At 46.5% G+C, this 71,416-nt stretch overlaps 3 protein-coding genes across 6 annotated transcripts in view; 1 reads left to right on the top strand and 2 right to left on the bottom strand.

Moving 5' to 3' along the window:
- LOC144175281 (F-box only protein 47-like) overlaps positions 1 to 8,497 on the bottom strand; it is a 49,997-nt gene extending 41,500 nt beyond the window's left edge. The window contains exon 1 of the mRNA XM_077704369.1: positions 8,488 to 8,497. Within this exon, the coding sequence (XP_077560495.1) occupies positions 8,488 to 8,497 (10 nt within the window). The remainder of the gene's footprint in view (positions 1 to 8,487) is intronic.
- Positions 8,498 to 11,661: 3,164 nt separating this feature from the next.
- On the bottom strand, positions 11,662 to 48,129 carry LOC144174643 (uncharacterized). Its single transcript, XM_077703428.1, has 11 exons — positions 47,828 to 48,129; positions 47,358 to 47,390; positions 47,060 to 47,125; positions 43,006 to 43,104; positions 41,205 to 41,489; positions 40,057 to 40,386; positions 28,119 to 28,314; positions 24,246 to 24,400; positions 20,027 to 20,150; positions 19,134 to 19,237; positions 11,662 to 15,697 (listed from the first exon to the last, which is right to left on the bottom strand). The coding sequence occupies exons 1-11, from the start codon at positions 47,879 to 47,881 to the stop codon at positions 15,593 to 15,595; spliced, it is 1,551 nt and encodes a 516-aa protein (XP_077559554.1). The 5' UTR covers positions 47,882 to 48,129; the 3' UTR covers positions 11,662 to 15,592.
- Positions 48,130 to 48,235: 106 nt separating this feature from the next.
- Nup50 (nuclear pore complex protein Nup50) lies at positions 48,236 to 70,969 on the top strand. 4 transcript variants are annotated; one of them, XM_077703429.1, is made up of 8 exons: positions 48,236 to 48,538; positions 49,408 to 49,567; positions 50,879 to 51,043; positions 52,992 to 53,226; positions 53,776 to 54,030; positions 56,684 to 56,762; positions 60,123 to 60,238; positions 70,556 to 70,969. In XM_077703429.1, the coding sequence occupies exons 2-8, from the start codon at positions 49,412 to 49,414 to the stop codon at positions 70,786 to 70,788; spliced, it is 1,239 nt and encodes a 412-aa protein (XP_077559555.1). In that variant the 5' UTR covers positions 48,236 to 48,538; positions 49,408 to 49,411; the 3' UTR covers positions 70,789 to 70,969. The 4 variants fall into 4 exon arrangements, with proteins under 4 accessions (XP_077559555.1, XP_077559558.1, XP_077559556.1 ...); XM_077703432.1 differs by having other exon boundaries at positions 48,346 to 48,531; XM_077703430.1 differs by having other exon boundaries at positions 48,346 to 48,534.
- Positions 70,970 to 71,416: the final 447 nt, after the last annotated feature.

Genomic DNA, 71,416 nt, shown 5'->3' with positions numbered 1-71,416 from the left:
TGACACGATAAGATTGGTACGCCACCTTCGGGGCAGTTCCAGAGAGACTGCCCTGGCCATCTCCTTACCTCTCGAATAAATCGACCACGGGTCAAAAGTGAAGTGGCTGAGTCACTTGCCTTTCAATGCGCTTGAGTGGGTTCTATTACGGTCTCTGAGACGACTTTTTTAACAACGGACCTGTTTAAGCGTGCTTGGTCCGATGGCGTCCGAAAGAGAATGCCAAGAAAAAAATAAAGCCGTTCCACTCAATTTGAAAGCTGTCGTAAGTGCAGAGAAGTGATTCGCCATAATGGGCTGCAGCGCCGTTATCCGCTCACTGCTGCTACCCAATGCATTTCAAATTTCCCGCCTTCGCAGTGCTCGTGCGCCCCCTGCCTGAAACTGCGCCAGCGAGGGTTCTGTTCTTTTTGTGCTTGCTTTAATTTCGTATGCTAGGGCTATTTTGTGTCATTTCGAACGCGCCATTTTTTTCTTGCGCGGCTGGAGCCTTTCTGTGGCATTTCGAACGCGCCATTTTTTTCTTGCGTGGCTGGAGCCTTTCCGCGGCATTTCGAACGCGCAATTTTTTTCTTTTTTCTTGCGCGGCCACTTTTTTCGCTTAATATCGTAAAAAGCAACCCAACGAGCGTTCCTACATAAATGAACGCGGGGGCTACCGGTTATACACACATAATTTGCTTCAAATGGACCTGCAGTTTTCTTTGCGGTAAACAACGTGGAGATGTATGACAAGCGACAGCGGTTCACGAGGTTCGAACGGTTATGGCTATTGAAACCGCGTGGTTTGCCTCAGCGTGACCCCCTAACGACGGTACATCAGGCTCTACTTGGGTTCGTTATCTCGCTGCTGCGCCGCCTGATTCCGGCAGTCGCATCGACCGTTAGCGAGCTACGAGGACAAGGCGAGCCCATAAAGTGCTCTGCACTTTAGAAATGCACGCAGTGCCCCTTGGCAAGGAGGAGACGGAGCTGGCAAACTTGTGGTAAAAGGACACTACCTTTGGCTAATTAGGAGGAGCTTGGGCGGAGCAATCCGCCTCTTTCACAACCCCACTGCGCATGCGCAATCCCCTAGCGGCCAAGTCCCTAAGCAGTCCGGTAGGGGCAGCAGACGACATTCCCTACAGCTCCCGCACAAGCGGGAAGGGGTCGTGGTTGTATTTACATAGTTTGATTTTTTGTGTGTGCTCGTTGTGCGCGGAACAATGTCCACAACTTGTGCTGCGTCCCGCTGTAACTCGGAGTGCCGAAAAGGGAACGGTGTCGGCTTCTATCGCTTCCCGTCGGCCGCACGCGATCGGCTACAGCGGCTTGCGTCGCTCGCGTCGGCTCGGGTGATGGGAACTTTAGGCTTAGCATCCTGGCGGATATTTGATCGCCGCTATCTGTGCAACTGCGAATGACAATCCGCAACACAACTTTTCACTACACTATCATCCCCTTTCTCGCATGTGGAACTCTATTTAAGCTATAACTGCCGTTTGAGCGATCGGTGACCAAGACATCTGCGTAGCCTGTTTCGATGCTTCCGCGCAGGTATCGCCATCTGTCGGCCGCTCGGCGCACCGCGCGCCGCGGCGACCGGTCAGCGTAGGCTTACATCACGGCAGATATCTGATCGCCGCTTTTAAAATAAGCCCTGACAACAATCCCTAGCACAATTTTTCACCACACTAACACCTACTTTCTCGCATGTGGAACTTCTTTTTAGCGATCAGATTGATTCAGAAGAGCAGCGACAAGCGCGGTTCCTACTGTGGTCGAGCCGCTGAGTGTGCCGAGCTGGCAGGCATGGCCGGCGTGTGCGCGGACTGTTTCCGAAGGCAGAAAACGCTTCAGGATTGCTTGCCTTGTCCATTTCTTGCGAACAAACGCGCAGAATCTACAAATTCAGCTCAGCGATCATCGTAGTTGACCATGGGGCAAAAACAGTGGGCGGAGCGACGCCGACGACGCATCTCATGCGCGCATCGGGCCGTCTCAAATTCACGCGTACGACTAGTCGTGGCGACAGTCGTAATGATCAGTCGCATGCGAATCGCGTGTACCAATCGTACATGTGTCCAGCGCTTAAAGGCATTTTGCGAACTGCCGGCCTTTGTTGAGCTGGCGATCGCACTTCATGCCAGACGATTCCAAGTACTGCTCGCTCTGCTACTCGGACGGCACACGGATCTATCCGAGATTTCCAGCCAGCCCTCATTCAGTGATAAGAAGCCGCCTGGTATTATGTGATGACCAGGGGCTGTCATCTTAAGGCGTTATAACACCAACACAGAATAAAAACTTCGACTGCTCCTCGCCGTAATGTGGGATTGCCGTGCATACAACGAGAGCGCAGCCGGAGGAAACGCCGGCAAACCCTACCGCCTCAACTTCCGCTAGGCACGCTAGGTGGCAGCACACCGCAATGAAAGAGGCGGATTGCCGGCATATCCAGCCAGGCTAACGCCGCCTGATCCCACAACAACCACCACCATCACCAAGGAGGGAGAGTGCGAAAGCAGCGCGCATCAGCAAAGAGTGGAGGGCACGCCGTAGCCTCACGGCCTAACCTCCCGGCAGGGCACAACTCTAGTCGGGCATAGCTTCCAGAAACGTCCAGAGCTAGCCTCGCAGCCGGGCACACCTCTACTCTTGGCTCACCTTTACTGTTGGATAAGTGAGTATGAGCTAGGAACTGTTCTCCGAGAAAGGTTAAGACCGGTCTCGGCCCATACGGGACATTATCATCATGAGCTCCGCTGTAAAAGTACAGAGTGGGACGCACAAATGTCCTTGATTATTCGGGTTTATCTTTCCTGACAGTACGTATTTATCCAGATCAGACGGACTGGTGAAATGTATAGGTTTCGCTGCAGGATGTGATGGCCCAGACCAGACCAGACGTCCCGGTTTAGGCGGGACACGTCCCGGTTTTGCGGCTACGGTCCCGCTGTCCCGCGGCCTGCTTGTGGGACGGTGTTTTGTCCCGCTTTCGGCCGGAAATATGGAAAAAGGTTATCAAGCCCAGTGTCACTAATGAAAAGCTGGAGCAATGAAAGAGCCAAAAGGAACCGTTCGAGGAACTTCAAGAAAATGGCGCACACGACGGGACTGAGCAAGAAATTGTTGTGTGTTTCTGGCTTGGTCCCGATGTCTGAGCTGTTTTCTTGAAGTTAGTGTACCAACAAACCATTCAGTACACCCTTCTGTGTTTGACGAATTGTGGGTAGACGTGCTTCAGTACTCATTTACTTATTCAGCAAATAACGCAGCGTTTCTCGTCGAACAAAGTACGAGAGAACTGTGAAACGAATGAACTTTCAGTTAAAACAAAATTGCATTGAGCCTTAACGTCTCTTCAAGCTATGTGCCACGTTCTTCCTTACACCCCTCCCCCCGTCCCGCTTTGGGTCCGAGGAATATGGTCACTTTAGTGATGGGACACCTGGGCATGCGTGTCTCCCTGGCAATGAACGCATTCATGCGATAGCCCGAGGCCTCACCCTCCGGGCACCAGCGGAAGACCAACCCAAACCAGACAAGACAGAAAGCATCCCACTCACATACACACATTTTACTACAGCACTAAAGACTCTCCCGTACGTAGGACACTTCATCCGCCACACGCGCAACTCACCCGTGAAAAAGCCGTTGCATGGCGCCAGCTACAGACTAACACGTTTCCTAGCCTCTCGCTCCGGCACACATTCTACCCGACCATGTGCCCAGACAGATGCCCATCCTGCGGAGGACACCCAAACCGGTATCACTCTACATGGGAATGCCCCAAACCCCCGACCCTATTGCCTATGCCCAGCCGCTCCCCCTCCGGATGGGAAGCCATGTGCACTCTTTCCAGCTCAGCCTTGGACGACGACCGGGCAAGACGGATCGCAGCAGCTAATAGGGCCTGGACTAAGGGCGCCGCCCTCTGAAAGCTAAATAATCGAACTTTAAAAAAAGTTTTCTACTACTACTACTACTACTACTACTACTACTACTACTACTACTACTACTACTACTACTACTACTACTACTACTACTACTACTACTACTACTACTACTACTACTACTACTACTACTACTACTACTACTACTACTACTACTACTACTACTACTACTACTACTACTACTACTACTACTACTACTACTACTACTACTACTACTACTACTACTACTACTACTACTACTACTACTACTACTACTACTACTACTACTACTACTACTACTACTACTACTACTACTACTACTACTACTACTACTACTACTACTACTACTACTACTACTACTACTACTACTACTACTACTACTACTACTACTACTACTACTACTACTACTACTACTACTACTACTACTACTACTACTACTACTACTACTACTACTACTACTACTACTACTACTACTACTACTACTACTACTACTACTACTACTACTACTACTACTACTACTACTACTACTACTACTACTACTACTACTACTACTACTACTACTACTACTACTACTACTACTACTACTACTACTACTACTACTACTACTACTACTACTACTACTACTACTACTACTACTACTACTACTACTACTACTACTACTACTACTACTACTACTACTACTACTACTACTACTACTACTACTACTACTACTACTACTACTACTACTACTACTACTACTACTACTACTACTACTACTACTACTACTACTACTACTACTACTACTACTACTACTACTACTACTACTACTACTACTACTACTACTACTACTACTACTACTACTACTACTACTACTACTACTACTACTACTACTACTACTACTACTACTACTACTACTACTACTACTACTACTACTACTACTACTACTACTACTACTACTACTACTACTACTACTACTACTACTACTACTACTACTACTACTACTACTACTACTACTACTACTACTACTACTACTACTACTACTACTACTACTACTACTACTACTACTACTACTACTACTACTACTACTACTACTACTACTACTACTACTACTACTACTACTACTACTACTACTACTACTACTACTACTACTACTACTACTACTACTACTACTACTACTACTACTACTACTACTACTACTACTACTACTACTACTACTACTACTACTACTACTACTACTACTACTACTACTACTACTACTACTACTACTACTACTACTACTACTACTACTACTACTACTACTACTACTACTACTACTACTACTACTACTACTACTACTACTACTACTACTACTACTACTACTACTACTACTACTACTACTACTACTACTACTACTACTACTACTACTACTACTACTACTACTACTACTACTACTACTACTACTACTACTACTACTACTACTACTACTACTACTACTACTACTACTACTACTACTACTACTACTACTACTACTACTACTACTACTACTACTACTACTACTACTACTACTACTACTACTACTACTACTACTACTACTACTACTTATCCAATGCGTCGTGATCGGCAGCGTGTACTGCGGGAACGAGGCAGTGTGTGGAGATCGCGCCTTGTTCAAGTTCGTACTCGAACAACAGGCCTTTGGGGATCTCGTAAGGGTGGCCAGTTATTTTAAAGTGAGCAATCCTCGTGACCTATTCCGAGCTCACTTTCACTGAGCATGTATGCGTACTGCCTTTGTCGAAAATGTACCAGGCCCCGTAAAATGTTCTAGGAGGTCAATAACCCGCTGCAATCGAAATATTTCGTGCCAGAAAACTGTCGAAAACTTTTTTAAATTTCCTTTATGACATACAATGTTTCTGGTGAACTGAAACTTACTCTTTTGTTATTAATTGTTCGTGGCATAGGAACTTCGGTCGCTGCATCTGAACTTTAAACAAAAGCAGTGCGTTCGCTATTACGAAGAAAGAATGGCCCAATCCGTAGCGGGCATTTAATTGTCAGAAATAAATACAGGCAACGATATCAGTCTATGGACCATGTGTCGTTTCCTTACGTTATCTCACGTGGGAAGCTTCTATGTGGACTGGGACCAGAAGACATGTCACAGAAAATGCGCGTGAATGCCAGGCAGCTTCGATGATGCTAAACCGAACAGTTGACGGAACGCAACAGCTAGGTCAGACATCGTTTGCCAGTGACGCAATTCTTAGTTATTTGTGTCAATTTCAAAAATGTCAATTTCGCGCCAATTTACAAACGTGATGTAGTGGAACTTTCGCTGTCTTTACCATTTTCCACTTCGCAGAAAAAACCCCCCACCTTGATTGCGTCACGTGCGTATCGTCTGCACTCAGCCAATCAGAGCTCTCTCGAAGTGGACTCTTTCAAACGGACATGAAATGGATAAAACTAAGCTCCGCCCCAGGAGTCGTACCCTGCTTTAGGCTTTTTAACCCTTTGCATCTCGAAAGCTGTAAAACGCTTTATTGTTTTAGCTGTAACGCAAACCTGGGGTGGTATTCTGGAGTTTGTCTTGAAAACGTCCGTTTTGCGTCCGTTTCATCGTGATGTACTTCCGGTTGCAGGCGGGCTTTTGGTTGACTTTCGCGCAACTGTTTTTGCAAACATGTTTCAGACAACGAAATCAAGTTGATAACCTACACATGATAAGATTTTGATATGATGCAGTTGAAAATTGTCACGACGAAGTGACGAATGGCGGGAAATGGCAGCTGCACCCAGTTGTTTCCTGTGGCAGAAAAGCGTAAACAGCGCTACGACTGCCCAGTTTTCTCGCACTTAGACCACGATTTTTAAGTCGGTGACAATGACTGTGTATCAAGATAATAAGCTGTTACGTATGTCGGCGTCGACGCACTTGGGGCATGCTGACGCGAGCTTTTCCAAGAGCCTCGAATGGTTCGTTACGGCGTTGGTATTTCTTCGGTACCCTCCGATCGAGTGAAAAACCGTGTGAGTGGTCGGGCTTTTTATTTGTTAACTACGTGTCTGCTTCGCGTCATGTCTACGAACATTAAGCTGGTATGCGTATTCGTAAAGTACCAATAAAAGTTTATAAATCCCATGCCGAGTGCTTGTGAAATTTCGGTCGTCTGCTTGGCACCTATAAAGCTCGCAGACAGCCTTTTTTTCACTGTGTGTTGGCGACGGCGTAGGGCTCACGGAGGGCTGCGACAGCGACATCGTTTCTTCGTTACCGACCGCGGACAGAAAGCCACCGGTAGCGCAGAGACGAAGGACACATATCAGTTGGTCCTCTACACTGCCAGCCAAGTTCGTCTCGCAGCTCGTCGCACAGCTACCGCACAGTCCTTTTCGAAAGGCAGGATGCTTCTGAAGGCATTTCGCGCTGGCCAACTGACCTCCTGTTCCGCCAGCGAGGCAACAATAAGGCGATGAAAAATCGTCTGCTTCAAATCGTCTGGTCCGAGAAGCCGCGGCTCAACGCAGTAGCTCCGCCATACTTGCGTTACGTCACATCCGGGTGTCCTCCTTTAGGTAATCAGGGCTCGCTCAAAACTGACACTTTTGAAACGGACTCAAAACGGACAAAACTTCAGAATAGCGCCCCTGGCTGTGAGGAAGCAACAACTACCTCCTAAAGCACTCCGGGATGTTTATGTTTTCGTTCCGGTCAACAATAAAATAATCTGTGCAGGTGCTCTGTAAGCAGTTTTTTTTTTTTTTGCAATTCTTTTGCTTGAAAATAAAATAACAATTGTTTGCTTGCTTCTGCAAGTTTCTGCTTGCCCACTAGTCAATTTAAAATTTTAATGATGGCAGGCCACACCGTCCGCACAGGCTAGCAGACGATATTAAACTGGAGTTTTTTTTTTTTTTTTTTTTAAAGAGTTCAAGTAACAAGCGGCTAGCAAGTTACTAATAAATATACTTCTATCTTAACGCAATGCAGCCTTGTAATTGCATGCACATGAATTCCTGACATTAGCTTTCTACCAGCCGGTACACTATTTAGGCAGACGCGGCAGGTGCGCGCTCCAAAACAACAAAGCAGTTTTAGCGTTTGTGTTAACGCTGATTTTCTAAAACATATATGCTCTAAACACGACATAAACGCCAGACAGTCGCTTCTTCGTATCATCTTTGGTTCCTCAAGCAGCGTAGTGCTGTTTAATTGCGGCCACAAGTCACCGCTCAAGGTTCAGACTAGAAATAGGAATTTGTTGACAGAACTTACTCAAGCCCACCTAAAAGGGTAAAATTCCGTAAGCGAGCTGTACCAGAAGAAGTGAACTTGTTCTGGGCATATAAAGCTTATGAGTGAATTAAATATTTGCAATGGACGCAGAAACCCGAACAAAACGAGCTCGTGCCTTTACGATTCACCTAGTCTACACAAACGTAAAAGAAGTTACGTGTATGTCCAGCTTTTTTTTTTAAGTCTGTAACCAACTACCAACCTTCACAGATATTGCTGCCAAAGAGCGGATACAGCCCAACGGGTACTCAAACGCCCGCAACTGCATGCGCCAGCTTTGTCGTGCAACTCTACCTAAATAAGCAAACTCACCAGAATCCATTTGTTCGTTAAAGCGAACTTTAAGCAAAGTTTTGTCCAGTTCGCTGTGAGATAGCTCAAGAAAAACGACTGCAAATGCGACGAGAACATCCACTGCAACTGTCAACGGTTCGTTGAAGCGCGCAGCTAGTTGCAGACGATATGTAGATTGCGGTGCAATGTGAAAACGTGAAAACCAATTATTTTGTCCAATTTGAAATTTGTAAAACAAAACCGGAATAAACTAAGAAACAAGTATATTTTTTAACTGTACGCGTAATAAATAGTGACTAAGTACATTTGTTAATTCTAGTTACCCTCCTCCTCACCCATCACTCAACATACAAGACTCGCGTATCTGGCGCCGAATTCAAACACAGGCTTACTACAACTTGACAATTGTACATAACATTTCACCAACCGCATTTTCCCCTACAACTGAGCAAAGTGCAATACACCAAACACCACCTATAACCGCGCTTGCATCACCCACATTAGGAGTAGTGGGAGCATAGGCTGACCAGCTTCCAGCTCGCGAGGATCACGAATACCTGATCTCCCGGGCGCGGGCTACTGAAAAACCTGAAGGCGACCTGGACTGAGATAGGGTGCTAGAAGTAACGTTTATATCTATATAAACGTTGGCTAGAAAGACACCCTAACTGAGGCTACCACTCACTCTTCCTCACTCCTCCTCTTGCTCTTGAAAAAGATTCGAAATAAATGATATTCCTCCTCCCCCTCCTCCGTCATTTTGTATCTCCGATATGCAGCACTCTTTTTCTGTTACGGTAACAAGAGCTGCTTGCAGACGGTAGGGCAACGAAATTTAAAGGCCAACTACACTAAACATTTCAACCCCTTGAAAACGTTATTTTCGTATAGCTTGCCTGAAGAAGTGCAACATACAAAATATGACAGCTGATATACGCGTATCCAAACGACCATCAAAACGTCGGAGATTTTGAAACTGAAATTGAGAAGAGCGCGGCCGTTGCGGCAAGGTTAAAGTGACGCTCCAGCCGGCCCATCCGGCGAGCGAGCGACCGCACGCAGCCAGCTGGCCGAAGCGAACCTGCGCGCAACGCTTCGCCTTGGCCGCAGCCATCGGGAAAGCGCGCCTGGTGTTGGCCTAGCGGTTATTCTGGCCGGCCGTAGGAAAAAGCGCAGGGCCGGCTGCAGCGTCACTTTCGCTTCATGGCTGTTTGCGCGATCCGCCGGCAGGTGCACCGTCACCTGCGGCGGAGCTATCTTAAATGCTTCTAATTAATAAACCCCGCATTTCACGGTGCTGCCAGTCATGCCCCAGTCGGTTTGGTGGTATGTTCACAGTAAATTTGGCCGAGGTAAAATTTGAGTGCAGTTGGCTTTTACGCTGCTACAGCTTGGTGTTTCTAGAAAGGCTACCGACGAAAAAAAATTTCCCTTGCTTTTGTTTGAGACATGCAGACACATTTTTAGAATAGAAAAAGCGAGTAGTTGGGAGGCAGGTGGCGAGCGCACTCGACGGCCCGACGTTAGACCTAACGTCACGTATCGAGGTTAACATTGTCCACCAATACACGCAGCTTAACGCACGAGTCTGGCCTTGCTTTACACGTCGCAAGGCTCAACTATCACACTTTGAGATCTAATGGTGCAAACCAGCACCCATTGTAAAAGTACACGCATGTCGAGACGCAACTACTGATTGACGTCAGTGGCGCCCCTACAGGGCTGGGGGTTGTAACCCTCCCCAGAGGTCCGTCGACCCAATCCCCCCTCCCCCTCTTCCACCGAACCACAACTGAATCTGACCAAGCGAAGTTTATAGTCTTGGAAGCTTCTATTGTGGGACATTGTAAGTTAAATCTCAAAAAAGAATGTTGTTTTACTAGTATTAACAAATGAAAGAGAACAGGAGCACGACTTTTTAAGACAGACTTACGTTCTGAATTTTAAGACTGTGCGGACCAAGACAGACTATGTGCTTATGTGCTGAATTTTAAGACTGTGGACCAATTCTTGCGTATCACTTGAAGTAGTTTAAGAAAAAGAATGAGGAAACTTTTCAGTGGCATAAAAAGTGTCCATAATCAGGAAATTTCTGAATGTGTAAGAATCCCTGATGGGTTTAAATTAATCCGCAGCCATGTACAGCACGCCTCGTAGCCCATGTGAAACTGCAATTACAATTTTCGTAGGGCCACATTATACCACTTTGTGCAGAACTGCAATCACGAGAATTAAATCATTCGTCGACTTCTTTCAAAAAAAAGGACGCTGAAATTTCTCATAGGTTGGGACTTCCTGGTTGAGCTTGCCTTCTGACCTCTAATCAAATCAAATAAGATCAGATCGAATTTATTTTATTTCATTTGAAAGCTGAAACAACTGTTTTTTTTTTCCAATACTAAGAACTGTACGAGCCGAAATAACACTCCATCTTCCGTTAAATAAAAAGGTTCGGTTTTCCTTTATATCACCTCAGTTCAAAACATCCTAGCGAGTAAAGCGGCAATGCCTCGTGCGCAGTTATGAAAACCAGTTAACGCGGATAATAGATGTCGTGCTGAATAGGCTTCCAGAAATATGGGTTAATTTGACTATTCAGTGCAAACTGTTCCAACATATGCCATTTCATTCACTTGCAGGTAGATCGCACTGGAGTAAACTTTTGCATTCAGACATATTTCAAGTTTTGGCTCAACCTTTGTTCCGTGAAACTGGCTTCCCTGTGCATTCTTTTAATTTATGTATTTTTGGTTATTTACACTTGCATTTATATTTAATTTTTACATTTTTTATTCATATGTTATTACATTTTATATTTGTTGTCAAACTTTCAACCCCCCCCCTCCTCCTGACAAAAATTGTGGGTGCGCTAATAGTTGATGTCACGAAGGTCTCAGCCTGTGCATACCAGACAGTGCATGGCTGCTGTTATTCCTGCAAATCGATACGCAAATCTGGTGGACGTGCTACAAACCGGACCAAAGTATTCATACGTACACATTACCACACACCCGTTCGGGGTATCGGGCTATGCTTTATATAAGCAGAAATGTAAGCTGCTGTTGCGTGATATTTCGTGGCGTCAATTTTTTTACGAGCCCTTGTTTCTCTTTCAATGATATGACAGTCCCCTGAACTAAGGACGAGTTAAATACAAGGAGAGAACATGCTGTTTTTAAATGAAACAGTGCGTCAAGCATTGATTATGTTTAATTCCATCATTTTCCTAAAAGATTAAAAAAAACGGGTCTACTGTGAATGAATGGTACACAGCTTCTGTACATGGTTAACAAGAGGGTGCAAACACACACAGACACACCCCCAGCACTTGCAGCATAAACTCCATAAACAGGTGTCAACCATTTCGCTCTCACACACACACAAAAAATCCAACTATGATATGACAAGGCAAGGAGAACGGCCTTCTGGCAACGGTCTGAGAAATAAAAGCCAGAAATGGTGAGGGTCGAAAAATGAACAGTAGTTTTACTCCAAAAGAGCAAAAGAGGAAAAAAAGGGCGTTTGGCAAACATGAGGGCACCACAACAAAGCCAGAGCCACCTCGGTATGATGTCAAGTCTTCAGGCACCTGGCAGGCAGCATAGAGGATCATATACTCGTCTGTACACTCTGAAAACAAACTCAACTTCTGTGCGACTAGTGAACTAATATATCTCTCACTATTATGTACAGGCCGAAATGCACGTGAACCGTCGAACAATCACGCGGCGTAGCAAAAAATAGTCACTCTACACGCATTCGAGGCTGTACACGCATTCTCACCAGAGTTCCTAAAATAGCACAAAAGAAGGTATATGGCAAGAGGGGAACTGAGCAGTACTGCGGCACGCACGCCAACGAAGGCAAGGTGCTCTTGAAGTGGGCAGGCCATTGAAACGAATAACTTACATCATCTCTGCAAATCTAGTCTCAAAGAGGAAGCATTATTAGCCATTGGAGCCAAAAAGACTGCATGGAGCAACTTTCTACTACAGAGTAACAATGACTATGCAAAATTTTGCTGTTACAAAGGTTCAAAAAAATGACTTTGTTACACAGACAATGTTACATAATGTGACTGCAAGTAATGCCCTTTCGAAATGTGAAAACAGCCACGGAGACAAGTATTTGCCTTATAGTTTCACACCTGGCTCTACCAAATACAAACATTTCATCGATAACTGGTTTCATTATCTTTGTGCAACCCAGAAAAACATATGCCTCAGTATGTGCCAGCATGCACACAAATACGACATGCTTTTATTACATTTCCATCAGCTTGAAAACAATAAGCCTGAATTCAATACCAATGTAGATTCAAAGCACGGAGACGTTCTGCCAGTGAATAATACCAGCTGTGTTCGAACCGCAATCATAAACCATACAGCCGTGGACTGCAACTTCTAACAATTGCTAAATAAGTTATCATGCATCTGTGTGTGCCGGATTGAGCAAAACAAAAAAATCAAAAGGGTGCACAGCGCTTGTGTCGTCTATTACTTGCTCCGTCCCGTCTTCCGCGCTGTTTTCAAACGAAAAAAAATCAAGTCTGCTGCCTTCATATCAGACGACTAGGTCACGTAAAAGGGGAAAAAAAATATTCTGCTTTGCGTCACACTCATCAGCTACTGAGCTCGCAGGATCTCAAACGCAAGCGGCTATTTGGCACTTGACGAGGCATGTGCAACCATGTTGGCCTTGGCATCGACATATTCTAGTATTAGCGCACATCCACTAAGAAAAAAAAAAAAAGAAACCTCCGCTCCGCTTCGGTCTAAAACAAGCCAACATACAGGCAAAAGCTCCAAAACGTGGATGTGGATAGAGGCAGTTGTCTAAAAAACCTCACAATCACATTTTATAAGAGCCTTCACGCAGCCAATGTGCACTTCAAATTTTGCAAACATTCACTCCTAGGACAGAGGTGGGGACACGGCGGCAAATCAGTGGGACATTACACAACATAATGCCCTACCAGTTGAGAGCAGCGCTTAAGTACCGGTCACACAGCTACCAGTCGCATTGCCACTCACTAACCCTGTCTGGTGCCTGCCCACCGACGCCTTTCTTTCGGCCGCAAGCGGTACGCGAGAGCCCACTGGCCCGACACTGTGCATCCCTGTCAATGTTGAGCATTTCAATGTTACGCCGTCCGAGTGGCAAGATATGCATATTGCAAGGTTCAGCTGCTACACACAGCAACCGCAGAGCAGGTCAAAATGTACCGTATTCACTCAGTTCTAAGCTGCCTCTCTTCAGAGATCATAGAGAGAAACTGCAGAAACCTGCGTGCATCAAAACACTGCAATCAAGTGTTACCTTGCGTAGAATGACGACAGCTACTGCACGGCGTGGTTGCTTTAACCGAAGAAAGGTGGAAGCGCTCGCTGTCAGAAAATTGTACGCTTACCGATTGGCGCGAAAATTGCGTGCGCAAATGACGGTGGAGGAACCGCAGATGTGATATTTGTGACGAAATGTAAAAATTCTCGCAAAGAGCATGCCTGACAAATACTTGTAACACTCAAGCATGACCAACAGACTTTTGCTTGATGCCTGGAGCCTCCTCTGTGCAATAACTGTGTAAGTGCATCAACATGACCTGACATACCAGACTTTTCTACAACGATGCACTGAGAAAAAAAAAAAAAACTGCGGCAAAAAACTTGCAACACATACAGCCTTCACTTTGTACACACTAAAAACAATCTAAAATCAAGAGCCATTGCAACCAAATTGCTACCTGAAGGCGCAGTACTGAACTGTAAAAGCTCATAATTTCAAGAGAGTGCCGCCGGAACTCGGATTCTTCTGCAACCCATTTACAATTTGATGCCATCATTAACTCGAGTTTGCTGAAGAGGGAAAAGGAAAAAAGAAGGTCTGCGCCAGAACTGGGTAAATACGGTACTTTTTGACGCTTAACAAGAGAGGACGCGGTTCAACTTGCACTCATGTTTGCACTAGTACAAAAGTGACCCAGCTGCCAGCATAAGCTTTCTTCGAGCCAAGGCCCAGCCTTACAACTCGAGCTGACCCTAAACTGCATGCGTTACTAGAGATAGCAATAACTTATCATATATATTAACCTGAATGCTACGACAGTTTTTCACAAGGGCTCCAACTTTTTAAGGAAGAAAAAAACAAACTGACCGTATAAAGAGCACACCAAAGAGGGGGCAAAAAGTGAGACCAGACTATTCTTGCCAGATAAGCAGTTGTAAGTAATAAACAATCTTCTTTCTCTCCAGTTATACTCCTCTTTGTAAACAATCTTCTTTCTCTCCAGTTATACTCCACTCTTTGAAAATGCTACCTGCCACAGAATACATCTCCCCCCTTGTTGTCGTTACAGCACCCAGGAGCAGCAAAAACAATCGCTGAGAATTTTAAGCCTGAAAGAAGGAGCCCTGTAAAGCCACCGGAAGAAGCATCGGTCTTATTCTAGACTATACAAAACAAAAACAGCAAAAAAAAAAAAACATAAAAGGACAAGTCGCAAATTTTCTGACCAACACTTCCTGAAGCAGCTGCCGTGCCGGCTCATTTTCCAGGTGGGGTGCCCTTTCGCGACGACACTTCATTTCTTGTAGGCCTTGCCAGCATCGTCCGTCTTGTTAAGAAATATTGTCTCACTGCACGCCAGCAACCGCAGCGGTCGCGTTTTGGGAGAGGAGGAGATGGGGAGAGAGGAGAATGACTAGAACGCCGCCAGTTCCACAAGCGCACCAAAATCCCAGCCCTTTCAGTCACAGACACCTCCACTTACGGACACATTCACACGTTCACACGCACCACACAGTCTCCCAGGAGGGAGGGAGGGAGGGAGGGGCGGGGAGTGTCTTTATCCACGGTGGTCGCCCACACCTTCCTGCCAACGAAGCCGACCTTGTGTGGCAATCCCTCGGCCCGGCGGAGAGGTTTTCAAACAGCACTCGCAAAAAAGGGTCCATTGTGGGAGGAATACTCTCTCGAACGCGGCGGGAGTTCGTCCTCGGGGGCCCGGCTGTGGTGTCGGCGGAGAGACTGTTGGAAGGTGAGGGAGCGGGGCAGATTTTTTCTTTTCTCGGTGGCAGCAAACGAGAAACGCTGGAGGCAGGCTGTCTCTCTACTGCCGGCCTCATCAAGAGGGCTCCTTGAAGAGCTTCACGACGTGCTCGAACTTTTCCAGCGAAGTCTGCACGTTCTGAAGGGCCTGCTGCAGCTCCACGCGCCGCTTCTGCTGGTTCTGCGACAAGGGAGAGTGGAAGAAGAAAGCCAGTGTGCTCAGTTGGCCGGGTGGCAATTGCACGAGCAGTGGCGGTTCACTCTTTACTTGGGCACAGACAGCCACAGTGGGCCATTACTACCTGCGGCAAGACACATTGCACTTGGCGCTGTGTATGGCCCAGCTGAGCCAAGAAAAAAAAATTTTAGACTTTCCAAACTCTCCGAGTGCACAATTCAACACCAAAGGCTGAATCACGTGAAAGCAATGTAGGAGAAATGCCCAGACTGCGGTCACAGTTGTGATAGAAACAAGCTGGAGATTTGCAACAACGATTTTTTTGTTGTTCTTTGGAAGACGTTCTTTTTCCCAAACGGGGGCTGGATGAATCACTAGGCGAGACATAATGCGCCTTGTCCTCCAATTTTGAAGGGCACAAACCTACGGACTCGCGGCGATTGGATGAGTTTTGTCCAGCTGGGGTGGAGCAATTTCCAGCACTCTTTGCAAGGTTAGGTCCACCTGTTCACTCACAACACTTCGCTCGCTCACTAGGTTACAGTCTAGCAGCAAAAGTTAAATTTGGTTTCGGATCCCCCGTAGTAAGTCTGACGACCACAGTTCTAGCGGATTGGCCAGTTCTCGCGAGGGCATCCTCGCTAGAGTCCACTGAAGTGACCAGCAACCCCAATAGGTGGCACTAATGCCATCCTGAAGCTCCATGCTTCCTACCAAAGGTGGCAATCAAGCACAAGTGAACAAATAAAGCAGCTATTGCATTCTTCAGGCATAAAAATGAGAGAAATGGCTTATTAAAGGCACCGCATTTAGGCACATAATGAACTCACTCGCAAAGTAACTGTACCCCAAACAACAGCCAGCAAGCTTTCGAATGTCTGAACTGTTGCATAACGAACGCAGCCTCTATTGTTGACAGCAAAATGCTGCCAAAAGCCATGTTTCATAAAGTGTCCCCTCCCCTCCTCTCCAAGCCTTCTCCTGGAAGACAAGCAGCTATCATTTCGTAAACGACCCCATCAAACTTAAATTGTTTTTTTTTTTTGCCTACAGCATAGCCACCGCAACCCCTATTTTAAACTTTAAAAAAATGCAGCCAGAAGCTGCCCCACCGCTGCCAAGTCTCTCATTAAAAGACAGCTGTTACCTTGTATAAACAAAATTGAACCCTGTTATGTCACAAACACGTTTGCCTACTTGCATTCACCCAAAAACGTGCACACAGTCGAACCCCGCTACAACAAACTCTGCTTCAATGAAATATTTCCAATTCCCCATCAGTTAGCCATATTAGTCAATGCAACAAAGTTCTCGCCACAACGAACTATTTGTCTGGCCTGCTTTCGCTTCAACGAAAATTTTCGTTCATTGGGCTGGGTTTGGACATTTGTTTTGCAATAAAACAAGCATAACGCCAGCTACCTGTAACTTTTTATACATTCAGGACGCTTAGTTTCACCGAAAACGTGCGCCGCGCGCCCACACCGCCACCCAAAACAGAAACACAAACTTATAGGTGGACGCCACTGTTTGCTGGTGATAACGGTGTGGCTGGCCGTCTTTACATAAGGCGCAGACCAGAGACCAGTTTGCCAAGCCACCGCTACGGCCAATCCGTATCCGATTGAAATCGCGAAAATGTGCTCTGCTGCTGGCGCAGCGCCGTCATGTATGCGTTGTGAGCAGCTGTTTTCGCAGTTTTCCTTCTACATTTCTTCAAAGTCAAAAGCAAAAATAATGCTTTCGTGTTTAGTCTTGTCAGCTCAGTGGATACGCCTTGTTGTACAGCAATAAGTTTTGCGCCTGCATTTCTTCACCCCTCCGCTCCCCCCTCCCTTGTAACACACTCTTTACGTGCACGTAAAAAACAGATAACCATGGTATGTTTGTTATCCGAATAAACACAACGTCATTTGCGTCACTCTTTTTTCTAAACATTGTATCCTGCTGCCAATGATGCAGAAATGATGCCCTTCTGTGATGTGTTGAGGGAGATTTCGCCTCAACAAATTTTTGCTTCAATGAAACTTTCCGCACGTCCTGTCAATTTCACTGTAGCGGGATTTGACTGTATTGCTTACCTACCCAAAGAGAAAAGTGACTGTGCATTTTGGTCTACACCACACTGAACAAAGACGATCTTAACTGCTCCAAAGTCATTTTGATTCCCTCAGAGTTTAATGCAAGCGATAATGCTAAGCGATTTCTTCTCAACAAACAACTTTGTCTGCACCCACCACACCAAGAAGCTGTCTGAAGACCCGAAAATCGGAAAAATAACTTATCCGTAGCTTTGCAAACCGCTACTAGGCGTCCTGATGACAATATGGCCGCTTTTTCTTTTCTTGCACCTAATTAGTAGCTCTTAATCCCAAAGGCACCCATCACAAATAATTGCTGCTGCAGGTATGAAAGGCACCATTTCTTGGCAGCTGTGACGATGTAGACAGCATCAACGCATAAAAGACCTGATCACACTAGAAACAATATAAAACCCGTCCCACTCAATGTGAAAGCTGTCAGAAGTGCACAGCCGATTTGCCGAAATGGGCTGCAGCGCCATTATCCGCTCACTGCTGCCACCCAATGCATTTCAAATTTCCCACCTTCGCAGTGCTCGCGTGCCCCCTGCCTGAAACTGTGCCAGCGGGAGTTCTTTTTGAGCTTGCTTTAATTTCGCATGCTGGAGCTGTTTTGCGGCATTTCGAACCTGCCATTTTTTCTTGCGCGGCTGGAGCCTTTCTGCATCCTTTCGAACAAGTCATTTTTTTCTTGTGCAGCCGCTTTTTTTCGCTTACTACAGTGAAGACCAACCCAACGAGTGTTCCCAACTAAATAAACGCGGGGCTGCCGGTTATACGCACAGATTTTGCCTCAAATGTACCTGCAGTTTTCTTTGCACTAAATAACGAGGAGATGTATGACAAGCGCCAGCGGTTCACGAGGTTTCAACGGTTCTGACAATTTAAACCGTGTGGTTTTCGAAGAGTCAGCGCGGCTCCCTGACCCTAGTACGGAAGGCTCTACTTGGGTCCGTTATCTCGCTGCGCCGCCTGATTCTGGCAGTCGCAGCGACCGTTAGCAAGCTACGACGACAAGGCTACGACGACAGAGCACATAAAGTGCTCTGCACTTAAAAAACACTGCATTTAGCTCCTTAGTACATCATAGCAAAGTTGCCTTAGGTGGCTTTGTTGTAACAAACTATGAAAGACTTCACTAGCTGTTAAGCCACAGGCAAGCCACATCCAAGAAAAAGCTGCATCTCCCGGCCACTTTATTATGAAGCAGAGCAAGTTTCCTCCCAAACTTATTTGTTGTTGTTTACAGAACCACCACTAACGAAGTTTTCCCTCCAACACATTTTCCTGCGTGCCACGCAAATTTTTTGCAGCAGAGCTTGACAGCCCTCGCGGGAAGCAAGCGAGAACAGACTTACGGCGATGATCTCGGACAGCTGCTGCTTCTTCTCCTCGAGCTGCATGCGCTCGGCTTTCAGCTCCAGACTCCTCTTGAGCAACTTCTGCTTCTCTTCGGCTTTGGCTGCACAGAACCAAGAGAGAGGCAGCCAACGTGAGCCCAGGACCTGAGGCTCAGATCCCTGTTCAGGTAAGGAGGAAGGATGTTGGGCAGTCTCGCCAGGCAGCACAGACTTGCATTAAAAGCCCCACGAAGCCATAGTGCCACTACACTAACAGAGATGAAGGCAACTAAGCCAAGGCAGGACGCCTTGGCATTGCCAGAAAACTTTTAACGTTGGTAGTTTGGCATGAAGAAAATGCGAGAAAGCTTTTCCTTTTTCCCTCATTTCTTCTTTTTTTTTTTTTTTTTCCAGGGAAGAACGCATAACTGTGGAATTCCTTTTAGAACCAGTGAATCGGGAAGAAGTATGCGCTTTTCGTTTCCATTTCTTTCCTAACATGAATAACTCCGAAACTGTGTTTGTTCTTCTTCAGCCACGGTGACCATTTTGTGGTTCCGAATTCTGAAAAGGCTCCACTTTTCAATAAACACTAATTTACAAATTATTACTATTTAAGCAAACTCCTCTTCTATACCTACCTAAGGAATTGCACATCGTTGTGTTTTTTAAATAAACTTTGAAGAATGGTGCGAGCCTAATGCATGATGTTTTACAGCAAGTCAAGGTCACGGAATGGAGAATGTGGAGAAACCTTTTCTGTTGATACCATGGCCTCCGTTTGCCCACATTTCTTGTGTAGCTTTGCAGCATACAGTGACCTGCACCCACCGTAGAGCCTCGCTGTTTGCCCTGCCTGCCCAGTGAGAACCGTCGCCCAGGTTTTTTCACTCAGCAGCAAAGCAGCTTACCACTTTTGAGTACGGCGTAGTCACTGACCCAGCCAAGGGCAGCGCTGCTTGTGACCTCTTTGGTGGCACATCGTGTCCAGTCCCGGAACACATCGCCATTCACCACTGCTGGTGCTTCTTCCTTCTGCATTTTCAGGAGCACACCACCAGGGAGCAAGGGAAAAGGGGGTGGGGGGGGGGGGCATTAAGTGCTTGCTTCTTCTCCTTTCTTTCCTTTCCTTTCCTTTATTTTCTTTTCATTTCATCGCACGTAATAAGGCCAACCACTGCTCGAACAAGTTACGAGGATGATGCCTAAGCACTCGTTGCGGCTGCAGGAGCATCGCTGTCCAATTGCCAAACGTGCCCTTTCATTATCATCACCGTCCCTTTTACTCTGAACCCTTTCACCCTCCTTTCTATGGTAACTATGACCCCGCACATACCCACACACATCTCCAAACGCACTATCCTGCTCACCCTACTGCTACTTCAGTAATTGGCATGCTCAAATTACCCACGCAGGCCTCAGTGCACGTCTCTAACACGTGTTTCTAAGTGAAAGGCCACAATGGGTCCACTAGACCCAGCTTTAGATCGCTAATGTCAGAGACCTCTGGTGGTGCCGGGGTTGCAGGCTCATCTCATAACCCAGAGGCCCATCAATCCCACTCAAACCCAAGTTTACCTTTTCTTTTCAACTCAATTCCTACGAAGGAAAGTTTGACATCCAACTCAACGCAGCCGTACGGCTGCGTTGAAAGCTGTCCTTTGTAGCCATACGGCTGCATTGAGATTTCCTTTGTAGCCGTACGGCTGCGTTGAGTTGGATGTCAAACTTTCCTTCGTAGAAACTTAAGGGGATCGCCCCAAAATCTAGTCGATTGACAACTCATTCTTCCGTTTTTTTTTTAATTATTATTATTCTTTCAGCTTTAAGCCATTTTGTGTGCCACCTGCACGCCAAGGATGCGAAATTTACACCGACCGAGAGACCTAATGCTCACGCACTAAAATTGGCAACCACCTTGGTTAGACATGAAGGAGTTTTGAGACAGAACTTTTAACACAATACTCCGCGTCTGGCCCTGCCTGACGCTCCTGCACAGCAAATGTGAATACGCGGCTGTGTGCCAGTCGCTGCATTTGTGCTAAATGCACGCACAGCTAGACGTTGTACTGAAAGAAAGAAAAAAGGAATTCCATCCAATGACTTACCCAGCACAACGAAAAACTCCCCAAATATCTTTATCTTTCCTAAGAAAATGTTGTCCTCATGAGAGGACATGTAAGGCACATTTTTAACTAGTAGCTACTTCCCGTTTTGAACAGTGTTCAGTTATCTCTAAACTGGAACAGTGATTCAATTTAAGGGGTGACGTGGCAATCGAAATTCAACTTTCTTATTTCTTAACAAATTTTGATGAAAATTTACACAGTGCCTGGAAATGCTTCTCTGATAACACCGTAAAAAATTTAATGTAATATTCTGAAAACGTTTCTATTTATAAAATTTTCTCCTGTTCACACACACTACACAGTTCGTGCGGGCACCATCTGCGTTGCCGCAGCAATGACCAACCAGGAAGGCCGTTTCAGCACACCTCAACTGGACGGCCTACCGCGCTTCAGCATCTATTACTGGCTTCATTTTTGCGCCTTTATTTTTCTGTCACTCGTGCATTTGTTTATAAACGAAGAAAAAAGAAATGACCGGAAACGGCAAGAGCACCATTTGGCCGATCTGATGATAATGGCACCGCCCGGTGGCACAGCACTTCGAAAATTGCAGTTTTTTAACCCTTTTGCACTGATATTTTGTCACCACAGCTGACAAAAGTATTTTTCATGCCACTATTCAGCGGTTTTCAGCAGAAAAACTTAGCAAACGCATAGAATAGAAAATGTGGAAGCCGAATATGTGGCTTTCAAAAAAAAAAAAAAGAAGTTCTGGCAATTTTTCTGAAGTCAAAAGTCGCATCTCCCTTGAATGTCTTTTGCAGAGTTTGTCTCTTCCCCTATGGTTCACCAAAGCCCATGACGCTACAGCTGAGCAACGAGACACCCCAGTAAAAAGAGCTAAGGGTAAATTTCGATCGCCTGCAACATGTGCCGGAGGAATCTTGCGTACACTGACAGCTTTGCATCTGTCTAGCCCCAACAGAAACACAGCCGCCATGGTCAGGAGTCCAACCATGACCTTCAGCCCACTGGCAGCACACCTTTGCTAGACCATCGCAGTAGGTCCCGACAGCGACATTTTGTTCCCAGGTAGGTGCTAGTCCGGCATTTCCTGTACGCACCCAGTGCCACCTACTTGTTCACTTCCAATACTTCTATTCTTTTTACCAACTGCTAAAACAACTCCGCTGCTCAGCCTCGCAGCCAAAGGGTACAACTTCAAGTGTTGACGTGGATGGCCTGGGCTCAAGCGCCAGCAGTGCCAGTATTCTTGGGCAATTTTTTTAAGTGCAGAGCACTTTAGGGGCCCGCCTTGTCACCGTAGCTCGCTTGCTGGACCCAAGCAGAGCCACACGGCGTTCCGTCGTAGCGGCTGTCGTCGCAGCGTAACCCAGAGGCTTTGACAGCCAACCAGTTTATTTACCGTAAAAACCTGCGTATAATACCAGGTTTTTTTTCCAAATTTTACTATGTAAAATTTGTGCCTCGTATTGTATGTGGATCCCAAAGTTTTCAGCTGAAAATTTGCACTTTCGGTTTCAGTGGAGGGTGTGCCATCTTGTGGTGGCGTTAGCTGGCTGCTGCTTCTCTCAGCCGGCGCCATTTTGATTGTTTTGACCACGCGAAGGATCTTGGCACGTTCACCGCAAGTCTATCACAATGTCGGGTGCACGGCAACAGTATTCGGCTGCAATTAAAAGAAAAGTTATTTTATGTGCCGAGACCATCAGGAATTGCGCCGCAGGACGGCAGTTCGGCGTCACCGAAGGCAGCATTCGTGGGTGGAGAAAGCAACTGGTGCTTGACTGGATAAAGTCTGTGTGGTGTTGGCGGCCTGGAGCACTGTTGTGGGTTCCCATCAGTGCTCGTGTTGGACGCCTTTCGCTGCCACCTGGCCGATTCCGTGAAGAAGTTGTTGCGCGAACCCCACACCGAACTCATTGTCATGCCAGGAGGAATGACATCCCAGCTGCAACCGCTAGACGTTTGCATCAACAAGCCTTTTAAAGACAGCATCAGGTCCTGCTACCAAGAGTGGATGAGGTCAGGAGACCCGTAAGTGACAGCTACCGCATGGCTGACGCGGGTTTCTCCAGCGGTGCTTTGTGGCTGGATCGCGGATGCGTGGGCCAGCATCCCAGAGGAGCTCGCCAGTCGCTCTTTAAAGAAATGCGGCACCTCGAACGCCCTTGATGGCACTGAGGACCACTTTCTGTGGGAAGACAATTCCGACAAGGCGACTTCAGGAGACAGCGGCAACGAACCTGACGATGACTGGACAGACGTCGGGAGACAGTGCCAGCGAAAACTGACAATGACTAAACGGTAACTGCAGTGCAAATAAATGTTTTCTGTGCTCTTTACCTCGCATTATATGCGGATGAAAACTTTTTCTGATTTTGCTGTCCCCGAATTACACCTCGCATTATACGCGGGTCCGTATTATACGCGTTCGAAACTTGTGAACCGCTAGCACTTGTCATACATCTCCCCGTTGTTTAGCGCAAAGAAAACTATAGGTACAATTGAAGCAAAACACACGTTTTACAGCCAGCGCCCACGTTCATTTCGTTAGGAACGCTCGTTGGGTTGGTTTTTACGACAGGAAGCGAAAAAAAGTGGCCGTGCAACGACAACATGTGCGGGAAGAAAAGCAAGCACAAAAAGAACAGAACTCCCGCTGGCGCAGCTTCAGGCAGGGCGTGCCCGAGCACTGCGAAGGCGGGAAATTTGAATTGCATTGGGTGGTAGCAGTGAGAGGGTTATGGAGCAACAGCCCGCTATGGCGAACCACTGCTCTGCTTTTCCGAGAGCTTTCACACTGAGTCGAATGGCTTTAATTTTTTTTCTTTTGCTGTGAAATGTTATCCTTGGTCACTTCTATGTGTTCTTTTCATATACAATGATCATTTGGTATCTTTTAGGTCGGTTTAGGGGCGATGCGCCGCCTGTCAGCATGTTTATTTAGTGTTCCGCATCGCACCGGAAGTGCCAAGCTTGTACCTATCTGGGAAGAGCATCCTGCACTGCAACAGCGTCCCAAGGAAGTTGCAATCACCTTTATGACAACATCGCAGCAGGGTGCAGGTGGTGCCGGCAGTGATGGTGGTGGTGGTGGTGGTGGTGGAGGAGGCGAGGGGTGGCCATTGGGGGTATTCTCACTCGAGGACCCCTCGGGCGAGCTGGGTGTGGACGAGTCCAGTCGTGCACGACCTGCACAGAGGGTCATCGCCACCCATCAGGGGGAATCGAACCGTACACGTCTTTGGACTTTTCAGGACTTCAAGACCCTTCAAAGGGATAGTATGAACATTCACATGTGCATGCATACATGCACGCACACACAAAGAACCCAGCACAAGATAATGCAATGAGATACTATGGTTACCAATCTTTACGACCACCTCTGTCTCATCCTAGCTTCCCATGAAAGAAATTCACAAAGTTAACTAAAACTTGGTGCGTAATTGTTTAGTGCCGCTTTCCCAAAATGCATTTTTCCAGTTTCTTGTGGAATGAAGATTTTTTTTTTTAATTTGTAACGAATTTGTTGTAAACAAATTTCATGCATGCAGTTTGGATTGATGACATTAAATTCAGTGTTGATTACAGCTGTTCTATTCATAAATTTGAAGAAAAAAAAATCAAAAGAACACAAACAAAAAAAGAGAAGGAAGGGTGCTATGCCATTTGGTTTTTATTCAGGAGCCGCACTATAAAATTTCAGCCTCACAGAATGTTTTCAGACCGCTTTCGGTCTTTTTTAACAAATGCACATAAACTATCTTATTAGTTCATTGAAACTCAAAAACTAACATACGAATCTCCATAAAATGCGGTAGTTATTCTATGGTTAGTCTTACAAATACGCTGTAAAAAGTTCATTCACGCATCCTGTAGAATACAAAAAAGTAGATTTTAAAAATAGCCCTGAACTTTAATTTATTTTTGCATCTACAGTTGAACCTCGATATAACGAACCTCGATTTAACGAAATTCGCGATATAACGAATTTTTTCCAGTTTTCTACCAAAATTTTGCTAAATCCATGTATTTTTATCTCGATTTTACGAAGTAATTTTGTGCGGCGCTTTCGATTTAACGAAGTCACGGCGAGAAAGGAAGAACGAAATTCCGGTCGAGGCACGTTTTATTTTGCCTCTCAGAGCCTACATTGAAAACATTAAGTACTCACATCTACTGATAAAAGGCTAAGATGAAAGAAAAGCGGTGAATTATGCGGTTGACAACAATTAAAAGCGATAAAAGCTGCTGCTCAAAACCCGCTAGCGGTCATGGACGGTTTAATAGTGCCGCCACCATTTTGACGTCTCCATCGTTGCCTACGCCAGCGCCCTCTATGCTTAGGCTGCCAAAGCCTACTTCAATTTTTTTTTTTCTCTACGCGTCTTTGCTCACGGTGCTGCTGCCCTAAGTTGTGCTCGCTGATAACCACATTAATATTTTGTTCGTCCATCATTAGATGAGTCTTATAAGCAGCATGAGCACTCCAAGGGAAAGAAAAGTGTTCCGAACAAGAGCCTGTCGACGGTAGACCGACGGCCACCGAAGTGATGGATGCCATCGACGTTCTGCGGAGGCACGCAGGCGCACGCGAATGTTTGAGCAAGCCTTGTTAGCGCTGTCAGCATACGAGCGTCACGTAAAGCCCACCCTGGTCAAGAAACGCCAAGCACTGCTTACGGACTTCTTCACTACGGCTTGAACATCGAGTGCTGGTGGCAATAAATTGCTCTCCGAACGTGGTCAAAACGTGTTCATTAGACAGCTGCGATGCGGAGAAATCGGTTTCTTTAGGGCTCAGCGGGCATACAAGTAATTGCTTAATCAAATTTGCCAGAAGATATTTAATGTAAGCTTTCCACTTTAGCGGGAGCACGTAAGCGCTGCTCCACAAAGTGAAGCGGTCCGTGTGTACTCCGCTCAATTCTCAATCTCGAGTGTCGTGGTTGCATCACGCGCCCATACTGCAGAGCCTTTGTGCATATAAAAAGTCTAGACACCCTTCCGCTGTTGGCCCGCCGCACCCCTCAACGCTGCGGCTAAGCCTACTACTAAACGGACGAAAAGAGGCGTAACTTTGAACCAGCACCTCGCCGGGGTGAAGTTCACGGGGCACGGACGCGGGTTCAATGGACTAACAGCGGCGTTTAGTAGTGACCGAAATGAAAAAAGAAAAAGTGAAAACCTAGTCTGCTATCATATTTAATGAGGCGTTGCGGAAAAAGCGCCGGTTTTACGACGACACGAACTACGGTCGGCTATCCGAATTCCATTGCCTAAGTGTTGAGGCTCTTAATTCACACAATTTTCGCGGCCAGTTTTAGTACAAATTTCGCTTTAAGTGGAGAGGTAACTACATAGCAGTTGTTTCTGAGCGATGGGCAAGGTTTTGAAACCTCAATAACTGGTTAAATTAACTGTAAAATCGAAACCTCGATTTTACGAAATTCTCGATTTAACGAAATTTTCGCCCGCAAGTACGACTTCGTTATATCGAGGTTTAACTGTATTAAAGAGTAAAAAATGAAAAGTTTAGCTGAAATAGGTAGTGTTTTCTTTTGTTCAGGGGTTTTGCTGTGGCCTACTTGTGAAAAGCCTTGAATGTCCACAAAACATGCTAAGAAACTTGTATTTGCTACTCAAGACTCCGCAGGAATTCATAGTACCTTATTTGCCATGTCAAGAAAATGTTAGCATAAATAAAAATATATGAAACTATCATAACATAAGCACACTCCAAAGATTAAAATAAACCGCAATTCCACCAACTGAAAAACAAGGCAGGATGCACAAAATACATTTTCAAGAACTGCCGCTCAATGTTTTTGGGGTGGGCGACATTTTTTGAAAGTGCACAAGCCGCATAGTAGGTGCAGTGCTTGCTTGCAGGTTACCCTTTGGATCTCTGATCTTTGATTCAATGTGCATAGAATGTCATTCTGGCTCCCTAAAGGTCTGTCTGCATGGGCCTCCGGCTGTAAGGGCACCAGGTTATCCGTGCTGTGTAAAACAAAGCTCACGGTAGGCTGGCTGGTTGCCTGAATTGTCCCTGACAACTGCACTATTCCCAGCTGTCACTACAGCCAAGAGTGAGACACCTTTCAACAGCAGCTCAGCCCGTTTTAGGACTTATAAACTTGCCTGGAGCAGGAACTTACAGTACATGCAGGCATTAGAAAGATAAATTGGGAAGGCCGAGCACATCAGGAAGAGAAAATGAGCTCTGGATATCATTTTATCACACGATTCTTACCCCACCATTAGCAATCAAGGTTGTTGTCTTTCAGGACAGCCAACATGTATATGGGCTAGGTGCAATCACATACGCCACAAATTTCCGTCAAAAAATCTTTAATTGCAATATCCTGCAGTCCCACGTTGCTTTCTTAATGCTGCAAATGTTCTCACTGCAAACTTAAAACCCGTTTTGTGCCATTGCACGAGGAGCCACAGAAAACGTTCCACACAGCAATGCACCTTCAGATGGGTCTAAAGGGCAGGGATGCAATCTGTCACAGACATGGCTCCCTCAGCAACAGCCCTTGCCTGCACCTACCAGCACTCGAACGGTGTGGCACCACTGTGATGGCCAGCACTGCTGCACACCAAAGGAAAGGAAAGGAAAGGAGGGATTGACTGATTGTGGGGTTTAATGAGCCGAAGCTACGCCTGGGCTACAAGGAACACTGTAGTGGCAGGCTCTGGATTAGTTCTGACCACCTCGAGATCTTCAACGTGCACCAAACTCTCGACACATGGGCGTTTCCCCTTTTTGCCTCCACCAGAAAAGCAGGCACAGCGACCGGGATCCCACCTGCGTCCTTAGGCTCGGCAGCACAATGCCATAGCCGCTGAGTTGGCCAACACGGTTGGTAAAAGGAGAGGAGCAAAGGCAGAGGCCACGCACCTTTCTGGCGGCCCTTGGTGGCAGCCAGGTTGTCTCCCGTGATGAGCAGCAGCGCGTTGCGCCTCTTCTCCTCGAGGGCGGCATTGGAGAAGTGAGGGTTCGCCGTGGTGCGCCGCTTGCGCTCCCCTCGGCGATGCTGGAGCTCACGCAGTGCCTCCCGGGTCATCAGGCCCAGGGCGCCCAGCAGCTCGAGCTTCTGCAAGACGCACACGCACGCACCACAGCTCAGCACAAGAGAGCAACTGACATGCCTTATCCGTCACTAAAGGCAAGTTCTAGCACAGTGGTGTTCTCCGACTCGACATGCAGGTGGACAGCCATCAGGAAAGCAGCCGTGACACATTCGATGCTCAAGCAGACCTGCCAACCTAGCAACGTGGAAATTTGGGAGACTGCGAGGTGGGGGTGTAGGTGGTTTGTGAAAGCGTGTATTTTAGTTCTTGCATCATGAAAAACTCTACTCCTGGTTCTTGAAGTGGAGAGCGCCACACTTCTTTACTTGTGAAGAGACCTGGCAGTCCCGAACTTTGCAAGCTTCAAAAACTTGTCAGGATAAATCTGCTCAAAAGAATGTCCGGTTTGGTGACACACACTTTACCGTAAGGAAGTCAGGGACAGTCTTCTCGGAAAGTGACGACTGAAATTCGATTCTCGTTTTCTTAACCTTGCCAGAGTCATTCAATGATTAGAAGGACTCTCATGGCGCTAAAGACACCTCCACATTCAGCATTGCTGCGTGGAATGGCAAGTAGCTGCAGCAAGCATCCCCTTTGCATTCTACCAAACTTCCCTTGCTAAACTTCGTCCCGCACATCTTACTATGGAATATGCTTAATGGTGCTCTATACAGTACGGATACGATGAACTAGAAGTATGGTGGAAAGTGCTCTTCCGCAGCTCCACAACTGTCGCAGCAGAAATAACTAACATACAAGCCTGATTAAAAAAAAAAAAAAAAACGACCTCTCTGCTGGGGCAGCCACTTTTCGGGAGATTTGAAATAGCATTCGTACAATCGGGAGATGTGGTCAAACTTCGGGAATCTCCCAGACAATTCAGGAGAATTGGCAGGTATGCTCAAGTGTACACACAAGGGCCAAGGAGTGCCAACGACACGTTTTCTGTCCCATTTATAGCCCCCAGCCACTCGCGCACACCGGCAAGCACGCTGCTTTAGTCGCCCAAGCTGAGATTCTGCCTGATGTATCGCTCACATACTTCATCATCCCTCATCATCTTTTTCTTCCACTTTCATCTGGGTTTCCCCCACATTTTCAGGATTTCATGGAATTCATATTGTTCCCCTGTGCCGCTGGTTGGGTGCCATTTTGAATTAACTGAACGCCAGACATATTCCCAGCAATCGACACGCACCTCCTTGCAACAACTGCCGCGAAATGACTTCCACGCATAAAACGGGTGAGGCAGATTATGCTCATCTTTCAAACTGCCAGGACAACGTAACACATAGCATGACGCAAATAAAGCAGCAAACAGGTGTAAAGTTAGTGCAGCTCACTTTATCGTTTTTGCCCAACAGTTGTCTTTACATATTTTTTTACTTTTTGTTTCAGCACAGCTTTCGCATTTCAGCACAAGACATGCCCAGTGCAGCGGCGAGAAGGGGGGGGTCTTTGTTTACTTTTCAATGGATTATCTGGGAGGTTGGAATCTGATGACCAGAAATCCTCAGGGAGACTGAATGAACCCATCATTTAGTCTGTCTGGCTAGCAAACTTGTTTCACAGAGCACGACAGAAGTGGCCAACAAAGTATCTTAAGATGTGGAGAACAGTGTGTGTTCACATATGTTCTTCTACAGTGCTCCCGTGGTGCCTTGCCTTGTCTGTCGCCAGGTCGGAAGGTTCAGATAATCCGAGTGCGTGCTCCGCCACAAGGGAGTCACACTAATTATAGCCCCTTGCAATTCTAGGACTGTGCGAGCGCTCGCTCAGGAGGGTCGAGGTGCTATTGGGAGAAAGTGCTAAAGGAAACACTGGTCTTAAAACAACTTCTTCTAATTTTCGAGTAAACTGTGTGAAACTTGTCAGACTTGCTGCTTTTTTCTCACGGATTTCAAATATGCCATTATTTTTTCAATTGGTCAATTACTTCCCAAGATAATTAGCCATTTTTGGCCAACCAATAGGCAAAACAGTGTTGGTCATAAAACTGTAACCCTTATTGGCGGTGAGATGTTTGAGTGGCGCCCTCTGGCTCTGACGTCGGCTTAGGGACTCGTGCCGCTGTCGTCTGCTACGCTCCGCTTGTGAAGGGCAACAGGGCCTGTGCTATAAATTGCCCGCTTTGATGCTTTAGTGCATTAAAATGTATTTCTAGTAATGCAGTGATTTATTCTAGCTTCTGACACATATGAATAATTTCAAGATCTATCCCCCAAAAGTTAGCAACACACGAGGAGAGAGAGAACAACTTTCTTCAGAGCACCAGTCAAAATATTGTGTGTTACTCGTCCTTTCTAGCTTATTTACGAGGTTCCCCGCTCACAGCTCCTCGATAAGTATTTAAAATGCTTAGGCTCCCCTAAAATACTTTTTAGATGCTCTTATGAAGACTCAACAGTCTAATGCTTCGTACCAGGCAGCGGGCCCCGACACGCAAACCGAATGGGAGGAAATAAGGCGGCTGTCTACTATTTCTTTCGTTGTTATTGACTTGTATCAGATAAAATGTTTTCTTTTGTGCCCTACGCATTAATATTTCTGCACCGCCACAAACGTCATATTAGTAGCTTTGGGGATGTTTGGGAGGCTCACAAAGATCCTGTGGTATTCCTTCAGTTGTATGGCATACGTTCCCTTCTTCACAAATTGTCTTTCGATAAGGCTGCATGCAAGAAGGTGCATATCCGCAGCGTGCGTAGTTAATTCACATGCAAATGCAATGAGAAAGTTTGTGGTGCGCCACCGCGATTGCCCCCCCTCCCCGACAACTAAGGTTGCTTTAGTGCTCCGAATTTCTATCTTAACGATCGTCATCATAAGGAACTGACTCTCAACCCGAAAAATTATGACATGATTACGGTGTTGAAAGCTTGATATACTCGCAAACGAACGCCATAAACTGTATACGCGCATTTATTACAAGAATCGAAACCGGCGAATATTTCAAAGCAGATCTTTGTTTTCCAATCCTTCCAGGCGTAAAAAACAAATACTGGTCCACTTGGAATGGTGTTCTATGAATTGAATAAATTACTCTTACTCTTTTGACCCGGACTGAGGACATGGCCCACTAATCAGCTCGATTTCATGGTTAAATAGTTTTCTCCTCCCACTCCTCCTCTTGAGTGCAGTTTTTGTAATAACGCAGATCTGAATATTGGGAAGATATGGCTATGGGAAATGTGCCGAAGTATCTCCCCAGATCTGAACAAACACAACGTTACTGTATCTTTATCGTAGACGTTACTACTTGTGCTCAATAAACCCCCATACTCGGATAAAACCAGCTCGCGCCTGTACACACAGCACAGTAGAATATTTGGAACTCAACCTAGATTTTTTGCGCGCCAGAGTGCATGTCGGCATACTTCCATGCAATGATGAGGTACAATACTTTCGAGCACCCGGCAAGGTTGCAAAAACTGTTTTACCTTACCTATGATTACCGGGAATCGTAATGCCTTCTGCCTAAGCCGACAGCCCCGAAGTCATGGAATTAGTTTTGGTCTTGTGTTTTCGCTGTTGTCGGTTTCTAGCAGCTGCCTGTTCTCTTTGTTCAAAAGATTGCTTAAAACAGGAGCTGACGCCTAGCTCAGACTCTTCGCGCTCCGCAAAGGACCGGCTTCGCAAGGAATAAGGCGACGCCGGCAATGTTTCTTCCGTAACGGTATCCAAAACTATATTTTGACTCACGCCTTGAGCTATAGCGTATGCGATTTTAAGTCTATTATTATGATAAAAAGTTACGCATATGCAAAATTTGGTGCGGACAAGCATCAGACGACAATCGAGCGCAAAGACAGCAGGGAGAGTGACCCCGAGTGAAGCAGACGACAAATGCGAGAATCCCTAAGCTGACGTCACACAGGCGCGCTTCGCAGCGCCGCCCGTGGTCGCGCTCACCGCCAATAGTTTCCGTTACAATGAACCCTGATGAATGCTGGCTTGACCTGCCTTGCTGTCATCTTATGATCTTCATCCAAAAACAACTGCGAAGAAATTGCTACGCTGGAGTAGAGAGTTGTGCCATCAGGATCCTCCATTCATACTGCCAAGCAATCCTGCTGCCCCATTCCTATGCACATCTGAAGGAATGGGCAGGACAAGAGCAACAATGACTATTTACTGCTACATACGCGTCTCGGCACATGCGGCTTTTGTCCAGAAAATTTAAACTGCGACTCGATTGATTGATTGATTGTAGGGTTTAACGCGCCGACGCAACGCAGGCGATGAGGTGCGCCGTAGTGGAGGGCTCCGGATTAATTTTGACCACCTGGGGATCTTTAACGTGCGGCGAAATCTCGTACACACGGGCGTTTTTGCTTTTCGCCTCCATCAGAAAAGCGGCCGCCGCGGCCGGGAATCGAACCCGCGACCTCGTGCTCAGCAGCGCAACGCCTTAGCCACTGAGTAAACTGCGACTCGTCACTGGTCCTGCCCATTCCTTTACCACATCCTCACAGCATCCTTTTCAGCCAGAACCAGTATACAGGGTCATTCACTCATAAGGCCCGTTCACACGATGAGGCGGTGTTCACACTAGCAACAAGCGTTGACGAGACTGTGTTTAATGGAGGTGTTCACTCCGTGCTTCCCACGTAGGCACTCAAAAAAAAAAAAAATGTTACACCACCGCCACAACAACGGGTAGAAATCACTCCAAAATACGTGCTGCTGATCTGGAAAGTGTCGTAAGGAAAGCAGGTTGCGGAAGGAGCGGGAAATAATGGAAAGCAGACTCTTTTCAATACAGTAAACGCCCGTTGGGAAAAACTTGAAGGGACCGTGAAAATGTTCGTATTATCAGAAATTCGTCTTAAGCGGACGTATTTTGCATTGCGCACATTACAAGGGAGCAGAAGTGTTGTTCGTCTTAACCATGACATTTGGCTTATCCGAGTTCATCCTAATGATAGCCTACTGTATATTATCGCAGCCGGAAACACTTTTGCTTTCTGTAACAACACCCACATCACGACCCATGAAGGTTGCGGCTTTTCAAAGATGCAACAGTTCTGGCGCTTTGAACTCCACAGTGTTTACTACTCATTGATAGAGGTACGAAAAGGCTGCCAGTCAGCCTACCATCCCTCTGTCCCTTTAACTATCTATGAAGATTACTTGCTTTTACAATTCAAACACGTTTCTGCGCGCCGACAAGTCCCACGCTGTTCGCTAATCCGCACATGTGTAGGCTGAACCTGCTGACCGAAGAACCAAAGTGCACGGCAAGTTGCTTGCCGGCGGCGGCTCGCCACCATGTCCAATGCCGGATGTAAACAGACACTGTGGCCACGATTGGCTAACCAGTTGGCGATGCCACCGCGTGATGAGGGAATTCAGTCCGAGAGCAATTGGCTGCGCCGTCGCAAAGCAATGAAAACCGACGGACGGCTTGTGATAGAGTCCGTGATAAGGAAGTGGGAAAACACTTATAGGGTAAACTAGTCGCCGTGCTTTGTTGACAGTAAGTGAAGTTCGCACCACCACTCATCACAGCAGTGACACAGCATAGACGTAGATGGAAGCCGCGCGCCCCGTACTACTGGCTACAAAGCTCGAGCACAATGTGTCTACGCTGCAGTGATGCACACTTACCTACAGACTACCAGGCAGGAACCGCACACTTCACTAATTGCCTGCTTTAGCATAGGGCTACCGAATGCCTTGCCGTCTCAATGCCACGACCTCAATGGAATGTGTACATTTTAGTAAAACTCTCTGAATGTATAAAGCAGCAACGACTACAGTCGAGTCTACTTGTTACGATACGGTTTATAACAATACTATATCGAATGTAACAATGGGCAACTGTGGCAAGGTCCACTTTTGTATGCATTCTATGATAAAATAAACCACTTATTACAATGCTCCAATGCCGCAATATTGGATACAGTCGAACCCCGCAATGACAAATCCGCCGGGGAAAGCCAAAAATGAGCGTTTGCGGGAATTTCGCTGCCGCGATAATGAAACATAAGTGATAGAAAAATTGCCTGCAAACCGTAAACTTATTTCAAAAGCTGGTTGTATTACTTTGCCAGCCTTACCTTGCAGTAACTTCACAGCTCAGCTCTTACACTACAAGAAGTGCTTCATTGCTAGTCATGTGCGCCTAAGAACGACAATATCGTTTCAGAAGCATCCAAAACATCCCGCGGGTTCGCCTCCTCTGCAAGTTTTTCTCCCTGGTCCTCAGCACCGAGCATGTTCAGGCATGCAAGCAAAGTCCAGCTTTTTCTGTTGATGAACTTTGCCAGACAGTGGCGCTTCGTTGTTCCAATGGTGCCACAAAACTAAGTGAGCACCGCTTTGTTAATACAGTTGAACCTCGATATAACGAACCTCGATTTAACGAAATTCGCGATATAACGAATTTTTTCCAGTTTTCTACCAAAATTTTGCTAAATCCATGTATTTTTATCTCGATTTTACGAAGTAATTTTGTGCGGCGCTTTCGATTTAACGAAGTCACGGCGAGAAAGGAAGAACAAAATTCCGGTCGAGGCACGTTTTATTTTGCCTCTCAGAGCCTACATTGAAAACATTAAGCACTCACATTTACTGATAAAAGGCTAAAATGAAAGAAAAGCGGTGAATTATGCGGTTGACAACAATTAAAAGCGATAAAAGCTGCTGCTCAAAAACCGCTAGCGGTCATGGACGGTTTAATAGTGCCGCCACCATTTTGACATCTCCATCGTTGCCTACGCCAGCGCCCTCTATGCTTAGGCTGCCGAAGCCTACTTCAAGTGTTTTTTTTTGTTTTCTACGCGTCTTGCTCACGGTGCTGCTGCTCTAGGTTGTGCTCGCTGATAACCACATTAATATTTTGTTCGTCCATCATTAGATGAGTCTTATAAGCAGCACGAGCACTCCAAGGGAAAGAAAAGTGTTCCGAACAAGAGCCTGTAGAAGTGTCAGTGAAACCGACGGTAGACCGACGGCCACCGAAGTGATGGATGCCATCGACGTTCTGCGGAGGCACGCAGGCGCACGCGAATGTTTAAGAGCAAGCCTTGTTAGCGCTGTCAGCATACGAGCGTCACGTAAAGCCCACCCTGGTCAAGAAACGCCAAGCACTGCTTACGGACTTCTTCACTACGGCTTGAACATCCGAGTGCTGGTGGCAATAAATTGCTCTCCGAACGTGGTCAAAACGTGTTCATTAGACAGCTGCGATGCGGAGAAATCGGTTTCTTTAGGGCTCAGCGGGCATACAAGTAATTGCTTAATCAAATTTGGCCAGAAGATATTTAATGTAAGCTTTCCACTTTAGCGGGAGCACGTAAGCGCTGCTCCACAAAGTGAAGCGGTCCGTGTGTACTCCGCTCAATTCTCAATCATGGCTTTATCTCGAGTGTCGTGGTTGCATCACGCGCCCATACTGCAGAGCCTTTGTGCATGAAAAAAGTCTTTAGAAAGCTTTATAGCACCCTTCCGCTGTTGGCCCGCCGCACCCCTCAACGCCGCGGCTAAGCCTACTACTGAACGGACGAAAAGAGGCGTAACTTTGAACCAGCACCTCGCCGGGGTGAAGTTCACGGGGCACGGACGCGGGTTCAATGGACTAACAGCGGCGTTTAGTAGTGACCGAAATGAAAAAAAGAAAAAGTGAAAACCTAGTCTGCTATCATATTTAATGAGGCGTTGCGGATAAAGCGCCGGTTTTACGACGACACGAACTACGGTCGGCTATCCGAATTCCATTGCCTAAGTGTTGAGGCTCTTAATTCACACAATTTTCGCGGCCAGTTTTAGTACAAATTTCGCTTTAAGTGGAGAGGTAACTACATAGCAGTTGTTTCTGAGCGATGGGCAAGGTTTTGAAACCTCAATAACTGGTTTAATTAACTGTAAAATCGAAACCTCGATTTTACGAAATTCTCGATTTAACGAAATTTTCGCCCGCAAGTACGACTTCGTTATATCGAGGTTTAACTGTATCCAGAAAGGCCACAGCCGTCACTCTTTTGTTTTGTGCACTTGGACCATTAATAGCGGCGTCCTTGCTTTTTCAAAATGGTAGAGCGAGCTCCAAGTGGTTCCAAACTCTTCGGCACCATCCTCCCTTCTTCCACTTGGGCCACCGACTTGGGCAATGGTGGCTGCCTTATCTTGTAGCAATAAAAATTACTGCTTTGATTGAGGGCAAACGTTTACATTACATTTATTTTCGTGGTGCAGAAGATGTCCGTTTTTGTTTTTGTTTTGTTCAGTTGGAGCCGTACCGCCTCCTTTCCTGTACCCTCTCTCAGTTTTACACCTCCAGGCTTCCTCTTGGGTACGGCAGTGTTAGCTTTAAATGCCGTACATGGCACCCATGAGGCACGACAAGGCACATGTGCTCTCGCTCTGTTTGGTTTGGCAAGTCACAACAAAGGAAAAAAAGATATTCGGCCCACCGAAGACGCATGCCAGTCGGGCAAAGCACGGTGGCGATCAATGGCTTGGCACGCAGGCCTTAAAGGGACACTAAAGGGACGAATGAAATTTTGTTTTTACTGAAAGATAATACGTTTTGCAGCTCTCTTGGCTTCTGTTCGAAGAGCAACGATGCATTACTTGCCGAGAAACAAGCAAGTAAACCTGGCATTTCTCTCTCTCCCCTTTCCCTTTCATTTTTTTTTTGTGACATTGCCATCACATCACAAAGTAGGAGCAAGGCACCGGTGTGGTCTAGAGTGTAAATGGTTGGCACTAGGTGCTATCGCGCTGGCAACAATTGCTTTTGCGTTTCCAAGCCATGGCCAAACCCCAGAGTCTGAGGAACGTTTCTCAGGCTGAGGAGACTGGCTTGGACTTTTATCATTTGACACCGACGGAAAGAAAAATGTTTTAAATTCTCAAGCAGCCGCTGCGCCCACACACACTGGACACCAAGAAACCATCATGCCAGCCGCGAGCAAAGTCCCTTCAGAAGCGAGAAGCACCGTTTCAAATATTGTGCAAGCGCGGCTCCCCGGCAAGGCGTCACTCAGGCATGCGTCTTAGTCTGGCGATCACGGCCATCTCGTATTCTGTTTTCTCATGCGAACGTAGCGTGAAATAAACACTCCCTCTCCGGCACCTGTGTCGAGTAGTCCTTGTGGCCGAGGCTAGCACCGGTTGCCTGGGCCCAACATAACAACGGTAGAGCTACACGGCACACCATTTACAGATTATCAACAGCAGCTCGCGGCAAAGGGAAAGTCGGATCGGTCAGATAACCACTGCTACACTACAGTAAGTACCCTGGATCTTTCACAGCCCTTTTATTGATTTTACTTTTGTTCTTGCTGACTGATTGTAGTGTTTACGTTCTCACCTCTCATATATAACCACTGTTTTGGCGCTCTTTGCCCCAGTTGGCCTTGCGCCATTAACATCCAACGATCATCATCATCATCTTTCACAGCCGATAAGGTTCAAATCGGGCACGGTAACGCTTTACCGATAGCACAGCAACATCAGTGCGCGGAGAACGGAAGATAGAAAGCGCAGGCCGGTCGCTTAACTCTTTCGTGACCACGCCATAGGCCATCGTTCATGGGTGAGCGATGACTTTCAAACCTCCCTCAAAAACTAAAAACAGTGCTATTCGGACAACTGATGCCATATGACGTGTTCATTGGGAACCCCTTTTTCAGATTCGTTACCGTTTGTTTACATTTTGCGAGGGCAGACGGCGTCGAAAGTGAAATTTGAACCCGTTGGGCGAAAATGGCGTCCTGTTTCACTGCGCGCTCTGCAAAGGTGGACAGCGGTTTCAGGGACTTCGGCTGCTGCTGCTGCTGATTTTTTTTACCCCAGTGATGACTTCAGCAACGATGTGGATTCTTCAGATTTTAGTTCTGATAAAGACTCTCCCATTCAACAGCCTCAGACTTTGGCAGGTGCTGCCAGGGAAGGTTAGTTTTTGACTTCGCGCTGTACTTATAAACAAAATGTGCCTAATATCTGACGACTGTGGTATTACTTTCATGTGTAGGGTCTGGACAACATGCGGTGGGGATATTTTGCCAAATGCACCGCGCCGTATCCCGTTATCACCTTCAAGATAGCCTGGTGCTCGTGTAAAATTAGCGCTGCAGAGCGACGCACGCTGCTTCTTAAGAACGTTAAGTTCTTTTTCTTGTTTTTTCCTGCTGCAGTAATAAGGACTTGGTGTGAAAACACAAACACGCATGCTTGGATGCCTATTTTAGAGACCGACTGACTCTCAAGTGGCTTTGTGGAGTGGCACAGCTGTCAGGGCCATTAGGTTGGTGGGACCGCAAAAATCCAAAACTTCGTGTACAGCGTTGATGTATATATGGAATCATAGCTTAGGAACGTAGAAACATTTCGTATATCTTAGAATTCCTATAACAATTTCTAGGGTCAGTAAAATTGCCGATTTGTGTTTTCTGTAAACGTTTTTGTGCATTTTCTTTGTTTCATTGACCAATAAACTCTCAATAACTACACCTTTCACAGAACTACTGTTATGTGTTTGAAAGAGAAATCTCTATAAGCTACAATTTCATGCATAGCAATGCTAAATGTGTCCAGAGAAAAAAAAAAAAAAGTTTTCTGGACGCACTGAAAATTTTTCTGTGGTCCCGAAAGAGCTAACCATTTTCTTCCTTTTGCCGCTTTCATGTTGCTTGCAGAAGCTCTAGCGTTCAACATCATAAATTACCGACTTTGCAAATTGCGCACCACCGATTTTCCGAAATGAAACTGAAAGCATGATTGATGGCTGCCTGAAGCGTGAGGGAAGAAGCTTGGGAAGCAGTCTGTCTCGCAATGTGTAAAAGCTCTAGTCTGTGTTCAAATAAGATCAGCTCACAAAAAGTTTTGATTTACGATTATTTCATGCGCTCAACCACTGCGGAACTGTTTACTTGTTCACTTATAGATGCTTCTCAATGAGCTCTTGCTGTTCACAACTTTTGTGACGTAACAAACCATGGTACCCAAAAGCATATGGTCGCCGAAATAAGAAAACAGTATTTCAGTATCTATATCTGTATTCCGTAATACTTTTTTTCTGTGCCTGCAAAAGTATCTCTGAAATATCCCGTTACGCCCAACTGAAATGTATCTTAGTGTGTATGTATTTTAGGCGCCCAACACATGTACCGCGATATTTGTATTCTGGAATACATTTCGAGGTATCTCTGCCCAGCACTGATATAAACCAACTCACCCAATCTTTTTTAGCTCACACTAAATAGCATTCCCGTTCGAAGAAGCGAAACAGAGAAGCCAAATAAATTAGGAAAAAAGCAAGTTACATACATTTATTAGAATCTTTTCTGAACAATGACTTACTAAAAAAAAACTGCTCTGCCTCCTTTCAGAAACATTTTCAGATCATCGAACCCGTTTGAGGTTTTAGCGATTACATCCTTTGCTGTGAATTAGGCCGAATGATCGCTGCCTTTCAAGCATTACAGATGGTAACACAAGCTTCACGGTCTCGACTGTCACACACAAGAAAAGAAGCTAGGGTGCTCCACCCAGCTCTGTACATCTGGCAGAGGTCCACATTGTTTTCTATTCTGGCTGGACACACAGATGCTCCCACTGAAAGATGCCGACGTACACCAGAACTTATAAGTCATACACCAACATCAATGTTTTCTCCATAAATAGGGAGTGCCACTGAAGCAGCACTGATTCGGATTCTACCGCGCTCCAAGAGCCACGTGCTGACAGTCTGCGCATTTAGTAAGGAACCAGCTGCTGCTAACGAGCTAACACGGAGGAAGCTAGTGGCTCACCAGGTGGTCCTCCTTGTTGGGCGGTGGTGCAGGGGTGCTGGGAGGGGCCGGGGTGGCCCTGTGGGGAGGAACCACCGCCGCCGTGGGCACGGGAGCGGGTGTCGTTGCGGTCACCATCGTCGCCGTTGCTGTGCCCGCTGCCGCACAGCCCGTGGTGGCCACACCACCGCTGCTCCTGCCTCCGCCACTGCTGTGAACACTGTTCCCAAGGCTGGACACCACCAGCCCAGGTGCGGTGCTGCTGCTGACGCTGTTCGCCTGGACCAGCACAGCCACGCAGGGCTTCGGGATCCGCGGCGGCACCGACGTCGGAGGAGTCACCACCATGTGCTGCACGTATGGAGACGCATGGGGCACTGAGACCGCGCAGACCGAACAGTGCCTCCAGCTCAGCAACAGAATCCTTATGCACAGAGGCAACGATGCACGATGGCTTCTGTTGGCTATGCAGCCATATGCACTGAATGGTGGCTTCGAACTTAAAGATCACACTCTACCTATTTTGGCTTTTGCTTGACGACAAAACCGTGCTTCGTTTGTTCAGGAACTTCACCCACCAGCTTTCCTCTCAACTTTCCTAAGACGTAAAAGAGCATGCCACAAAGAGTGCTAAACAAGCACCGAATGAAGCACCGCAAGTGAACAGCGCAACTCCCTGAGGAAGAGTGAGTGAAAGAGAAAGGAGACAACGCAGGGCACCGCAACCCTGCAGGGTAATGCAACCACATACCTACTGCAAGCTCCCCAGAAAAGCGCTTTGGTGAGAGAATGGACATGCTCTTGCATTCTATTGAACAGCACAGCTGTGAGAATTTAGGAGGCAAATTTCCACTGAAACCGTCGCAGCAATGGAGGATGGTTGTTCAAAAAACTTGCACCAGGTCAACCAGTAGAGTTCACCACTAGGTCCACCGTTACAAGCTGCCAGCATTACGTTTCTTTCAAGTCTGCGGTGCTTTGAATCAAAATTTTCCCTGGGGTTGACACGCTCCCCCTTGAAAGTAACACAATGCACCGCACATGACCCATTTTCCACCCCTGCAGCGCACAACAACAAGACTGGCCGTCAGCCACTGGACGCTACATTTTCATGGCTCGCCAGAGCCAGAGCGACGGCGTCACAACAGGGCAGGTGTCCCCGACGGTACCTGCTTCTGCTGCGGGTGCTGGTGTGGGTGCAGCTGCGGTGCCGGCTGCGGCTGCTGCTGCTGCTGCTGTGGGGCCAGGCGCTGTCCACAGGGTGGGTACTGGGGCACCCGGATGGGCGGGGGTGCCAGCAGGGTGGGCAGCGGGGAGGGCCCCTGGTGGGGGGCCATGGTGGCCGAGGGGTTGCTGCTGCTGCTGCAGCTGGGCACCACCACCACCTGGGGCAGAAGCACGCCACCCGAGCCCCCCTTCAGGGCCGCCTGCAGCTTCATGGGCACGCCACCCAGCTGCGTGGAGACACAACATTGCCGTGTGGTCAGAGCAGGCGCACTCTTTGGTGTGTGTAAGTGAAGAAGTTGTGTGCGTTGGGGGCAGAGGGCCCCAGGTCAGGTACCGGTATACTGCCACAGGTAAAGCAAACATCGTGATAAATAAGCACAGTTCTCCCTACATTGCCCCCCTAAATTTCCGACCTCCTCCTCTTCCATTGCCCTGCAGTGAAAAGTTGACCAACCACTACGGCCTGATAGTCCAGTCACCACTGTTGATGTGATTAACAGGGCTACAGAGAAATATCTTTGCATCCGGCCAACTTCCGAACCAAGCTTCTCGTTTTGTCTTTTGCACATTCATTCCAGTCGCACACCTCACAAGTGGGTTGTGGAAGATAGCACTTTGCTGCACCATCAGCTCCACCTTGAAGGTGGAAGCGCTCACAAAACAGGGACGAAAGTAGAAAAAATGGTGAAAAATCAAAGCAGGGCTCCCAACTATGGGAACACTGCACCCCGCACGGGTGTTCGCCCATATTCTGCGATACCAGAGTTGTCACGGCATCGAGATAAAACCACTCGAGAGCCGAAGTATTTCACATTAAAAGGTCAAGAGATAGGTGTATTAGTGCCCCGTAAATTTTTATAACTGACAAAGAATATTTTTATCTGCACAACTCATTGCGATCGTAGCGGTTTCTTGATTTGTTATGGTTTCGCTGTTTTAATGCCCTTACCCTTCGATTGTCGCGTGTACACCCGAATGTATTTAATCCCCGTACGAAGTGACTTTCGTGGTTTTATCTTGGCCGAGATGAATGCACCACGCGAGATTTTGAAAGTATATATTTGTGTTTCTTTTCAATAAACAAATAGTTGCGAGTTAGCACCGTGTCGTCTATGTTTTTTCTACTTTCGTCCCTGTTTTGTGAGCGCTTCCACCTTCAAATGAACAGCTACCAACTAGCCCAATTGTCCGTTCTACTGCATCAGCTCCACATCAGGAAGCCAGTTCCTTTAACAGACATACGTATATTTTTTATAGTCTTTTCCACTCAAATAAATGCTCAATATGAATGAGTATTTTACTTCGATTTGGCATCACGACAAACCTTGCAGTATTCACAGCCAAAATGCTTGAAATGTTTTTTTGGTTCCCCAGGGTACATGCAAAAGAGAACCCCGTATAACAGGATATAACAGTACTTCCTTCTACCCACAACTCAAAACTGCCCGACCAGAGAAAAAAGAAACAGATAATGTGTTAAAATACTTCTACAACTGCCAAGAATCTAGATGCCTCGTAAATAAAACCACTAAGGGCCTCCCTTTATGCACTCAACTGCGACCCTACCACAGTTTAAGGAAGCGCCAGGCAAAAAAAAGGCATAACTTCTTCGATCTCTCACATAGACAACTCTATTTTTGCAAGATTACGAATACTAAGCACACAATAAAGCAACACCACACGCTGACTGCATGCCTTGACAGAGCCTGCGAATCCAGCATTGCAAAAGTCGCCGGCACTCACCATGGCCCTAGGCAGGAACTGTGTATTGTGGGACAGCTTCAGGACTGTCGAACTCTGCTTCCGCTCGAGCTCAGTCCTCAGCTGTTGCACCACTTGCTTCTGCCAAAGCAAGCACCAGAAATCACACTGAGAACTGGGTTACAACTTGATACAGTGCTTCTTAAAAGGCTAACTGACTGAACATTTCAACCTTTTGAAAACCCTATTTCCTAAAACTGCAAGATCCGAAATATGACAGCTGAAGTACGAGCATTCACGACACCAATGACCAGCGAAAATTGCCGATTTCGAAATAGATATTAAGAAGAGTGCAGCCATTATAGCCAGGCCGAAGTGCCGTTGCGGTCAGCGAGTGAGCGGCCAGACAGCCGGAGGAAACCTGCGCGCAACCAGTCCGCGCGAGGCTCGAGTGGTTTTCCTGGCTATCCGGCGGACCAAGCACCCAGCTGGCTGCAATGTCACTGCCACTTCAGGACTGTTCGCACAATCTGCCAGCAGGTGCAGTGCCATCTGCTACATAGATATTTTAAATGTTTTTAACAGATTAACAAGGCATTTCACGGGGCTACAAGTCAAGTCCCAGTTAGCTCGGTTATATGCACTGCACATTCAAAATAAATTTGGCCAAGGTGAAATTTGAAAGCAGCTGGCCTTTATAAAGCATCCAGCTCCCAGATCAACGACAAAAACACTCTTTACTGCACTTCCAACAGCTTAAAGTGCAAGGTGAAACGCAAGCGCCCGAGGTATTAGATTACTAGTGAGCCAGCGCACTCGCACTCTCAAGCATCACGAATGTGCAGTTTAGTAATCGGCAATGCAGGGAAGGGAGGGGGTAGCTTTCGGAGTGCTTCCGTTGTAAGCTTGGAGAGGCCAAGCTTTGAGCGAAAAAGTAAAAGTGCCTGAAAGAAAAAGGAAACATGCCCTGCCAGCTCACTCAGACTCAACAGCAGTGTTGCCAGATGGGAATGAGCCTTCAACACCAGCCCCTTATCGAAATTTCACTAGATTTCACCAGCACCCACTGCAGTGGCTCAGTGGCTGAGCCGTTGTGCTGCAGAGCACAAGGACACGGGTTCGATTCCCTGCCACGGCAACCGCTTTTCTGATGGAGGCGAAAAGAAAAAACGTCTGTGTTCGAAATTTCAGCGCATGCTAAAAATCCCCAGGTGGTCAAAATTAATCCGGAGCCCTCCACTATGGCGCACCTCATTGCCTGTGAAGCGTCGGCGCGTTAAAACCCACAATCAATCAGATTTCACCAGCACTAAAATATGCCTGCTGCTGTATTTCTCCGCATGCAGTTTGCTAAAACATAGCCTTGAAGACGGTGTTTTTGTTGCTTATAGCAAACCATCGTATCATGGAGGGGGTGACTTGATTACCTCTATAATTAAAAACGGAAATGGTGATTGGCAAAATAGGTTTGAGAAAAGTAAAATAAAATTTCTTATTCACATCCGTCATGATGCCTGTTTATAAAAACACTTACTTTATTTTCTATAGGCATGCTCGCACAGAAAGTTGCTGCGCTCGCTGTGCTTTTCGCTTATGTTTATATTCAAACAAGATCTGGTGCAATGTAAGTTTCTCTAAGTTAATTTGTGAGCATTTAAGACTTGGCTGGTGATTGTACACTCAACATGATGCCATAGAAAGCTTTTGTAGATGTCACAAATTAGGGAGGAATTTAAAACAGAGGGAATGCTACTGGTACGTCCCTGCATAAAATATTTCCAAGGACGTTAATCACTGTGGTTTGTTTGAAATACGAAACGTCAGACCGGAGTTTTCATTAATTACTTTCAAGCAGCGGTAAAAACGCAAAATACTTATTGAGCACAATAGATTACACATGCAGTCCAACAATGTGAGTGGCTTGGTGTTTAGAAGTGCGAAAAGCTTCCATTCAGGGGGAAAAAAAAACATGGTTTAAAGCAGTCCCGCAATTTTTTTACCAGTTTCACCAGGTCTGGTGTAGCCGTAACGTCACCTCACCAGCAACCCCAAAATTTCATCAGATTTTCACAATTTGGTGCCGCATTTCCACACCTGGCAATGCTGTTCAAGAGGCACACACTCTAAAAACAATAGCATTTTTTTGTTCCAAAAGGATTAACCAGAAACAATAACCTTATGCAATTGCACAAGTTGGCGTAAGTTCTGTGAAGGCACGTATTCGATCAACAAAGAACCGAACACACCCTTCGAGTTCGTGAAACATGATAGGCTGTATCACAGGTGATGGCCGCATGTTTCAATTCATCGCACAATTACCTATCAAAAAACTGCTTCCAAGCTTAGTGCTAAGAGCTCAAATAAAATTGGGATGCAATGTAAGGCATCCCATAGTGTGGAGGGCTATGGATTAATTCAGACCCTCTAGAGATACGTAACGCTTTTGTTTACAAATTTCCAGCAGAAAAATGGCCTCAGTAGAAGAGACTGAACCCGCGGCCCCACGTTCAACAGCGCAATGCTTCCGCCACTGCGAGGACCAGACGCAAACAGCCAACCGCAAAATGCAGTCATGCAGAATAAACATGCTGCTTTTCTACAATGATAGCACCAAGGACAGGCGTGAATGACTGTGCCAGCCGGGCAACCAGACATTCAAACCTGCCCACATCTTAGTCTTTTGCCTCGTCTGGCCTGATCTTTTTCTCTCCTTGCCTCCCTTGCTCGGGCAAGACCTAACACTCAGCGGCATCAGTTCTTTAAACACTGAAGGCCCCACAACACCAAGGGGACCACAAGACCAAACCTTCAAACAGAAGCTCCTACTCATCTGCACACTGCAGTGTCCCCAGAAACTGGGCTAAATACCAGTAAATTTTGTAAAAGGTGCGATTTTTAACTAGGTTTTAAATCATGCTGAAAGCCGCCTACCGGTTCAGAAGCCCTGGTCTCTATTCGTGGTGCTATAGCACACAAGCTCCTTTTCGCTCCCCGTCCCTCACAGCTTGCAGACCCATTATTTTAGTGTTCACTGGATTGCTCCTAGAAACACTTCAAGGCAATCTTAACACTGAACAACGACACCCAAAACACGAGCTAAGCATAAATGAATCCGGATTCAATAACTTTTTGGTCATTACCAGGACAATGCCTGGCTTGCATTAGACTACACCCGTTTGAAAGTGGCTACACCAGTCAATTGGTAACTGCATTGAGATATGCTTTGATTTATAATTGTTACAACATACATTACGCTTATACTAAAACTCATGCCCACTTACTCAACAGAGTAAAAGCAGTGTTAGCCATCAATAAAGCAAAAGAATGAAATTTATTACGGCAAGGTAACAGCAGCCATATTTAAAACTTACATCGTTACTGAACTAAACCAGCTAAACTTACTTCGTATAACCAAGAACTTTGTTCCTAGGACAAAAACAGCAAAAATGTTATTCTGACAACGTATACAAGCAGTAAAATGAAATACCACAGTAGCATCCTAAACAGCCATTTAATTTAGAAACTTGATGGATGCTCCGACCCTAGTTAACTTGTTGCCTACTCAGCGAACAAAAATCACAGAATGCCAACAACTAAGAAATTACTTGTAAAGGGAGTACCCGAGTTGATAAAACACCACGATTTTGTTCCAATCCACGTATGTCTTTGTTCAAGGCGCATTAAGGAATTCAAGCTTTTTGCACCGCAGAACAAACATTGGCCTAATTATCCAGAACTACTAGCTAGCCTTCCCCCCCTCCCCCCCCCCTTTTTTTTTTTCTTTCGCGGTACTGAACGCATATTCATGTTAGTAGACCGGAGCCCGTGGGTTCAAAGTTTACAAACAAAAGCAAACTGAATGCGCTGCAGCAGTGTCGGCAGCCGTACACGTCCGTCAAATCTTTTTTTTTTTTTTTCGTTTCTCGGCGCACAAGCGATATCTTGCCTTCGCTCCGCAAAACGCGTATCAACCACAACCGATGCATTCAAGTTCACGGCCCGACGTCAACCACCGAGCTGACAAGCGCTGCGCTGGCTGCAACACCGTGCCAAGGTCACAGCAGTGGGGGAAAAAAATCTGGTTCCGATCACTCACTTGCTTGTCGCTTAGAGTCATTATTTCGGCTTGCAAATCGTGGAGCTGCCTCTGAAGTGCCGAATTCTGCAAGTAGAAAGCACACTCAACAGCTGCGGCCGACTTCGAGGTTCCATCAAAACACAAACAAAAACAAACCAACGGGGGCATACTTCTGGAACCCCCGAGCGCGTTTGCGCCGCGATCTCGGCCCACTTTCACAGCCCGAAGAGCTTTTTTTTCACAGCCCCGAAACAACCCAAGAGCGCGCAGTATCCGCCAAGGAGTGGCAACAAAAACATAAAACCAAGGCGCCTACCTGAGGATCAATGCGCATTTTTGACAGCACGATCTGAAAATGGAAGGCACAAGTGTTGTGTGAGCGACACGAAATCGTTGCGCGCCCGTTAACTCGGCGAAACAAATCTCAAGGCACTGAGAACTTCAGACGAAAAAGCCTCAAAGTCTGCTACGCAATCCTTGCTACAAAACTTCGTGTTTACGTACACGTCCCGATACATGGCTGCCGCGAAAGTCGACGGCAGTACGGCTGCTGGCGTGAAACAACTACGACAACAAAGTTGAAACGACCGATAGCATGATATAATATTCCGACGCAGCGCGACTAGCTTTCTCAAACATTGCTGCTGCCGCGCAAGTAAGGGATTGGCAGCTAGGTGCCCAGATTAAGCTTCCTTGCAAACATACACAAGTCGTCACTGACTATTTTTTTCGAGACAAGATTTATCAACTTGGGATAAACTCGAGACACATCGTCCGGCCGTATACCTGATGGTTCTGTATGGCAGTTTTAAGTTGACTCTGAAGGCTTTGCAGCTCCATCGCGTTCAGTTGAAAGGCATCCAGCTTGGCTTGAGTATTACTCGACCCCACGGCACAACAATAAGCCTTGTATAACAAATTACACAAATTACATCAAGTCGGAAAGTACTGCTGAGCTTCCGTCGTCCTACCTAGGGCAGCGACGCTGCACGAATAAATGAGCTGAAACTGCAGCTGACCGGTCCAAACTCAATTGGTTGGGTTGGCATTTAAATATTTGTTTTTACGCAACACAAAGAGCGTTGGTATACGTTTTTAATAACTTTTGTGTTGTTCTCGGTGGTGAAATTAAGAATTATAGGCGGCGTGCGGAGGGACTACTTCTCAAGAGTTGGCGTAGTGATTAGGCAGAGTTGGCCGAAATCCGTGCCCGGATGTGAAATTGTTTCGCGCATCTCTGGAAAACTTTATTAAATTTGCTTAATAGAGTCGTCGCGAAGTGTCTGCGCATTAGTGATTAACCCTGGCGACCCTACGCGCTCATTATTGCAGTACAAAACACACTTTTCCCACTCTTTTTGCTCTTGATGCCGCGGCACTTCTTGGGCTGCGCAAAGTGCGAAAAAGAGCACTCGCTACAGCGCATCGAACGCGCAGGCCGCGCAGGTCACTCAGTAAGTAGTGCGCCCAGGGAGAACTTCCGAAGACAGGTGGTTTGTACGTTTTCATCATAATACTTGCGCATTGCGGGCACTACTTATTGAATCCGCGCGTCTTAAGTGCAGCTTTTGTTCGCCCTTCGAAAGGAGGGGCCATGTTTGAACGCCGCATCTTGGTATTTTGGCTGCGCTAAATCTCACGGACGCTTGCCTCTTTTTTTGAGGCTTCTCCCTTAATCCACGCTCCCGGTGTTCAGATGCGAATCGCTGACTAGCAATAAATTGTGTTAACTATATGCTCAGTTTTCACTGAGTGTCTATTCGCCGCGCGCTGGTGTCTAAATGGCAGTCCGTGGCACGTCACAAGTTCGTTGCGGCTGCGTCGGTTGTGGCGCGTTCCGTTCGTTTGAATGGAAACATGCGGCATGTGGCGGGCCATGCTTTAATGAACCGCGTGGTTGATCCGCGTAAGCTTTAGGCGCCTGCCTGATTATAAACGCTTTCTTTTAATGTAATCGTTCTATTCGTTGCTCTGGCGACAAATATAGCTCTTCAGCATGTTTTGACACAGCTTTCGCGCCTCTAACTTTGTGTGTATCGGCATCTCGGCTTGCGTGACAACGCCATGCGTCCAGAGTAGCCCGTGTTTCGCCTCATGCGCGGTGGCTGTCGCGTCTAAGTTGTGCAGAGCCGGTGAACACTATGACGAGTGGTGCGCTCCGCGGTGATCGCTCTGGTTGCGCTAGTGATGGCAGCTTTGTTGACCTGCGTTGGCTGCCCTCTCACGCACATCTTGTAGCCCGCTTCTTTGTTTGGTGTAGTAGCAGCGCTTTCTTTTTTGAGTTGCACGACATGTGGCAACTATTTTTTGGCCGAGCATGTGACGTGCCGTTGACAGCCTCGCTGTGGTCTACCACCCTCCGACAGGGACATGTCTAAGCGGCAGGCAGACAAAGAGTTGAACCATGACAACTGGCAAGATGACGAAGAGGAGCCCGAAGATCGCGGCCAGTTCAAACAGGCCGACAAGGACGAAATTAAACGTAGGGTCATCAAGACAGCGAAGCGCAGCCTGTCGAATTCGCCTGTAAGTACCCAGCCGTGTGCACGTTTGTTATTGGTCTTTCACATTGGCAGCCCGTGCTCAACGAAAACAGTGGCAGAAAATTTTCGTTCCGGATCTCGTGGCCTCGAAAAACTTGATGCAGCATTGGGTGTACTAGTCAGTGCATAAAGGGAGAATGCTGGGCCCTGAAACCCTGTACTACGGTGCTTTTGGGCTGTACGGGGCTGAAATGGGCTGAAAGTGTTTAAACCTGCTGGCTAGTTATGCCTTCCTTTATGGTTACGTACAGGTGCAGAGAAAGACCCAGTAGCTTAAAATCAGTGTGTGACATACCATTTCACCGGCTTTGTAGACTAAAATCCTGTTTTAAAGACTCGGTGACACTCTTGTTTTGTTGAAGCCCCCGTGTATGTGATTACTATGTGCTTCGAGACCTAACATGGTGTCTTAATCCCCCTCCCTTCACTATGGTTGCCTGGTAGCTCAGGTTTTTATTTATTTAGTACATACTGCAATCATCTAAGGACCAAGCAAGGGAAAGGTACATTACTCACATGGCAGTGATGAACACATATCAAGTACCATGCCTTGGTCACACGCAAAAAAATGTATACATATATATATGCACACATACACATACATATATACAAGTAAAAAGTAACGGCGAGAGCTTTTATTTGAACAAAAACCGTTGCACAATGGAAAACTCACTGTATGCTAAAAAGTTACATCACACTATGCCTCTACATCGATAGAAAAAATCCTTCATACAATAGAAGCTCACGTGATAGAAGCAACATCAAGAGAAACAACAAGAATAAAGCAAATACGCAAATTTCCATACAAACAGAAACCCACAAAAAAATACCCTCAATCGTTCAAGAGCTATAGGGGAAATAAAGGCACAAGCAATCAGTGGGCAAACCTGTGACCCAATCATACTTAGGATTCTAGGGCAGCAGACACCTTTGCTGAAAAATCAGCTGCAGTTCACGCAGAAAAAAACTGAACTCTGTAATGCATTCCACTCCGCAATTGTCCGCGGGAAGAAAGAGTATTTAAATAGATCTGTGCGGGCTTTGTAAGGAAGAAAATTGTGCGAGTGGTGGTGTCTCGACACTTGAGGCAAGAATGGCTTGATATAAGTGTTTGCATTAAGCTTTAGGTGTCCAGATGCAGCATCGGACTGTAAAAACGAAATTGAAATGTTACACATCGTAACAAAACTGCTTCCTAGAACATAGTTCCTGAGAATCATACTTGCTGTCTTTGCATCTAGGTTCGCTCAATGGTGATGTTTGTGAGTGACTGGTTGATTTCCTCTTTACGCAGGCTTCCAGTCCATTTGCTAATTTTGGCTTTGGTACGGCATCGTCTACGAAGCTGCCAGGCACCACACCGCCACCGCCACCACCATTGCCAAATGGTTCCGCATTAACTGCACTGCAGGGCACAAAGTCACAACAGTCCGACTCTGCTTACCTGGGAAAAATTAAGGTGAGTGTATCCTCTTTTTTTGTGCACAGGTGGTAAGTATTTTGTCATGATCTTACCTTGCTCGGTGGATTCAGGCCCTTCAAGAACTAGTGCTTTAAAGGGACACTGAAGTGATATGTAAACATTGCGGGATTACTAGCGCAAATTGTAGTCCGGAGTCCCCAGGCCATGTTTCGACCACTCTAGGCGCGTTTACACGATTTTATTTAGTAGAAAAACTAATTCGAAAATGCTGTCCTCCTCTCTTTACGCTCGCCCATTTTCTGTGGCGTTTTCGTGTGACGTCAGGAGGGGATGAGCTGGCAATTGGCTGCGCCACGGCTGCGCTACTGCACGGCTCCCCGGCCGACAGAGTCAGTCGGCCCAGCGTTTCGTCCGCCGGCCGCCGGCGGGTCGTCGCAATCAAGGAGGTTAAAAAAAAATTGCTTGGTCGCAATTCGTTCGCTTAGTTGAAACGAAGCCAGGACACGTTTGTGAATGGAAGAATGTGCCTTTCTTTACTTGGTTTGTTTGTACACTGTATCTAGCTCCAAGTCAAGGTCGCTTCACACAAGCGCTGCACAAGCGCACATGTGACGCTTCGCTGACTGGTACGCCAGTAGGAAAATATAAGGCCTCTTGAAGGCGGTAGAAGAGTCAGCGAAGTCAATATAGGTACTAAGGAAATAAAATCAACTGATATTTTTACCGTACAGCGTAAAACTAGGGCGCGGGAAGCACTTTTTTGCGCTGGGCGAACAAGCACAGCGGTCAGCAGCACGACTACGCATCTGCGAACGCTTTTCCGTCTACGAAATGCAATTGCTAGACGTGAGCTACTATGGAAACTCGGGCGACGCTTACTGCACGATCGCAGTACAACAAATAGTCACCTAAGCTGCTTGAAATGCTAAAACTAAATAAAAGTGTAAACCGGTTGTACAATATATACCCTATATTAGCTAAGCCTCCGCGTCCCGCTCCGTGGCTCAGTGGTCTGGGGCGCTAGGTATGTGACCGCAATTGTTTTGCAAGTCACGAGTTCGAATCCCCGCGGGTACGTGCTTTTTTTTTTTTTGTAAGTTCACTTTTTTGTTTTCCGCCGATGTTTTCTACATTGAGTTCACCTTTTTTGGGGCCACAACGTTCATGGCTAGCGCGCTAGCGAGTTCTCGTTGGCGTGCTGTTGCCATAAGCACCGACTGCTTGCAGGCAGTGGGCACAGGCCAGAATGAACAGACCCTTGGCCTGGTGCGAACACGCTTTTTACGATACAGGCATGAGGGAGGCAAGCTCCAAATATGGGGGAGAAGCGCGTGACATTTGGGCGTCTGCGGGTACGCGGAGGGCGTTCATGCACTGCGTAGGTCTCGGCTAGTGAATGCTACGACTGCAAGCCGTCCTGGGAGGCTTATCTTGTGCATTTTACAGCCGACAACATGGCAGAAGCGCGGTACGATGATTACTGAGATATTGAGAATGCCCATCCAACAACGCCATTGGTTATGTTTTCAGAACCGAAACCGAAACCGAAACTTGTTTGATTGCTAACCTTGGGCATCGTCCAATCACGGCGCCCCTCCTCCCAACGTCACAGCCTTAGTTGGTGCGGCCGCCGCAAACCGTGCATGGTAGTTTTTCTTCTTTCACGCTTTGTAAAATAATTACCGATTTGTCAACCGGATAAACGATGAAAAGTGTGCTAATTTGAGCCAGTCTACGCAGTGCAAGCAAAAACGGGAGCTTGACAAATTCACTTCAGTGTCCCTTTAAGTGGGGGACACATTGTATACGTACCTTGTTATCATTGTTCATTTGTTTTACATCATTTGCACATCTATTTTTTCGAATCTTGTATACACTTACGGCTCTTCGTTTAGTTTCTACCGCAAAATTTCGAGTGGAAGCCTCGGGAAAGGTCATGTGTTCTGACTGGATACGGGCTTTCTCTTTTTCCCCCCTGGTGCAGTCTTTAAACGAGTGCCTGCTGAGTTGGGTGAAGAAGCATGTGGACTCCAGTCCGTACTGTGACCTGCGGCCTGTCTTCCGGGACTACGAACGTCATATAACAGAAATTAAGGCCACCGCCCCCTCTTCCAAGCCTGCTGTTACTAGTATGCCAACCACAGCCCCCACATTCAACTTCACACCGTCAGTGCCAAGTACCAACTTCAACTTTACACCGGCTTCTACTGCACCTAAAGGTATTACATATCTTCGTGCCTTCATACTTTCTCGTTGCTTGGAACTTCGTGGAGATGTGATGTGTGCACGGGTGACAAAACTTTGTTCACTGCCCTTGAGGGAGGAACAGGCGTTCGATCCCGGCTGCAGTGGCCGCTTTTTAGATGGAGGTGAACAGCAAAATTGCCGCGTGTCGAGATTTCTACGAACGTAAAGATTCCCAGATGGACACAATTAATTTAGAGCCCTCCGCTACGACACGCTACATAGCCCACAAGTAGCTTTGGCTCGTTAAACCCCGATAATTTGAAATTATCTGGAAAAGGAGGTGGGGGGCATAATCTTTGTTCTTCTACCCAACAGGGGCCACTACCATCCATTTGTTGCTGACATGAGGAGCAAATTAAGGAGTTGTGTGTGTGTGTTTTTGTGTCTAAACAAATGTGTCCATCACCTACCATCATATCCTACGTTCCAAGCGATTTCTTTTGAAGAAAGAAATGAGCCCTGTTTTTCTCTCCTACAGCCTTGATCCAGATGGATGCCTTGTTTCCCTCATCTCTTTGCAGCCACTGAAACGCCTACTAGCTCCTTTGCCTCCGCATCTTCTGCCTTCAAGCCCGACGCCTTCAAATTTAGTGTTGCCGAACCTAGAAATAGCGCCTTCACTCCTCAAAGGTCTGAAGGCAGCCCATTTGGAGGTGCCCAGAGCGCTCAAGGAAGCACATTTGGGTCTGCTAGCCTTTCGTCAGCACCAAAGCCAGCTTTCTCATTTGGGTTGTCGGCGGTTGCTCCAGCGCCCACGTCAAAGAAGGATTCCAACGGTAAGGATACGTCGTGGAATTCTCTCTCATCTGTCAGGTGCATAAAGGTCGAGGAGTGACACAGTTTAAATTAAGTGGAACAGTGTGTGTGCAGGGGGCAAACAAGGATAGAAATGCTAACAAAAATCAAAGTTTGTTTTCTGAGTACTTTATACGAAATGGTGTATTGCACATACACATTGATATGGTAGTGTAAGCTTTAGGAGTTGCTTTTTAGGGGCGAAGTCGGTTAGGGGCTCGGGCTGTTGGCGTCTCATGTCGTTGTCGTAACTGTTGTCTCATGTGGTCACGGTACTAAAACTGGTAAGCTCGTTTACTCCTCATGCTAGAACGTAACGCCAACTAAAAAAACACTGGGGCACTCGTTTACGTCTTGCGGTAGAACGCTTTGTAACGTATACTAAAAAAACAACGGGACACTTGTTTACACCTCTCGCTGGAACGCTTCATAACGCATACTAAGAAAACACCGGACACTAGCTTATGCCTCACGCTGGAACGCTTCAAAGACATGAGACTTTTACAGCAAAGCTGTATGCCTATACCAATGGTTCCATGTTTGTTGGCAAAAATGCCAAGGTGCCAAGAAAACGCTTATACGCTGCATGCTTCTCCCCTCCCCAGATTTCGCATTAGTGGCGGTGGGTGGCCCGGGATTTTTAGAAGACTCGTATTGCGGTTTTCTTAAAGGAGTACTGACACAACATTTTCGTGTTAAGTTTTTTTTTTTTTTTTTTTTTTTTTTTTTTGCTATTGGTGCCTGCCAGCCCACTAATCATGCGATGACACATTAGACGGTCGATAGCAGTGTAAACAATTATTTAAAGCTTCGTTTACTCGTGTCAGTTTTGGTTTTGACCGAACGAACACCGAAGCGGCCGCCAAAACAGGAATGCACTTGTGACGTCACCATTATCGTCGCACCACCACCGGTGTGGACGCCACGCGAGCATTTGCCCAGACCAGCCGTGGTTTCCGCCATCTCCACATGCCAGGCAGCATAACGTCAGTTCGTGTTGTGATACACTCGGCGGAACAGTGCGTTGGCCACGTGACGGGAGTCCTCACGTCGGCAGTTTGGGGCGAGGAGGAGTAGAGTAGATGGTGTCATGCTGATGCCGATTGCGGAAGGGTATTCGCTCTGCGCTTTCTCGTGCGCGCAAAGATTAAAATGGATTTAGTGTGTGTTATACTGAGTGGCTGCTGTTGAAACTTGCTGGGGGATGTCTCCATATACAAAAGAAGCCTTTTACATAGTTATCCCAGCTTGGAAATTCCGCGTCAGTACTCCTTCAACATTTGAACTGTCGCCGAAACTTGGCTCTGCGAAACACTGCTGAAAATGCTAGTCATGCTTTTTGCAGCTTACAGGTAGGGCTTAAAGGCCAACTGCACTCAAATTTCCCCTCGACCAAATGTATTTTTAATGTGTAGTAAGTACCCCCAAATCAGCTGGGACACGAGTGGTAGCCCCGTGAAACGCCTCGTTAATCAGTCAAGCATTTAAAAAGCTCCGCGGCAGACCATGCTGCACCTGCCGGTGGATCGCGTAAACAGCCATGATGCGCGCTCCAGCCGACAGGGGCTTCTTCCTCTGGCCAGCCACGCAGCCGGAGAAGCAGTTGAGCTCTGCTGCGAACGCTTCACCCGTGTGCTGCCCCGTGCCCACGTAGAGCTTGCGTGCAGGCTTGCTCCCGAGCTGCTGACCGTCCAGCCACTCTCTGGATGGTTGCAACATCAGTGTAATGGCCGCGCTCTCCTCGATTTCGGTTTCAAAATCGCCGATTTTTGCTGACCACTTGTGGCGTCCACTCGTGCATTTTAGCTGTTGTATTTTGCATGTTTTCTTTTTCAGCAGTCTAAATGGAAATAGTTTTTTCAAGAGGTCAAAATTTTGAGTGCAGCTGGCCTTTAAGTTGTCGCAATGAATGGGGCAAGGCTGGACGAATGCTTTTGTGAGGTTTTTCTTTCTTACAAGGCAGTGCTGAAGTAAACTTTCATGCATAAAAAACTGCAAATCCGGAGCTTACTATTGTGCTTCTGTTACCGGCGCATTCCAATTGTTGCTATTGAAGACCCAGTTACTCAACAGATTATTCAGTGGCCGTGATTTCAAAAGATGATCTGTGATAGTAATGCTTATCCCATAGAGTTTGTCACAGAATTTTTGTTTTTTATTCCTTTCTTAAGCCATTATTTTCACTAGTAAACTTCAACACGAACAACCGTTTGACGTGTGCTTTCAACTTGTAATTCACTAAACTAATTAATAGCTGCTTCTCTAAAGCTGTCTAACTCTAAAGCTATCTAATAGCTGCTTATCACTCTAAACTGCTTCGCAAAAAACAAAGAGCAAAGTAAATATTTGCAAGTTGGAAGTTGTGAGAAAATGCCGACCTGGTTGGAAGCCAGAGTTTTCTCTTTTGAATAAGGCCCTTTTAATGGCTATTTCCTCCCAGTTGTGCCGTTATTTGTCATACCCAGAATGGATTCTCTTAAAACGGTTTAAAACTCCGATTTTCATTATCCCCTTGAGTCATATCCTGGAAGAGTAATAATTGATTCTAGGGTAAGGCAGTGCACATAGATGCAGGCACATTTCTGTGACAACCTGCGGCTAACACACCTCTCCTTTTTACCACCCCCATTTCAGGTTCAGACGATGAGAACTATGTGCCTCCAAAGGAAACAATTGAGCCTGTCAAAGAAGAGGGTGCTGTGTACGAAATAAGGTGCAGTAAAATTTACAGTGACGTTCCGGTTCTGGGAAGACTTGCGGGAAATAATACCTCAAATCTGTTGCGAGTGTGCATTACGTCTTCTACATTACTGTAGACATTAAATGCCCTGAGGGCGGGTTTTTGCTAAAGGAAGGTTGTGAAGACCATCTGTTCGACAGGATATACTATCTATGTACAGTGTAGACCGCTTATAACTAGGGGTGTGCGAATATTCGAAACTTCGAATATTCGATTCGAATTTTTTTGTATTCGATTCGATTCGAACGACACTTTTATTGTTCGAAATATTCGAACCACCCAAAACTAAAAAAAAAAAAAAAAAATTCAGAGCGTGTCTTCTGTATCGGTGTTTATTTACAGTGGACTCTCGATGATACGATTCTGGGGTGCGAATTACGGGATGATACGAATTTCCGAAAAGTCCCGGCGAAATTGCATTGTTTCAATGGGAAAAATTTCGGCTGTTACGAACGGACCTGCGCGGCCCGGCGGAAGATACGAACGAGCCGGCGAGGCACCCGACTGCCGAACGAGCAAGTGACGGCTCTCGCTCCCCTGTTTGTCACTCTTTCTCCAGAAACGGCCGGGCTGTTATTTTCTGCTCGCGAAAACGCTCTGCGTACGCCCAACGCGCTGACACCGCCGCGAAACCACGCCCACGCTGCGCGAGGCGTGGCCGGCGGCGTCAACATGGCGTCGGCTCCAGCCGCGAAGTGGCGCGGGGGCTCGAGCGACCGCTTCTAACCGCTCTTTAAAATGCGGCTCAAGGGAGACACGAAGTTGCTTGTGCGGTAAAGGAGCTGATAATGCATGCGAAAACGGTTCTATAAAACATCATCCGCGCCGCTAGTGAATGCGCCCATAAAATATTTGCCGGGGTGCTAAGCCTAACTATCTCCGGCGGAGCCAAGCCGGCTGTCTCGATCTCATCGCAAGTAGTCAGGCTCCTCCATCCTGCCGCGCGCGTCGTGCGTCATTTTCTGACCGAGGTAGGCGCTTTCGCGGGCGCGAAATCGTCGAGCGCGGGCGCGAAATCGCAGAGCCGAGGCGAGCGAATCGCGTGCAAAAACGCACCATGCGGTTCACACTTGGCTGTTTCGGCGTGTAGCGAGCTTGGGCATAGCGAGTGAGGAGACGAGCGCGAAGCTTTACGTGCTCCAGAAAGGACTGCTTTGCGACACGGGGGTTAAAAAAAGCAGGAAAAATCACGAATTTCTTCACGCGAAAGTAGGAAAAGAAATAAACGAAAAGTTTTTTCAGCGCTAAATTTTTTGGTCTGTGTTGGTTCATACGAATTTCGGATGATACGAATATTTTTCGCAGTCCCGCGAGTATAGTATCATCAAGATTTTACTGTATCAGCGCGCGGCAATGTGCACGGGCTCGGGCATGCCAGCTACTAGTGTCTCAAGTGAGCGGCTGTTTTCGGTATCTGGTAAAGTGGTGACGAGCAGGAGGTTGTCACTGCTCCCCGAGCATGTCGAGCAGTTAACCTTTCTCCATGTTAACATTTAAGTGAGTGCAGACCTTAACCTGTTGAGTGCAATGTAATTCCTAATTTTACTTTGTGTGATTTGTTGTGCAATAAAGTTGCAGTTTTTGTGTCTCTAGATGGTGAAAACATTAATTTTACAAAAAACAATAAGTATTCGTATTCGAAAAATATTCGAAAAATATTCGATTCGATTCGAACTTTGTTTTTATTATTCGAATTCGCTTCGAAATTCAAAAATTGATATTCGCACACCCCTACTTATAACGTGTCGCGGGAGCAGTAGAAATCTGCGTTATAAGCAGTGCCTCACTATAACTGAAATGTGCAAATCCAGCCACATTGAAACCTACTTTTCAAGCATTCTTTGTTTACCATCACTCAAATTACTGCCACTTAAAAACACCAGCACGGTGTTTGTCTTTTTTTTTTTTCCCACATCAGGCAACCGCGGAAGTGGCTTTAACTTGCTTTTTCGGTTTTGTTTTTGTTTTGATTAATCATGTTTGTTGGTCAAAGTGGAGGCAGGTAGGGTAGAAGCCTGGCTCATACCTTCTGGGCAATGGAATAAAAGTGCAAGGCAGTTTGTTTCTTTCTTTCTTTCTCTTTTTTTTTTTTTTTTTTAAGAATATAGGCTTTCTTAGGCTATTTAAACCCAGAAATTTTGGTCTGTCTGTATGTCTGTCTGGCTCCCGGCCAAAGTGAAACAAAATCTGCGCAATAGTCTTATATACCCACAGCCAAATCTAAATGTCTAGTGTGGTGTCAATGTTCACGCTTGTCAACATTGTTGAACAAGAACAAGACATTACGCAAAAATAAGGCAGAACATAAATACATAAGTGATATTTGCTGTGTTCCTTTATTAAAAAAATCATGGATGCTTGGTTATTGCGATAGCAAATGATTCTCTGCATCTACTGCAAAAAACCTTCACCTGCTGTTGCCCGCGCTCCTGGCGGCATTTGAGAAATGACACAGCAACAGCAATGAAAGGTTCCACTAGATAGGTTCCACGTTCTGCTTGGAACGCGCATGGAGAAGGGCAGCGTGGTTCTATAAACTTTGAAGTAGGATGCCTCGACTCACACGTGTCTAACTCTACAAATAAATATTCATGTTTATTTGTGGCACTATGCCCCTGCTTTCTGATTGCAGTGATAAATCTAAAGTAACGGTATGTAAGCATGCTGGAAACACTCTCTTCAGCTTAGCTCACTCAAACCTATAACGCGCAGAAGAGTGCGCATACCTTGGACAGATTGTCAGCGCTGATTCAAGCCATGAGAAACAAATCTGACGCGGAATAGGTATGGGCTGGGGTGCTCCCAACAGGCGCTCCAAATAATGAAAAGCTACCCCTGTCACTACAAAGAATAGTATAAAATCAGTGCATGCTGCCAGTGATGACAAATGTAGCAGAGACGTGACGCCCTGATAAACAAATGGAAAGCAAACATAACTCGGCTCAGCGGGACATGAAAAGGAGAATGAGATCAAGGAACAAACTCGAGTAGATATCATAGCTGAACTAAAGAAAAAGAAATGGTCTTGGGCTGGCCATGTAGTGAGACAAGATGGCAACCGGTGGACGGTGAGGGTAGTGAAGTGGACGCCGAGAGGCGGGTCCACAAAAAGGGAATGGTTATTAACCCGATGAATCTGTAGAGCCCCCTTTAAATACTGCTGGAACATCACCTTCATAGCCTGCGCAAATACGATAGTGTTATGTGTTTCTTTGCAAATTCTTGTTGCTTCAGGTTCTGCTCATCTCTGCTTTGAGCATGCTTCATTTTGTTTTCGGAAATTTGATTTGATTTTTTTTTTTTTTTTTTTCGTTCTCAAATGCTTGTGTGCAGGTGTAAATTGTTCCAGAAAAAGGACGACAACTACGTGGACAAAGGGATCGGCATGCTCTACATCAAGCCACATCAAGACAAGTACCAACTCCTGGTCAGGGCTGACACCAGGCTGGGTAAGATCCTGCCTTCTTTTGGTTGGCGGGAATAGGCACATTTCATGAGTTTTAAGAGGCCATGAGGAGAAAACACAGCTTCGTTCATTTGAAAGTACTAATTACCTTCGAACTCGCTTCTATACCTAAAAGGCTTCTCTCTCCCTCTCTTTTGAACTTCTGTCATCTACCTTTCCATCCGTAGCGCAGTCCGCCATTGTTTGCCCTTGGACTTAGCACAGAAACCTCCATTTCTGGATCTAGAAGCAGTGCTGTGGGGTGGAAGTGGAAACGGTGCTCCATAATGTATCGAGGAAACACAGGCGTGCTTGCCAACTCTCCCGGTTTTCCCAGGAGGCTCCCGATTTTTTACCTATCCTTCCAACTGTATGGGAATGCTCATAAGTCTCCCGAAAAGGTGCCCTAAGTGTGCCGCGGAAAAAAAAAGAACAGGTCAAGCAGCACTGCCACATTCTAATTGCTATCTTGAGTCATGTCAGCGAGCGTGTAGGCTTTTTTCGTTGTTGTTTAAGCTTTGTTGACAATATGGTGTTGTCGAAGCCAAAGAACTATTTGCTGTTTTTCTTAATTGAAGGTTTATGCTACAGAATGTCTGTGTTTTTTTGCCTTCCCGGAAAGGCGAGCACTTCGGAACTTGTGCATGCAATGTGAGCACGGTGGACAACGGGAAAAGCGATATAAAACCACACTTGGCAACGACCATGCTATGATCAACCATTTTCTGACAAGTTTTTGAAGAAAGCGAAACCCACCACAGTGGAGTCGCTGCAGAATCACCAGTAGGTGAACTCGCTGAGCAGTTGCCCGTGTACCCTGCTCCTCCCACCCGCCGCGGTGGCTCAGTGGCTAAGGCGTTGTTCTGCTGAGCACGAGGACGCAGGTTCGATTCCCGGCCGTGGCGGCCACTTTTCTAATGGAGGCGAGAAGCAAAAACGCCTGTGTATTCGAGATTTCGGCGCGGGATATAAAGATCCCCTGGTGCTCAAAATGAACTCTTTCGTTACCGCGGGAAATTGACCAATTTTGAAGGGTCTAACTAGAACGTTGTTTATGTGCCATGCTTATTGGTTAGGCATACATTGCAGTAACGTAAAATGCAGATGATTCCACATGCTTTCCAACAACACCAGTTTTAATAATGTTTTTATAAATAATGATTGCATAAAAATATCGAATTCGAAGTTTCTGTCCAGGCGCCGAAGAAAATGAAAAGTAAGTTGTGTATAATAAACCACCAGTAGTAGAAAATATTTAGAATATACATTTCGTAGGTAAACGTTTCAAGAACCTGTCCTACAAAAAAAATTTAGTTGTGCGGTACACTTTGTCAGATATAAAAAAAATGCTAGCCCGTGTGGTGCCCGTGCCTTGTAATGAAGCCCAACCACTATTTCAAATTTTGCTATTTTGGATGGTTCTCTAGAAGAAATCTGGTGGTTTGACATTATTAAAGGCCCCAATTAGCCTCCACGGAATGCAAAAACACCTTTTCAATGATTACGACCAGCACAATATTGAAGGTAAGCAAGTGATGCGAAAAAATCCGCTTGGAGTTGAAAACCAAACTCCTTGGTGGATGCTTGTTGAGGTAATGATGATCACTTATCAGTCCGAACTTTCATTTGTGGTTTAATATGATGTTCTGACTTGCTATGGTAGCCCTGCTTGCAGGAATAAGGTAGGATGCGCTAGAATTGTGCCCAGCAAGCTTTTCACCAAGCCGCTGTGGTGATATATGAAGCGAGTTCAGCACTACGAGCCTACTGCATTGCAGCACCACCTAACAATTTCGAAAAGAAACAAATACAAGGATGTTGGAGACTGTCCGAATAAACAGTTCTACTAAGCAGCGACACTAGACCTCCGGAAATACCCTCATATGAAACCGAAACTGGTCGGTGAACAGCTGGCGGTGTTCAAGGCCAATTGGAAGCGTTCTCCTTGTCAGAACCGATACCCGACGACTTGGTGTTATCAAAGTGGAAGCACGAGCGGCATGCTTGTTTCGAGGAACAGTAGCGGGCAACAGTGGCGCCATGGCAAATGAGCTTATAGTTGGGTAACTGCGTAGAAGTGCCAAATATGAATGTTGCAACACAAAAACGAAACAGAAACTGCTGGAAACTGGCTGAAAATGCCAGGCACATTTGCTAGGCATGCGGGGGACCATCAAAAATAGGCTTTGGCAGAATAAAGCTGCCCTTTCTTTGAACCAAAGACCACTAGTGAATAGCTGGTGTCATTTTCAAGTAATTATCACCTCTCAACGCTGTTGGATTACAAAGCTCACAACATTATTTGGTACTTGACTTGCCATGAGCCTTGTAATAAAAAAATATTATGATAATACAGCCTAAACACGGGCTGCATCCTTTTTTGTCAAGTGCAGCAGCCACGCCCCCTTCCTCAAAAAGACACGCACCTCAGCTCGCAAAAAACGCCGTCAAAAATCTCGGTGTCACCGGAGCGGGAGAATTTAAACTGATTCTAAAAGTGCAGTGCCCAGACTAACCACTGGCCGCATTAGGTGTACGAGAAGTGACTACAACATGTTAAAATAGGCAATATAAATCATCGATCACCGGTGATCGATTGGAATAGGCATGGTAACGAAAGAGTTAACAGGAGCCCTCCACTACAGCGCGCCTTATCACCTGTGAAGCGTCGGCGTGTTAAACCTCACAATTAATCAATACCCTGCTCCTCGGAGTCGTAAATAAATGTCATTTTGAATTTACTTGGTTTGCAGCATTATTGTGACCTCGAAATCAAGGCTCATCTCTTTGGCAAGACCAGTCACGAATGCTGGAAAAAAAAAAATCCATTCCTTTTTTTTCCAGTTAATCTCCCAATTTTCAAAGTTGGCAGGTATGCATGTGGCTTAGAGGATTGGGGGGTTTGGTCCCGCTTCACCTTAGGTAGGTCAATCCCTGCTTTGGTTAGAACCTTGGGCTAGTTTCGAGTGTTGCAGCGGTGCTGTGAGGCAAGGAAAACCTAAGCTGGCTGAGGTGCACCAGCGGGACACAGGTCCAGCCCAATGAAAGAATTACAAAGGCACGAGAAAATTGGAAAATAAAGACACTCCACTCAAAGACTGAACGGTTTTTTGTCCTCCATGAACACTACGTGGTGACAGCATACATTGAAACCTGTGAAGAAGGGATTGATAAAAAGGTCGCAGGCTCAGCAAGAAAAATTGGCCATATCGAGGTTTCAAAGCAAGTTTCTCAAAAAATTTGCTCGCGCACGTCTAAGTGAGTGGCCACAATGGGAGTGGCTTTTGGAATGTTTCCCCATCGTGAATGGCGTCGCCTCAAAGTACTGGGTGAAACAAGTCGATGCGGATTGGTCTACTTCATGGGTGACGAGGCAGAAGACGTCCTTGCCTAGCAGAACAGAAGATGAGCTGCTACGATGCTCGACGGGTGTTTGAGAAGACTTCTGCGGCATTTGCTGTTCAATAAATCAAAAGTAGCCGGTATATTTGTTCGGTATAAGCGTAATTTTTGTTATGTACTCTCATTGTAAATATGCCGTGTCCAGAAATAGTTCCATATAAGAAATAATTCAATGTAAGTGAGTTCTATGTAGTCGGGTTTGACTGTACCTGATTCTAAAGCAAAGCAGTGTACCTTCTGTGGCTACTCAGAGCTCACTACAGAGAGAAGTGCCCTGCACAAAAAGTGTCATGCAGTAAGCTCCATCAAAAGTGTAATTTTGCCCATGTCTGCAAAGGAAGGGTACCAGTCTGTGAGATCGTTGGAAGCGACGGCGCATTTCCCGTCTCATCTAGCTGTAGTGAAAAGTAGGCGGCTACGGAGAATGTGTACAGATAGCCTATCATCTTCGAAGGGGATGCTGGAGCAAATGTAACTGTGTGTCATGAAGTGAAAAGAAAGAAGACGGTGACGTTTCAAACACCCGAGAGCATCATCATCATCATCGTCTTGTGGGGTCACTCACCCCACATTCATGAGCCGCCCATTGGGAAGCTAACAGCGACAGCGGTTGGTGAGAGGGACGATCGCGGTAGGAGAAGAACAGAGAGGCCGTGTGGGACTGTGACCAAGATGTATGCCGGTTGGGTGCCCAGGCCCGTGGCACGTCTCAGTGGTCACCCGCAACTGAAACCGCTAGGCCGTCTTCTCAAACGTCTGCCGCCGTCTGGTCGGGCAGGGGCGCCATTCAAGACACGAATGGGAGCACGGAGCGTGCCGTGCCAGCGTGGACACCCCTGACGTGTGACGTGGTCGAGCGCTGCCGTTGCGTCATGACTGTGCGCTTATGACCAGCGGTACGACGGACTTGGGAAAGTGAGAAACGCATGCTGAGACTTTTTACTCCATTTGAACTTTTTTGACAGTTTCTTCGAGGCTTAGTGCGCTCTTACCGTTCGTCAGTTTTTCTCTGTTGTGTGTATTTGTTTGGGTTTTGGGTAAAGTAAACAGAAAGTCTCGTGTCCAGAGTTGGTTATATTATTTATTATTGTCGGAACCTGACACTATGATTCCTCTCCTGTTGCTCCGGAGATATTTTAGGTATAATCAAAGTCTCATGTCCAGAGTTGGTTATATTGTTTATTATTGTCCAAACCTAACACTGTGATTCCTCTCCTGCTGTACCAGAGATATTTTAGTTACGTATCTGCATCTCCGGAAGCCAGGAAAGGTCTTGACGGGACCCCTTCAGTGGAAACTTCCTGTTTCCATGGGTGTGCATGTGTGCACGCACTTGCATAAAAAAAAACATTTGCATCAAGAGAGGCTAACAAAAAGCTGAGCATCATCATCAAGTGTTTATCAAGTCGTCCAGAAAAGCAAAGCTGTGAAACCCCAAACTCTCCCAAGCTTCCCAAACTCTCTATCGATATCGACAAGATTAAGCTGGCATACTAGATCAAGCATAAAGGAGAGGCTGCACCGTAACTGTTGACTACTGTTAGAAAAATTCCATAATTGTTGATACTCTCTCCCCCTCAACTTGTCAGTGAACATGCCTTTGTACGACTTGCTGGAGCTCTGTACCTTTCCCGGGTATACACAGATTTGGGGTTTCGGATCAGAACAGTTAAAAAAAGAGAAGACTCTGATCACACGCAGCGGTGCTGAACTGCGAAGGGGTTGCTGAGCATTTTTTGCCACAGTCAGGCATTGATTGTATCTGAAACATAGTGATGTTGCCTTGGTGCATTTTTCGTTCATGCCACACTCGTTCGTTATTCATTACTATATAAGTTGAACCTCGTTATAAGAGACATGGATGTAAGAGACAAATGGGTATAAGAGACACTATTCACCCACATGGTTTGCTGCCCTATCTCTCCCATTAAATTGACCTCTTTTTATGACAGACATCGGATGTAGAAAGTTGGTTATAAGGGACAAGTCATCCTTGAACTTTAATCGATAATCTCGCTTGTAACAGACATTTTAACTTCCGATGCAGTGCCACCAGTCACTAATTGCAGTTGCTTTCATTGTGGAAACACAGATGGATGACAGACGCCTCTAGTCGCTATTTATTATAACTTCAGCAAACACACAGTGGTTCAGTCAGCTATGAAATGATGATGAGAAGCCCTGCCAATGAAAATGCTACTTACAGAAGTGGTTGAAGCTTAGTGCCATCCATTGGAGCGCGACCGCACGTGCGGGCTCTCCCACTCGCGTAGCTCCCAATCAAGAAGCATCACAGATGTGGAGTCCTGCAAGCGTAATGAATAGCCTGAGCACACAGCGGAAGGAACTGTGCGCTCTGGCTATTCATCAGACTTGTGAACTCAACATCTACGATTCATCTTCCACAAACAGTGAAAGGAAAAAAAAGCTTGTAAAATAGGTTGTAAAAAACAGTGTAAATACAGTCATGAAGCAAACAAAAATTCAGACCTGTTTCATAAATTCTGGGGGCCAAACATAAATTAGAATTAATCTTTTGCAACATGCTGTAGCGTTCCTTTGAACTTATTTTAGTCATATGGTGCCCACATTGAACCAGGGTCTGATTAGTATGTGAAAACATGGTTCCCTGCTTATAAGAGACATCTCGTATAAGAGACAGAAACTGCTGCCCGGTACGTGTCTCTTATAAAGGGGTTCAACTGTACCGTTCGATATCACTGCGGCTGTCTAAGTGGGCGCAGCTTTGCTTGCAAAAGTGCCCCAGGAACTTCAAGGAACTGTTACATGTCTAGCAAGAGCATGTGAGTTCGTGTGGCGGCCGTGTGTATCGACAGAACTTGAAGATATTGCTGAGAAATGTACGCGGTGTTCGAGATTTCGGCGCTTGTGGCACATGGCCAAAATTTATCTGGAGCCCTCCACTATGGCACGCCTCATCGCCTGTGTAGTTTTGGCGCATTAAACCCCGTAATGAATCAATCAACATACTATTTTCAAGAATGCGGGTGCATACATAAGCCATTGAGGCATTTTCTTTTACAACACCCACCCTCGCGCAAAAAGTACATGAACATGTTAGTGGCAAGCAGACTGTGTAGTTGATGGTCAGTGAAGGTCATGTCTGTATAGGAGCCACCAGTTTTTGGCGCTTTGCAGCTTCCCCTTCCAGCGATGATAATTTCACCTTCTCCGTCATCGAAACACAAACCCGATTTTCTGTGCAGTTTGTGATCCCCGTAGACGTAGTTTCATCATATGAACAGTCTAACACGCTCTTCTGGTCTTGACCGTAGGGGTTACACGTTGCCAGTCGTCGTGACTCGTGGCTGCGGTCTTATGCATTCGATGCCTACGATCACTGTGTTTGCAGTCGTAGTGTGCAGTCTGTGTTTTGCTAGAAGCCAGCTTCTTGGGCTTTAATGTCCTTGCAGATGGTCTCTGTCGCTTGCTGCTTCGTAGCCATCGTCCTCGGCTTTGTTCAGAAGAGCTGTGGCCAATATATTGGACTTCCTACCGTGGATTCTTTAAAAGTGTCTGCTCTGGCTCACAGCTATTGGAGATCATGTTTAAAGTTATCTTCATGCTTCTGTTCTGATATTTGGCTTGAAACCAGTCTGCTAGCAGTTTCTTCAGGACCAACGTAATTGGCATTCGCCGTTTTCAATATGGTCATCGAGGCCGCAGTCCAAGCACATAGGATTGGAGGATTGGCCGCATTCCATCGCTGCGGATTTGCTTGCATGCATGTTGGGGTTATCAATGTAAGACTCCATGATTCTCGTTGGTTATTATTCTGGGTAGGGTCGATGGTATCATAGTTCTCATATGTGCGTAGGGTTGTTGTTTTGCCAAATGAAACTTCAGCTCTTGCTACACTTTTCCCTCCATTTTCACCTGGTTGTTCAAGCTGTGCATGGATTAGATTCTTGATGGATTTAATTGGAGTATGCCAATTATTTGTGGCTTCTCGGATAACTTGATTTCTAATATGATTTTTCCATTATCACTGTGGCTTCAAACTCAGAAGTGTCCTCCATCTCGGCTTCCAGGCTGGCAATTTCCACAGTACTTTCAACTTCTGTGTTAACCTCTGTAAGGGAATTGTTTTGTTCAATCAAAGTCTTTAAAAGACCCCTCAACTCACTTATACGTGGTTGCTCTACGAGGAGAATGTCATCAACCTTTCCCATGAAGTGCATTAGTTGCTCCCAGACGATCTTCCGTCTTTCGTGTAGGGCTTCTGTGGTATGGCCCAACGTCACATATGTCAATAACGCCCACAGTTGGACTCATGGGGCAAAAGGTGGCATCATTATATCGGCAGTTACGAATCTGTGAAGCATAAGACTGCAAAGGTGCAGCAGTATTGGGTCTTGCTCGTTTCTTCTTGTAAGGTCGTATAATGGGTTCGTATAAACAGCGGCTTTGTTAACATTCCCCAGAAGTGAGAAGAAGGTCGGAGGTACAGTGCCTAGAATATACTGGCTAGTGTGTCGAGCGGAGCGCTTTGCTATGGGAGAGAGTGGCGCTGTTTGCAATGAAAGCCCACCGATGCCGCCAGATGGCGCCGCTTGGCGAGAGGGTGCTGCCTCAGCAGACGGTGCAGTTTTTTCGCTTCGGAAGGCGGAAAGGTGGCCTTGTGCGCGCGTGATTAAAGAGCTTGTGGACGTATTTTTTCTTCGCCGCGATGCACCGTTTATTGTTCTGTGTGGGTACTTGCACATGCAAGACATTCCGTTAGCCCCTCCCAGCAGTTTTGGGCTGATATTGCATCGGTTCTGCATGCGCGCGCGAGCATCCGTGCCGCGCCAAATCGCGGGCTGTGTTCCGGGTTGTTGTTTTCCCGTACCTGCCACTAAAACCGCTTTGTGTAACTGTAAAACAAGTTGACAATGCCAAAGTGATGGTGAAAATCGACAACGTGCTGAATGCGCCGCTGTGTAACAGCGGTTACCGCCCAAACACATATTTGCCGATTAAGCGGATGCGACGCGGCTTGCGGAATAGGAACGAAGCATCACAAGAAAATGCAGAGGGGTGGAGCTGGCTGCAGTTGTTTGCGGAAAGTATATTCAGAGCAGTTGTACCGAGTGAATGCTTATACCTTTTCACGCATGAACCGTATCACCGGTGTTTTACAACCATATGCCTCCCCGTGCGACGCGATATTTACGATAATCACTTATTATCTAGAACACAGCATGCTTGGAGTGTCAGCAAAGAGAAAACCTAGAAATATTCGTGAGCAAAAGACTACAACCAAGTGTCATATATAAGCACGCTGCGTCGGATGTCGCTCGTTCTCTCTCCCTCTGCGAGTTGCAATGGGCGCAGCGCACGCCTAATCGGTGAGCCTTGAAAAATTTGGTGCCGGCAACTGAACTCCTGCAATTGAAAAGAGCCCATATACACCGTTGTTCTGAAGCAGCAAGCACTAGTAGATCGGATAACGGCGCTGCACACTTTAAACGGCGGATAATCACGATATCCTATATTCCTGCAGTGACATTGATATGAAAGTGCCACCTGTGCCAGTGGTTTTATTAGGTAACGCCTACTGTGGCGCTCAAGACAGTAACTTCGCCAAAATTTTCGTTGAAAAGATGGCAATGTTTGGAACGCCTTTGCTTGGTGTGCAAAGCGATTGCCACAGTGTACCCGAACGGAAGATGGCTAAACATGTGCACTTTTTCAAAGAGACCGGTTAATAATAAAACGATGTTTCTTTGACAAATCTTTGTGGTGAATGCTGGAAAGGGTGCTTCAGGAACGCACACGTCTTACCGAACGATCAATTTACAGAGAAGTCCTTTCTATTTACGAAGACCGATGGGGAGTAGGCCTGTGCTTTTTTTTTAAGCACACAACATGCTTCTGTTTAAGAGTCGATGAAATTAACTCAGTTCACCTACTGTGTCTGAAACTAAAGTTAGCTAAAGAGCAGTGTAAAGAAAGCCTATAATGTTAAAACAGCGCTAGAACGCACCTTCGAGAGCATGCCATGTTCAAAACCCTATAGTTTTCGTTAACTTTATACACGATTTTGCGCAAGGAACATTCTCTAAATATGCCACTCTTAGTCGAAAACTCAAAATAAACCCCAAAAGCTGTCATCAGCTCCCTCCATAACAGATGTGGTCTGCTGAACGAAAGCGAAAATGCAGCACTGCCCTTGCCGAGATTGTGAAGGCTGCGCGGCCAGCACCCTCCCGCCCGGCAGCGCCCCTTGCGGTGGCCGGTGGCATTCATCGCTCTCGGTGCCACCCGGGAGGCCGCGGTCGGCACACTAGCCAGTATATTCTAGGCACCATATCGGACGTAAGCAAAATCTGCTCAGTGTAGCTCACTTCAGGAGGTCCCTCTGTCCCGGTGGGTTTGATGATTACCACTCGGGCCAGGAACTTAAGGTCAGAAGAACGGTGTTTAGTTAAATTTATTGGGCCCCTTTTTCTGCCTGTAATCTCTCGTTTAACGGATGATTTCGCTGTTCTGGGAACACCAGTTCATTTCTGAAGCTGGGGGGGGACCAGGTAAAACAAGATGCCTTTTGCAAGCTGCTTGACAAACTACTGCTTGTTGTAACACTAGTTTGCAAGAGGGTGAAATGTCGTCTCCATCTCTTGAGTTTTTATTTTCAGCTAATTTAGCATTATTGTGGACGTTTCGTCTGTTTAAAAGCTATTTACACTGGATAAACGTGCTTGTGAGCATCACCACGTACCTGAAATCACAGTGGAGATGATCATGAAATTGGTGATGGAACTGGCACAAGGAAAACAGCACCCTTGCGTGCACTTTTTTTTAAGAAATATGCGTAAATGGACCGAAACATCTCAAATTGTGGGCTTGACATTCCTGAACTTTGGCTTCGTGACAAGATGCTGCCTTCAATGGCCTCCCTGTCTATTGTGTGCAGGCAACATTCTGCTGAACATCATGCTGGCCTCGACGCTGCCGGTGTCTCGCCTGGGGAAGAACAACGTGGCCCTGGTGTGCATCCCAAACCCAGCCCCGAACGGCGCCAAGGACGAGGGGGTCGGCCCCACGACCATGCTGCTTCGTTGCAAGACTGGAGAAGATGCGGACAAGCTGAAGGATGCCCTGGAGCGCTACAAGAGCCCCAAGGACAGCAGTAGTAGCAGCAGCTGAGTCGGAGTGCGGTCTGCTTGAACACATGGACTGTGCCGGCGGAGAAACACATCATGGGGTGCTTGCCCCGCCCCCTCTGCCTTGCCTTCTTCTCTTACCTCAGTGGCTGCCGAAAGCATGTGTTGCGGCCGGTTGGCTAGACTGTTGGCCAATAAAAAGTGCCGATAAGTTTTCATTTTCAGCTGGCAAGAGAGCTGTTCTTCTCTTTGGGGGAGTTGGGTCCATTCTGCGGTAGGTCTTTTGTAGCGTAAGCTACACTGGCCGAGGTTAAGCAGTTTCGCTTGGACCCTGAAGGGCCATGCTGCGCAAGTGCGAGGAGCATTGGATTGGATTGGATTGTAGAGAATTGGGTGTGCACATTCGCCGGTCTGTGCATTCCAGAGGAGTGACGTCATAGCTGCGGCAGACGCACTGGCGCCGGCACGTGCCCAGCTGTGCGCCTCCGTTGTGCAGTAGCCAAGTCTGACGCTGCGCCGGAGCCGCTTGATAGCCGTTTCGCATGGCTCCTGGAGAGCCGTGCTGCGCATGCGCGAGGAGAAGTGACTGGACTGGATTGGATTGGATTGCTGAACTTTATCTCACGCTGCGTATATCCTGGCGTAGCCAAGCAAAGCCACTGCTAATTTTT

This window comes from Haemaphysalis longicornis, unplaced genomic scaffold (genome assembly GCF_048455015.1).
Source record: "Haemaphysalis longicornis isolate Haplotype H1 unplaced genomic scaffold, Haemaphysalis longicornis Haplotype H1 scaffold_3, whole genome shotgun sequence".
NCBI lineage: Eukaryota > Metazoa > Arthropoda > Arachnida > Ixodida > Ixodidae > Haemaphysalis > Haemaphysalis longicornis.
This window is presented reverse-complemented; position numbering and strand designations above follow the sequence as displayed.

Coding starts and splice junctions, on each gene's coding strand:
- LOC144174643 (XM_077703428.1), bottom strand. CDS start 47,881: ATGGAGCTGCAAAGCCTTCAGAGTCAACTTAAAACTGCCATACAGAAC. Junction 47,126..47,357: donor AAATGCGCATTGATCCTCAG/GTAGGCGCCTTG, acceptor TTCTACTTGCAG/AATTCGGCACTTCAGAGGCA. Junction 41,490..43,005: donor AGTTCCTGCCTAGGGCCATG/GTGAGTGCCGGC, acceptor GTCTCCACGCAG/CTGGGTGGCGTGCCCATGAA.
- Nup50 (XM_077703429.1), top strand. CDS start 49,412: ATGTCTAAGCGGCAGGCAGACAAAGAGTTGAACCATGACAACTGGCAA. Junction 49,568..50,878: donor GCAGCCTGTCGAATTCGCCT/GTAAGTACCCAG, acceptor CTCTTTACGCAG/GCTTCCAGTCCATTTGCTAA. Junction 54,031..56,683: donor GTCAAAGAAGGATTCCAACG/GTAAGGATACGT, acceptor CCCCCATTTCAG/GTTCAGACGATGAGAACTAT.